Source organism: Thermobia domestica, chromosome 14, assembly GCF_964235325.1.
Source record: "Thermobia domestica chromosome 14, izTheDome1.hap1.1, whole genome shotgun sequence".
Lineage (NCBI taxonomy): Eukaryota > Metazoa > Arthropoda > Insecta > Zygentoma > Lepismatidae > Thermobia > Thermobia domestica.
In genome coordinates, this window is record NC_137467.1 from 86,912,728 (window position 1) to 86,984,816 (window position 72,089).

A 72,089-nucleotide genomic window follows, 5' to 3' on the forward strand; every position below is an offset into this window, starting at 1 on the left:
TGAGATGATACGCACAGTTTAACGTGCGATCTCAATCACTGGAATAAAACTATTCACTATTGACACATGAGTACTTATGTGCGTTCACCTCATAGGAGGAAACAGTAACTAGAAAAGAATGCAGAAAAATTCTTAGTCTAATGAAGAACATCGTGAACAAGGTAATGCAAAGAGTAAGAGAGAGCAATAAGAGATGTCACAGAAGTTAGAAGTTTGGCAAGTTTGTTAGGAATTTACTCTATTCCAATTGGCTTGTTAAAAGTACGTCTGAGGAAATAGGTGGAAGGATAGGAGATATGACAAGATTTTATTGTAACGTTCCACTTTGAGCGTTACATTTTCTCAAAGAGATTATTCGTAGAGATTTTTAATCAGCTCTTAGTTAGTGTTATTCTTTTACATTTTTCTCAATTCTCGACCCTCATGAAGGATTCAAGATGGTCGACAATTGGACTAGCATGTGTAACTGAAATATGCTACTCTCTTTGTATGTCTATGGCTTGCGTCGAGCGGATGTCTCTCAGTCTCGGTAGATGGTGTTGACTGCTTGAAATAATTTGAAATTTTGTGTTTCGTTTAAACGGAGGGATTTGTTATAAACGTGCATATATAAACATTGATTTATGTAAATTCTATTTTTATTTAGTCATATATATATATTTTATTATTAGAGTTGTCGTTTCGGTATTACGCTCTGATGCGTAGTAAGGAGCGACCAATTAGAGAACGAGCGGGGTGCAGAAGCACGCTTCCTTTGTTTTTAGCTCTTCGCGCTGAACAAACATGGTGGTGGTGAGAATGGAGGCGTAGTTCTTCGTTCTGTCTTTTAGACATGAATTACTGAGTGTCATGCAGCAAAGTGATGGTTTCCTATTACAAACCTTTTAATAGGAGATGCCATGACCGAATAGTAATAATGGATTCTGTGTACGTGTAGTGAATTACAATAACTCACCTACGAACATTCAGCTCGTGCTCGTTCCTGATACTACTGGGATTGGCTTGATACTTGTTAATCGTTTGCTGTGTTGTAAGCGGAAGTCTGATAGTCCCACCGAGAACTGTCTCTTGGATTAAGTTCGATCTTGTGTACGGTCTCTTCCTCTTGAAGTAGTGACTCTCCGTCCACCGCCTTTTCTTAATTTGGGAATCCATCCCTTGTTACTTGCCGACTGATTCCGCCTGCTTCTGTGGGACCTAAGCGTATCATTCAGTGAAATCTTCATCTGTGGTTGTTGTTGTGAACGTAAGTGTTCCAGCAACTTATACGGTGAAATCTCATTCATCTGGTGAGAGAGTTAATGAAGTATACTTGGTTGCTGTTAACCGAAAGGAAGGTCGCCATTTGGGCAACCTGCACCTGTGGCTATGATTATGGTTACTACGTGATGAGATGCCTGAGAGGTCATTGTAGTCGCCGCCCGAAGATGCTGCCCGAACTGAGCCCTTTGAACTGGCTTGGGGTGCCGATGTTGTCTGCTAGTAAGCGTCAAAAGGTTGGGTGAGCTTTGGTCTCCGTTTCAGGTAACTCTGTTTCACTATTTTTCTACCTCAATCTACAGAAGGAGTAATGTTGTCCTGGAAATTAAAGAATTATCCGCCGTTCATATAATTCGTTCAAGTTGTTTATGTCTATAATATTCAGTGTTGTATTAACACTGTCGTGTGTTTATTCTATTGTCTCAAATCGTTTTATAAAGTAAAACCAATATATATATATATATATATATATATATATATATATATATATATATATATATATATATATATATATATATATTTATATATCCATCATTGGTTACTTAGTTAACTTACATACTATATGCATATCAATTCTACAATGTCCATAATATCGTTTCAAGCAAATCTTGTCCGTAACATGTTTCAGTAGACAGAAGTGAGTCTCTATCCAGTAAGTCGAATCATACGCCGACGGGGTAGTCTGATATCAACACAATTTCTCTCTTGCTTTGAATGAAATCATTTCTCGAGTTGCGTAGATGTATAAAGTATCACTCGCTACCATCTAGCTTATGTTCGTCCCCGTAGCGGGCACTCCGTATTGTATATTTACAAGTACTATGTTTGGTGAAGTAAAAGCTTGATTAGCGATGGCTAGCTCATGTCTGTCCGGTAGTGGACACTCCGTATTGGTCATTACAATATATATATATATATATATATATATATATATATATATATATATATATATATATATATATATCATAATCTAAGTATTAAGTTGCCACACAACAAAAATCTATGTAAATCCTCGAGTTGTCTTCATGTCATATCTCTAGCTATAATGCTACTTACTAGTTCAGTAGGACGCGTCGAAGACGGTGGGCATTGCGATATTACTCACACTTTGATGTGATGGTGTCAGGGGTAGAGTCTAATTTACTGGTTGGTCTTGTACTTCCTATAATGTTTCTGCAGTATGTATTATTATTACCGCCGATGTTAAATTGTAAGTTATGTCGAGGGAAATGCCCTCTCAACAGTTGGTTGCGGAGAGTAGTGGAAACGTTATGTGTTTAGGGAGGAAGGTTAGTCGACACAGCCACATGCTTACTCCCTCTGCGGTGAGATGTTTTGTAAACAGTAATGTAATTTGTAATTTCCCTTCACTCGCTGTGATGCAGCCTACCGAAGATTATGTCCTAATATTTGGTCGAGAAATGTAAACAATTTTTCTAATGTTATTAAGGATAATGTCCAAACATTGTTGTTACTTATCTTTTAGTTGTGTTGGCGTTAGAACTTTTCTGGAATCTTTAAAGACAGAATACATATGATTTTTTTTCTGACAGCTGAGTTTAGCTGTCCATGATCACTAATGTCGATGCTATTTTCAATATTATACGTTATTTACAAGAGAGTTAAAGAAACATGATTGCAAGGTATGTGGTATTGTTCTGAAATGATTATTTTTTCCTTATCTCCTCTTTCTCCGTACCGACGATGCCATTAGTGTGCAAGAGTCTGGAATTAAATAGCGTTGTGCTCACTGGTCTATAATTGTAGCTTAAGAAAGGAATAATATCGGCGACCCAAATTTTTTTCTTCCTTTCCCCTAACGTCAGCTATGAATAAAGGTGTAAGATGGCGCTTTTCAAGTTGGCTACCCAGCCATAGAATCGAACTAGCGTAATTAGCTCTTTTCAAGTTGGCGACCCAGCCAGGATTATTTTATTGTCTAAAATGTTACACTATTTGGTTGTTGTCGTGTTATGGGGGAAGAAATAAGTGATACAGACTGTCGCGTTGGTGTTGAAGAGATATACTGGATGGAGCTCACATATGTTTATGTTCATTAGATTTATAAATAAGTAAGTAAGATGTCGGCTGAGTCGAGGAATCTTCCTCCTAATGGGGATGATATTATTTGCGTTTGTTGTAGCGAGCCTCTTGCTGCCGCGTAACAAATTGATTCTGATAAGAAACGTGCTATATCTTGTGACAGGTGTCACGAATGGTTACATTTTGTGTTAAATTAAAGGATACTCCTAGTGTTTTTGAAGCTGTTAGCTCAGATTCTTTGGTTTGGGTTTGTCCTAAATGTGACGCACATACTTCTTCTGAAGTGTTGGAGCGTGAGAATGAATCACCTCCCAAACATTTTTCTTCGCCTAAGTCCTCGCAAGGTAGCGAAAAAGGGACAGAGCAGGCGAATGAACTCGATGAAATCTTCGCTCTTGTATTGAGCAAGATAGAAGAAAGTAACGCTGATATCAATAATAAGATAAAGGAATGTAACGAAGCTAACAATGCTAGAATTCAGGAGTGCATTATTGAAAATGTACATAGCCTTTCCACTACAATTAACAAAATTGATGAAAGAATAGGTAGTGCAGAAAATCTTTGCAGTTCTCTAACTGTTAACCAAAAGGATTTGTAAGTGCAGTTAGACAATATTAAATTAGAAGTTGACAGTAATAAATCATGTATTGAAAATAATAAGTCATGTATTGAGTCTGTTAAGTCGTGTGTTGAATCCGTGGAATCTCGTGTTGATTCTATAGAAAATGAGGCTGAATCTCATCATAAAGCATTAAAGGTTGTCTTTGATAAAATAAAAGAACTTGAAAATGAAAATGATGAAGTTGAAATTGAACTAGAAGGGTGTAATTCTAGTCAATCCAAGCTTTTCTCTGAAGTGTTAACTTTAATTAATAAAATGGATAAATTGCAGAAACCGAAATTTACGTCAGTTGAGTGTGGGGGCCTGAGTAAGGAAGGTGTTCCCTGTAAACGTCCTTGCATTACTGTTGACCCTCCTGTGTCGTTTTCTGAGTCAAGAGATAGTTTGCCTGTTAATACTATTGTTAGTACGTCTGCCGAACGCAATGTGTTTGTTACTAGTTCTGTTAGTCATTCAAGTAAATCTGTGTTGGTGCAATCAGAACCTGATATTAAATATGAATGGCCAGCTAGCCCTAGTGAAACTAAAGTGGTTGCCAGTGCTTTAAATAGTTTTCCAAATTTCTATTCTTCTGTTTATTATAATAACAATGTAAGTAATAGTACTCGTACTCCTGACACTGTCACATGGTCGGTGTCGAGAGGGATCACTTCTCATGTTGGTAATAGCCCACCGGTGTTTAATACTAGCTATTTAAAGCCTAGTTATGATCCTAGTGTTTTTTGCACTACTATTGTACCGAATAGTCAAGTACCGCGTAACAGTGTTGCCACCTTCAGTGGTATAACACCGAGTTCATTGCCCTTTGCGATTAAGCAGAAAGATTTACAATCTTTTCCTTCGTATTCTGGGGATATTAAACCTGGAGCCCCAAGGAAGTTTTTAAGGGATCTTGAGAAATGTTTAAGTATGTATTCACTTACTGATAGAGACCGATTACGGGTCGTAGAACATTGTATGCTGCGAGCCGCGTTTGCTTGGTATAGCTCAGTAGCTCCTGAAATCAAAACTTATCAAGACTTTGTGCGTCTTTTTAAGAATCAGTATTGTTCGCCTCAGATAGAGCGTGCACAGAAGAAATCGTTGCAACCTTTGCGTTATGATAAGACAAAATTCGCTTCAATGTTAAACTACATTTGGTTTGTAGTTGAAAGTTACTACAATATATGTGAAACCCCGAGTACTTCGGAACTTGTGGAATTGATTTTGAATTGTTTACCGCCTAGGGATATGCGTTTACTGCCTGTTCAGCAATATAATAGTGTTGATGAATTAATGAGTAAAGTAGCGTTATTATCTGGGATTGAGGATACTTCCATGTATGAAGTTACGCCTCCGACCAAGAAAGTATTCGCTAAGCAAGCTAAGATTATTAATCGTAATTCAGAACATGTTGACGGTAGTTGTCAAACTGAATTTTTAAACTATGCTCAGACTGAAAGTAGAAATAATAATAATAACAATAACAGTAATAGTAATAATTATCAGTATAATAATCGATATCGAGGGAATGGTAGAAACCGTTATCGTAGAAGAAATCGAGAACGTAACGGAAGATATCAAAATAATGATAGGAGACGAGATGAGGCATCTTCCAATCCGAGGAAAGATCAACCTTCATCTACTTCGGAAAACTAAGGTCGCAGTCTTTTCCGAACACGGGGGGAAACGACTGCTGTAAATCTCCAGTCCCCGTAGATAATGATTCTGAAACTAATGTCAAAACTTATAATGTCTTGGTCGAGTCATTATCTGGAGATGTAAACAATAATGAGAGCAATAATGCTATGTCATTTAACGTAAACTTTGTAGTTGAAGAGGATGAAGAAAAAGAAAAGCCTGACTCTTATTTTTCTTCCTCCCCTGTTGTCAAAGGGAACATTGGAGAAGTCCAATTAACTTGTACCATTGACTGTGGGTCTGAGTTATGCCTTTTGGATTGGAATATTTGGAAACAGTTAAAACTAAAATTTTCATCTGCTAAATTGCGACCATATACTGGTTTATCATTGGGTGCCTTTCCCGGTACAGAAAAGTTTTCACTTCAAGGTGTCCAGATATTTAGTTTAAATATTCAGGGTCATTTATTTGATATTCCGTTGTTTGTTATAAAATATCTTCGAACTGACCTTATCTTGGGTTGTCCATTTTTAGACAAATTTAAAGCTGTTGTCGACAGGGAGAGAAAGGAAATCAGATTGCGTGATAATGCTGGTAGTCTTGTCGTGATTTCGACTGCTCAACCTAGTATTCTTATGGTAGCTTTGTCTTCAAACAAGGTTGAGATCGGGAGGACTGAATGGCCATCCGATAGGCAGGAATTACTTCCTTCTGAACTTTCGTGTTCTGATGTTAATATCTTAGAGGTTTCTCCTCCAGTCGAAAATTCAGCTGTCTTTACTGTGTCAGATGTGCATATAGTTTCTGAATCCAATCTTTCAGAAGCTGAAATTCAGGACTACATCTCATCTCGAGAAGATTTAGATAACAATGTCAAGCAACGTTTATATAATTTGTTACTCCGATATCGTAATATTTTCTGCGAGTATCCCCGTAGGATACGAACGCCTTTGTACAATATAGAATTAATCGATGAAGAACCTGTCGTAGGACCGTATTATTCTGTGCCAAAATCCATGGAAATGGAATTTGAGGCAGAATTACAGAAAGGGATTGAATTAGGCATAGCCCGTGAACAGACGTCATCGTACCGGAACCCCATGCATTGTGTTCGCAAGGCGTCTGGTTCTGTTAGGCCTGTAATTGATTTTCGCCTACTGTACCTCCGCATTCGGGCCCCTAAGGCTCAAGTGGAACCAATAGGTGATATATGAACCGTGTAGCGAAAGCGTAATATTTTTCAAAATTCGACTGTTCGTCAGGATATTATGGCGTAGGTCTCCATCCTTCGTCATATTCCTGTACAAGTTTTGTTTACAAAGGACGCCAGTACGTAATGATGGTTTTACCTCAAGGAATCAAGAGTGCGCCCGCCATTTTTCAGAGCGTAACGCATAGTTACTTCGATCAAAGTACTAAAGATTTCGTTACTTTGTTTCTGGATGATATTCTAATCTCTAGTATTTCTCTAGATGAACATTTCGCCCATCTGGAGCGTGTGTTCGAAATTTTTGAGCGTGGAAATTTTTCCCTAAATTTCCGGAAGTGTTGCTTCCTCCTGACGGAAGTGAACTTCCTGGGACATGTTATTAGTGGTCAGACTGTTAAAGTTGACCCACGTCATAATGAGCCAATTCCTTGCTATCCCATCCCGAAAACCAAGAAGTAAATGCGTCAATTTCTAGGATTATTGGGATGGCGACAGCGGTTTATTCTAAGTTATTCGACTCTTACTTCTCCGTTGTACGATCTCATTAAGAAGGATGTTAAGTACAAACTCACTCCCGAAGTTTTGGATCTCTTTTATAAATTGCGGGAAATCGTCAGTAAACCACCTGCGTTGGGACAACCTGATTTCAATTTGCCGTTCCATATCCATTCGGATGCTTGTTCAGAGAATTTGGCTGGTTTTCTGGCACAGTACCCTGACGGGTCCGATCATCCAAATGTCATTGCCTACGCTAGTCGTAGAGTTAAACCTCACGAACTTTCATTGTCTTCTTTTCAGTTGGAATAGCTCTCTGTTTTGTTTCTGTGTGAACGTTTTTCACAATATATTCTTGGGAGAATCACGTATATTCATACAGATAATGCTGCCTTCACTCCTTCTTTTTCTATGAAGAACTTAGATACAAGGACGACTCGTATGCTTTTCAAATTACAAAGGTTTGACCTTGTCCTCGAACACTGTCCTGGGAGTTTGAACTTCGTAGCGGATACACTGAGTAGGAATCCACCGGAAGTGCCTTCTAAGTTAGAAGAGTGTCATGTCAATTTCTTGTCCGTTCAAGATTCGTCTCTTTTCAACATGGAGAAAGTCAGGGAAAAGCAGCAGTACGATACTTTTTGTATTAGGTTAAGGTCTTTATTGGATAGTTCTCCAGAACATGTCACTTGCTATCAAGGTTTCTTATATTTCAAGCATAGGAATTCGAACCAATGGCTTTTGGTTATTCCTCAAGAATTAGTGAAAGAAATAATTGGAATAGTCCATTCGCGTGGTCATTTTGGGGCTAGGAAATGTATGTCTTTATGTCGTTCTTTATTTTACTGGAAGAAACAAAGGCTGTCAGTTCGACAGTATATTAGAGATTGTCTTGATTGTGCTGAGACAAAGTGCACCAATCAAGTAATACTTAAAGAAGAAATTCATATAGAAGCTAGTCGACCTCACGACCGTCTAGGGGTCGATCTCGTGGGGAAACTTCCAGTTAGTAATGGTTATTATTATATTTTGTCTATTATCGATATTTATTCTAGGTTTGTTTGTTTCTTTCCTTTGAAGACTGATCATGTTAAAGGTATAATTTCAGTGTTAGAAAGGAATTATTTTTATTTGTTTCCCTATCCTAATGCTATTGTCTCAGACTAAGGTTCACAGTTCGTTTCGCGCCCCTGGCAGGACTATTGTAAGGAGCATAATATGAAATCAATATTAACGTCCAGTTATTCCCCTTCTTCGAATTGCTTGGCGGAGAGAAGCCATAAAGAACTCAACCGAATTATTCGTTTAGAGTGTCATAGTAATTATTCTAAGTGGAGTACTGTACTTAAGCGATGTCAGGAACTTCTTAATTATTCGTTATGTAGTAGTATTGATTGTACGCCTGAAGAGCTACTTTTATCTTATTCTGCTATTGAAGCATTTAAAAAGAATTTCCCTTGGCCTGGTGTTCTAGAAAAGACACCTACCCAAGATCGTCATATTACATTGTATCCTAAAGTCACTAATGAAACTAAGAAATTTTTGAAACGAACATGAAAAGAAGTTAAGTTAGAAGAAGGAGACCTAGTAATGGTCAGACTTCACCATCTTTCCTCTTCAATTAAAGGAGAATTTGCTAAATATATGAAATGTTTCTCGGGCCCTTTCTTGGCTAGAAAGATTCTGAAAAACTTAGTGATTTTGCACACCCTCTCTGGAGTCAGTGTAGGAACGCAAAATTTTCACAACTTGAAGAAATTCAACTGCTCCAAAGAACGGAGAGATGAACTTCTTCGAAATTATCCACGTAAATACTTTCTTTCTTTAAATAGTGATGTATCGGGTGTTGAAAAATAACCGATCTTTTGGATCATTTATTTTTTCCTGTCCCCTGGGTGGATGTAACGTTCCTCTTTGAGCTTTACATTTTCTCAAAGAGATTATTCGTAGAGATGTTTAATCAGCTCTTGGTTAGTGTTATTCTTTTACATTTTTCTCAATTCTCGACCCTCATGAAGGATTCAAGATGGTCGACAATTGGACTAGCATGTGTAATTCAAGTATGCTACTCTCTTTGTATGTCTATGGCTTGCGTCGAGCGGATATCTCTCAGTCTCGGTAGATGGTGTTGACTGCTTGAAATAATTTGAAATTTTGTGTTTCGTTTAAACGGAGGGATTTGTTATAAACGTGCATATATAAACATTGATTTATGTAAATTCTATTTTTATTTAGTCATATATATATATTTTATTATTAGAGTTGTCGTTTCGGTATTACGCTCTGATGCGTAGTAAGGAGCGACCAATTAGAGAACGAGCGGGGTGCAGAAGCACGCTTCCTTTGTTTTTAGCTCTTCGCGCTGAACAAACATGGTGGTGGTGAGAATGGAGGCGTAGTTCTTCGTTCTGTCTTTTAGACATGAATTACTGAGTGTCATGCAGCAAAGTGATGGTTTCCTATTACAAACCTTTTAATAGGAGATGCCATGACCGAATAGTAATAATGGATTCTGTGTACGTGTAGTGAATTACAATAACTCACCTACGAACATTCAGCTCGTGCTCGTTCCTGATACTACTGGGATTGGCTTGATACTTGTTAATCGTTTGCTGTGTTGTAAGCGGAAGTCTGATAGTCCCACCGAGAACTGTCTCTTGGATTAAGTGCGATCTTGTGTACGGCCTCTTCCTCTTGAAGTAGTGACTCTCTGTCCACCGCCTTTCCTTAATTTGGGACTCCATCCCTTGTTACTTGCCGGCTGATTCCGCCTGCTTCTGTGGGACCTAAGCGTATAATTCAATGAAATCTTCATCTTAGGTTGTTGTTATGAACGTAAGTGTAGCTATGAATAAAGGTGTAAGTAAGATGGCGCTTTTCAAGTTGGCTACCCAGCCATAGAATCGAACTAGCGTAATTAACTCTTTTCATTATTACTACTTTAATTCGAGGAATTGCTACATGAGACAAACAGTTTAGGTGAGCATCAAAGAGCGAGAAGTTTCAATTTAATGGCAAGTGACCTTGTAATTATGTTAGGATGTTTGTTTTTATTTTACTGCTAAAGACAGTCCTAGTATTATGAATTATTGTGATTATAAGCAATGATATAATGAGATAAATTTTATCAATTTTCTGTAATTATACTGAAAGATGTTTAACATTTTGTGTATAAACTAAAAACGTAATCGATTTTCTATTTGATAAACTTTGTTCAGATAGATTTTCTGAGAAATTTGTTAAATAATGGCAACCAATGCAATATTCACTATTTAGTAGAAGTGTGTACTTAACTAAAGCCTCTATTAAAAGTTTATAACAATACTAATCATACATTGGACTCCCAGGTTCAGTCTCACGTACAAGGTGCGTTTATCTCGTACTTATTTTCCCAACTCAGCTTCAAAATTCACACGAACTGTTTAAAATTAGTTCCTGGGGAGACAGGAGTGTAAAGTTATCCAGAGAAAGTAGCTGATTACATCAACTGTTCAATGTGCTGGAGTCTATAAAATGTAAAGCCTTACCTTTGCCACCCTGTGTTATCTTTTCAGAACATCTATCTACCTTTTGCTTTCTACCATTTATTTTTATTCATTCTTAAACATATATAATTCAACTCCACCAAAACATTTCATATATCATGACAAAACATTTGAAATTAAGTAATAATTTTGTTACATACTAGAAACCAAAGTCGAATAAATAAGATAAGTAACCACTCACTTCCCTGAAAGTTTCATTGATGATGGAGTTCACATCACTTCATAATAAATTGATAAAAAATTTAAAAACGTAACTCATTTTCAAAAATCGAGTGTTTAGTAGCTTGCAGCCTATTTGTCAAATTTTGTGATATTTTGTGACTGAATAAAATGAATTTATACTCTGCAATATAGATTTTCTTTCAAGTAAAAGTATCCCTTACTCATGAAAAAGAACTATTGATTGTGATAGTTTACTTTATTGAATATCTAATTGGCAAACTTTATGCTCATTGTTTCTTTAAAAAAAGAATTTCAGAGACATGATTTATTAAAATGTTCATAACTAAATCAATCTACATTCTCTTTACAAAATCTAGAGACATGATAACTTTAATAAACATGAACAGTTAAATAATTGCATCTATGTTTTGTCTGCTCTTGCATATTAGTTAAAATGAAAGTGAATCAGTTAATTGTCAAAATAATTAACTGTATGAATATTTATCAATGAGGACTGATAAGGAGACCATCAAGAGAAATAATTTCTCCAGAGACTTGATTGAAAATTGAAAGTTTGTAACTTACAAATTAAAGTCGGAATATATCTCTCCTATTTTGTAGTATTAGACTGTCGTCGAAGTATTAGAATAAAATATTATGATAGATTCATAGTTTGTTTTAATTTTCTTGAGTTTATACATTACTCTAGAAAACTACCTTCACTCATTTATGACTGGAAACAACAAGTACGTGATACGTCCTTGTATTGTATTTTCGTTGAACATTATATCTTTCGTGATGTGTTTTCTATTTTCCTTGGTACATCAGTAAATAAATGTTTTCGATGTTTTGTACATTGTGGTACAAAAGTTTTGTTTTAATATTTCAAAATGAATACTTTGAATGTTTTATTAACAATAACATATTTGCATTTTTTATTACGTTCGACAGAGTCAATTACTTTCTTAATACGATAAAATGTTTCCAAAAATCTTCTTTAAACATATTTTTTTCTACCTCAATTAACAGGATTTACCTACCTTCTAGGAAATCTTGGAATCTCTGTTACTCTTTCTTTGTTCATAATGTGTTGAATTGTTGTTAAGTGAATTTTAGTAATCGTATTTACATAATAAATTTAAATATATTCAAAATTGTAATAATATCTTGATCATTTGTAGTCAGATTAACTTACATATATTACAATTTTGAAATTCATATACAATAACGTACGGTAGAGTAGAAACAGGGTGCATTTCATTGCAGAGATAAAATCCAGGGATGGTTGTATTCCAAGATATTCCTCCTCGTTCCTCCGTATATATTAGTGTATTCCTTCTATATTTGATCCATAGAGCGTGTAAAGCAAAACTCCCCAAAAGTCCGAACGTCATAATCATCAAAATCCAAAAGAATCTGGAGGAATAATAACTTAAAAGTTTATGATTTGTACGTATAACATGGATTCAACAAAGTAGACTTAAATCTAAGTATGCACATGTTATAACATTTCAATGTATAGTAAAGAATATTAAACGAACTAGTCCAAAATCGATGAATATATCATTCATAACAGGCGTCGCCAGTTGACTACTTTTAGCATGGGTTTGAGCTCCTTCGTGGCTAAGCGGTTAGCATACGCGCCTTTGGTGTAGGAGACCAGGGTTCAATTCCCGGCAGGAGCTCATGTGGTTCGGACTCCACTTTAATCAGTAGGTCCCGTCTCATATAACCTCGCTGCTGAAGGGCCGCGAAACAACAAATCAACTCAATCTTAGCATGTATTTTATATTACAGTAAGTTCAAGCTATTATTAGTAATAAGATTATGGGATGACAATCACATTAGAAACCGTATCACAGTATTTTACTATGTCTCTTCCTTTGACCCTTTCTCTCCCTAACCGTGTATTTCAAAGGTTTCTCATATTTGATGCCATACATTTGAATAATATATATAATCTAACGTACTAACAAGAAGTAAACGAGGTGCGACAAATGTATAGAGCCTCTAACATATTGTTTGTTTAGTAATATACTTTTGGAATGCCTAATTTTTGGGTCCCTTAATGGGCCCTCGAATTTAAAATTATAACATTTCTCTGACTTTTTACAAGAAAATGTTTTGGAAAGACTGAATTTATGAGTTAACACAACTCTATAATGACATAGCTGTTATACTTAGCTGCACATTTACTGTACATCCGTATGGTGCATTAGAAGGGCACTACGTAATATCAAGGTGGTTGACAATACATTCATTTAAGATGTTAGTTATAACAACCTAAATCACATTATAATGAGAAATCAAAATCATTCTTGATGCACAAAATGTAAGACAAATGCTGAATTAAAAATTACGAATTGTCAAGGTTCTTTAAATATTTAATATTTATCATTGAATTATAAAATTTAGTGCATCACAGAACACTTTCGAAGATGAGCTAGTTTAAATAATTTTAAATTGTATGTTTCACACCCAATCTCAAGGACAATACTAATAATGTAGCAGATTTTATTTTTTAAGTATGTGACTCGCACTTTTGCGTGCGGTAAACAAAAGTTTACCACACATTTCGTTAATGAATTGTGTTTCTTCAAAGTCACGCTTCTTTTCTGTTATCGAACAGATTAAATATGAGTTGCAGAAAATGAATAATCCAGCTTTGGAAATTTGATTACCTAATTGTAAATGCTCATGTAATAGGTAATTTACTAAGAAATCTGAGATTCAAACGTGTCTTCATATTGACAAATTACCACCCCTTTGGTTTAAGCTTTTCACATTTGGAGAAATTGTACATTATAGCTCTTCAGTCATGTACAGTCAAATCAAAACAAGTGATTGTGGTAAAAGCTCATTTTTTCAAAATTATAAATCTCTAAAACTTACAGAATAGACCAAATTTAATAAGATTCAAGTAAAAAAAATATCTAAATTGATTTAAAGGTAAAAGAAAGGGGAAAGAAAATGATTGAAGTGTAAACATGCGAATTAAGCGTGGAATTTCAGAAACAAGAGAACTTTTTAATAGCAGATAGGTGAAGGTGATTCCTTAATACTAGTGATAACTAGCTAACTTCTAATGAATCGAATACTTTTGAACAACAATCTATCTATTACTGATGCTCAAGGATTTTGGTATTGTTTATTAAAAATTTGAATTTCATAAATCTTACTTCGAAAGTCTTCCTGGGGACAGAAAAACGAATTTCACTCCGTCAATTGAACAGTGGGAGAGATAATCCTTGACAGTCTCGCGCATAATGAAAATTATGCCCTTATTTTGACAGATTTTCTTCTTATGTGATTCCACACTAGAACGGGAAATAAGAAATTTATATTTACTGCTTATTTAAAAAACTGATGTTCAATATAAATCACGCTGACAAAAAATGTAAATTATGCTGATAAATGGACATCTGTGCAATTTAAGGAGAGAATACGTCGTAACTAGGATATACTCTGTTAGTAAATGCAATATCTGGAACATCATGAATTTTATCACATTCGAAAGAAGGTCATATCTATTTCATCCTGAACTATACGTACCACAATTAATTGTGAGAAAGGCTAATGTTCATAACTAGATGCTAAGAGATATGAACAAATGTTTTATAATTTTGTTGAAAAATTAAAATATTTTATTAGTTCAAGATAAAAGAGTTACGAACTTCCCAATGAAATATGTACGTATGTAGCTTCAATACAGAATGGCTATAAAGTCTTCGAAGAATAAAAGAACTGACGACTTAAATTGTTCAACTTTGAATTGTGTTCAACATTAGAAATCTATAGAACCTGCTGCTATGATTATTCATTCCCAAACGCAGTCTAAAACTTGGACTTCTTAACCTAAATCTGTCGCTAGATACAAAACTAACTACGTTTGAGGTCAATAGTTCATTGCAGAAGAGTTTCCTTGCAAAGATATATCATATTTTTATATGTTTACTCACAAATTTCAACCAATAGACATACGAATTTTGTATAATCGATGAAAAGTGAGAAAATTAATCTGAAAAATAGCAAAACATCATAGTATATCACATTGCATCTTTTATAACTACTACATTTAAAAGTCTATATTGTTGTGCTTTCGCAACGCAATTGTGATGTCAATTCCGCATCCTCTTTTCCTTCTTCCGAAATAGGATCCTGGATATATGTATGTATACCTCCAAATCAAATCCTTCTTTGCAATATGATTGTCTACTATACTGTGTAAACTATTCAGATAGTCCTATTTCATAGTTTTAGTGCTTTTAATTACGTTTAGTCTTCCACAATATTAACTATGATTATCCTATAATAAACCTTTACAATTTTATTCGTAACCTATATTTCTTTATAGTAATATTTATAATCTTCAACTTTACCACAACAGGTTATTATAGTTTTTTGCGTGACTGCCATTGATATAACTATACGCTCACTTTAAGCAATTTATCTCTAAATGCTTTTCTTTTGTTCTTTGTCGTTCAACTGTTATTTATCAAGATCATCTTTATTCATTTGGCAAAACTGGCCTCAAAATCGTTGCCTTCATGGTTTGTGAAATTAAATTGAGATTTATGATCATCAGTGTCCAAGGTTGGACACAATTAACCTATGAAAATGTTCTATTTTCATTTTTAGTTCTCAGGAACACATTTAGTGATTTTGAAAAAAGACAAACTTGCTATGAATCTGAATAGTTGACTGTGAATAAGAAATAGACAGTCGCAGTAAGCAGTCAAACTTGTCCCACTAACTTAAACTATTATCTCTTAGAAAAGGACTCCAAATAAAACGAAATTCATGTAAATCCAAAAAGCGAAAAACACATGAATTTTGTTCGTCTGTAGTAACTGAGGACAATATTTTGTCATGAATATGAGGAAAGAGAGAAAGGTGGCAGGCTAGGACAGATTCATATGAAAAGCAGTGTGCACCAGAAGTCAATCGCTACATAAAGTTTTCAGGAGTAAATTTGTATCGAAAGCAAATACAGACTAACTATAGCTATAGTGAAACGTCTATTTAAGTAAGCTGCAATTTGTAATCGATCTGACTTTTCTTTTAAAACCTACACATATTAGTATACTTCTAACTTGCTAACACTCATCCGACTTACCTGTTATCTTCTATCAGTGAAAAGCACACCTTTATTTAAGAAGCGTTATGCAGTTAAATGTTTGCTTTCTAGTTACCCTGTAGAATTCTTTCATTTGAAACATATTTACCGCTCTACTGCATAAAACACAAATATATCCAGATTAAACACAGTGTAAAAGTATATCTGAGGACTCTGTTACTCATTCTACATATACTTCAAAACCTCGAAAGTTCGCGGTCCATAATCTCGCTTTGTCAAATCCTTGTGGAAGGAAACCTCTCCATAAAATTTTCTCAATGAGTTTTTTAATATTCAATTCCATATTACTACTACTACTAATAATAACACAGGCCGACGTTTTTAAACTTTTGAAAAGTTACAGAAACAAAACGCACTGATTCTGACTAATTTTAGGCCCCTGAATATGAATAAGATATCCATTCTACTACATTAGCTCGCATTTTTGTATAACGCATAGTTGCCAGATGTACCATAGTGGGGAAGATGAGCTATCATGAAGTGTACCGGCCAATGAGCTGTTTGCGTTCCCAAAGGGAATCAACTTCATTTCGACAGTTGGTGAAGGGTGACATTGAGTTTTGAAAATCCTTAAAATTAATATATTGAATCAAACATGTTAAAAGACTATATATTCTGTTTGTGTATTAGCACTAAAAACCTATATATAGTCTGTTAGTGTAGGCCTATTAGCTTTTACATACACAGACTAATTTATAAAGTCTAATGTTTAGAGCTGCAAAATAACACCATCTGCTTTACTTTTTTCTTTTATGAAATGTAGGGCCCTCTCTCTTTACCGACCAGCAATAGTCCCCCATCATTGCAAGGTCCCGACGTCCTTGATATCGAGTTTCCATCGTTGTTATATCCTGATGAAAGCGTTCTCCCATTTCGTCGCTTACATCTGCAAGATTTTCTGGAAAGAATTTCAGGTGGGAGTGTAGAAAGTGGATTTTCAAAGATATGCGACATCCCAGATCTTCATATGCGACCAGAAGTTGCTGCACCAGAGCTTCGTAATTTTGAACGTTAGTTTTGCCCAAAAAAAACTTTTACAACTCGCACAAAAACATGCCAGACATTTAACTCTTTATCGTTTGAACTCTGTTCAAACAATTCGTCATGGATAAGTTTGCGAATATCAGGTCCTGTGAAAACTCCTTCTGAAACCATCACTTAGTTTTGAAAAACACTGTCCAAGATACTTAAATCCTTCACCTTCTTTGTCCATAGCCTTTACAAAATTCTTCATGAGGCCAAACTTAATATGAAGAGGTGGAAGCAGCACCTTGGCTGGATCGATCAGAGGCTCATACTTGACACTGTTGATACCGGGCTTACATGTCTCTCTGGGGGGCCACTCTTTTTGTGAAAAATGTTACCTGTGTCTCTTTGAGTCCCAAAGATACAGAAAAACAACAACAGTACTTTGTAAATCCCCCTTGCAGACCAAGTAATATTGCAATAACTTTCAAATCTCTGCAAATTTGCCAATTATATTCTTTGTAGTTAGTAAGATTTAAATTGAGTACGAGATTCTCGTATGTCTCTTTCATCGAAGCAGAGTGTGCCACAGGCATACACGGCAGCTTATTTCCATTATGAAGTAAAACTGCTTTCAGACTGTACTTAGACGAATCTATGAAAATTCGCCAATCGGATGGATCATGTTGAATTTCTAATTAATTCATCAGACCATTGATGTCCGTGCATTCGCAAAGGGAACCTTCCGTTCTTTAGTATTCTGAAAAGGGCTCGTTCCTTTTCCTGTAGTGAGTATAAGTACTTCCAGGAGCCAGTAAATTCCACTCTTTGAGTCTAGCACCCAAAAGTTGAGCTTTCTCTTTCGAAAGTTGTAACTCTCTCACTAAATCATTCAACTCATGTTGTAGGATGAAGGGAGGCTCATCTTTTACGTGGAAGGAACTGTCTCTCCGATCTTCATCAGCAGATATTGAGTTATTGTCCTCATCGCTTTCTGTAGGCTCTGTAATATCAATAGTTTCTCAATTTATCGGAGGAGTAGGTACAGGTAAATTTTCTCCATGGGGCACTGGTCTGATCGCGGATTGCAAGTTTTGGTATTCGATGGCACGTTGTGTCTTCTTGTCACTTCCTGCTGTATTCGTCATACAGAAATAGCAATCATCATAATGATTCCGGAGTTCTCTTCATATCATCGGAACAGCAAAAGGCATCCTTCGTTTGGTTCCTTTAAGCCAAGGCAGTCAGAGTTGCATAACACATCAAACAACACATATGAGGGGCCCAGCTTTTATCTTGATCACCGATCTCGCAGCCAAAATAAAAATAATATGCTTTCCTAACGTCATCATTTATCGATCTAATCTCTGACTTAACCATAAATACGCCACAGATATAACAAAATCTGTCCGGTGAGTTTTTACATCCTCTGCGGGAAGAACTTGACATTTTGCACAGGAAAGGAAAACCTAGAGAAACAGCACAACCACTTATTCCATAAAATCACTAAAAGATACTGAAAACACAGGCAAACATTTCTAAAAATACGGTAAAATAAAACTGAAGTTATTGACGTAAAAATTCCAAGTCAATTATCCCGGCAAAATACTTATACGCTTGCGAGATTACTTACTGCAATACATAAGAGCAAGACTGAGCCACGCAATAACGGTGCAGTCGGCGCTTTTTTCGCCCGCGTCATCGTGCCGCTCATTGTAGCCACATAGACTTTATTTTTTAAACCGGTTTCAATGGTCTAAAACAAACAAACAAAGGAGGGGGAGGATCACAAGTGTCAAGCATTTCAATCATCCCCGTCCTCCCGGTATTCATTTATATATATATATATATATATATATATATATATATATATGTGTGTGTGTGTGTGTGTGTGTGTGTGTGTGTGTGTCAACAACAAGGGAGGGTCCTATCTGTCGTCAACTGAGTGAAATCTAATTTATTTCTTACTTAAATAGCATTGTCAGACCGGTTACTTCGATGACAACTGAAGCCGTCCCTACACAATGGCAAAATTGGCAACAATGGATAACGCCAAAATACGAGCTAATGTAGTAAAACGGCTATCAATTTCGAATTCAGTATCCTGAAATTAGTCAGAAACAGAGGTTTTCCTTTTTGTAACTAAACTGACGTCGGCCAGTGTAATAACAAGAACGTGAAGAGAGTTATGAAAAATGTTTGCTTTAGACACTAGACGCGTAAAAATGTTGATGTGTTTAAAAAAGGAATGGGCATATATATAAGTAAAATAAACGCACAATATGCAATCCTTGGATTTGAAGTCTTGAGTGACAGCACTGAATAAAACAATCTACAAAATTCATACACGAGTTCAGGACCTCAATTAAAGGAAAGAGTGTGTAACCGCAGTACGGATATTCCCCCTGATGTCCCACCAACGAGTACTTTGAGGACATCTGAACTTACTTCGTTATGACATCAAAGAACATATCCAAAAAGGGATTACAGAAATTTTCCCGGATCGCCCTCTGGTCTCAACAATGAGATGAACATCAACCACCGAGATTTTCGGATGTCTCGTCTCGAAATCCTCACGGACATCCAGGTGAGAGCTCAGACCGTGACAAACAAAAATATCATTCACACATGCAACGAAAACACATTAAATAAAATAATACTATGCTTATTTATTAAATGCTATATATATATATATATATATATATATATATATATATATATATATATATATATATATATATATATTGTGTGTGTGTTTGTTTGTGTAGAAGAAAAGGAATCACAACACTAAACACTGATATGCGTATAGATACTTGACTATTTCCACAAACTAAAATACACTTCACATTTCAGAGTAATAGCCATTTACTTTTGTACAACATATGTATGTGGATGAAATATTTGGGGGTTCACCACAAACACTTTTCTCACATAGCTCACTAATGGACGTGGAGGTTAACACTGTGGGATAACACTGAAGTAATCCCACGACATAAGTTCCTGGCTGCTGCGAGAGAAATCTGTATTCTGAAGAACACATACAGGTAGTCTCAATGTGAAATTAGGATATTGGAGGACTTGTTTCTACTTATACGCATTGGGTCATCGGACCCGTGACTTCAATAAGTGGGGGCTAGCAATGATACCAGTCCTTGATTGGCTATAAGACGTGTGCCCCTTTACTTACTTGTATGGCGAATTTCACGAATGTATTCGCTAAATCGACGCGTGGAGAAAACTCCTAGAGATGACGTGTTCCAGGTGTAATCTGGATTGACCGACTGGTCAATGTTGGCAGTTCATTTTAAAATGTAATTAGATTTAAGCTACCTGTATGGATATGTAAATTAAATGTTAAAAGAATCTGCGTTAATTCACAGTTCACTGGCCACGATGCAGGAAAGGACGATAACTTGTGGGAACGTATAGATAAAAAGTGGCTGAACGATATGGTTGGCGCTGCTGAGTCGTTCGAACGTGAGAACTTCTAGATAAAACTGACTGAACGACATTGCTTGTCGACGGCCTGACTAGGTAGCACTTGGTCTGCTCTCGCTTGACGCAGTATTTACATAAATAATCGAAGAAAGCAATTAATTCTGTCCCAAATATAGAACGTTGTATTTGCATATTAATGAGTAAGGAAGAAACACAGGATCAAAGTAATAGTGATACAATTATCATATATGTAGTTCAGATAATGAATGTGGCCTTTTTTACTCACCAAAATTCTCTCAAGCTGAAAACGCGTTTCAGATATATGAATGAGTGAGCGGCGAAACACTTTTTTGATCTTACTTCGTGGGAAAGAAATTGAGTTATCAGCAGTTCCCGCCGAAGGAAAAAAAAATATTCGCGTTGCAAAAATAAAATATAAATTGAAGAATGATTTCTGTCTTTCCAAAATATATAGTGTCCACAAAAATTACTTATATAACCTGGTGACGGTTATAAAATTTTACCTGACATATAAATATTTCCATGAAGTTGTATCTCTTGGAGGGGAGACAAAATTTATATAACGCATATTTAACTTTTCATACAATACTTTGTAGTAAGTATAGTGTGCAGATTCTCGAAGAAAAAAGTGTGGAAGTGGCTTAATGTTTAAGTTTATCATTACTGCTTCTGAAATGATAGAATATATACAATAATCTTTGAGTGATTTAGGCAATGTACTACGCAATGTTATCATGAGCGCTTCTCAATAGCAAAAATCACATAAACAGTGACTTACTTAACCTTATGACGCTAATCTTTCAAAATTACGTTAATGCCAACCTGGGATCCGTGCGGACCCCAACCAATAACGTTATTAGTAGGCACTTGTTTGTTAGGTTTTATTTTTATTATGTTTTTATTATATTGTTAAATACAGTTCCTTACTTTTATTTACTATAACATAGTAAAAATTAGATATATAGTTACTACATATATGTAATTAAATTACATAGTTAATTACATAAAATTATATTTATAGTTACTAAAAGAATATACTAAACACAAACCAATTTTTATTCTCCTGCTTATGGATCTTTGCTTTCCTACCACACACACACAGATATATATATATATATATATATTGTGCAACATTTGTGTACTACCATACATTCTACTGAAATTTTCCACATACAGTAGAGCGTCGATTATCCGAACGTCGGTCAACCGAACGACCGCTTAACCGAACTGTGTACTCGCTCGCACCTGTTACTCTCCCGCCCTACCGTCCATCATCCCCCTCACTCCCAAACCAAGTTTCCCACAGTAGTCGCCGCACTGAGCCACCGCTGGCGGAACATTGCTTCTAATAGGGCCTTCATAAGGCGCTGTTGACCGGCCAAGGCGCCAGTCGCTGTGTTTCAACAGTCAGCACACTTCAGTCGGTTTGGCACTGGCTGTAGAAGTAGCGGCTGTATCAAAGCTGTTTACAGCAACAGCTGCGCCAGCTTAGAGTTGAGACGTGCCGCTCCGCGCATGGCAAATAAACATGTACAGTTCGATTATCCGAACAAACCAGTTTTCCGAACACCCATGTCCCCCAATTACTTCGGATAATCGACGCTCTACTGTACTACATTTTCTTTATTTCTACGTATTTTCTGATCGCTCACGACTTTCAACCATGTCCATATGGATTTTCCTTTTGCACCTTCTCTTTGTACCAACGACTATTGTTATGAGAAGACACAACTCCCGGCAAGCCCGGTGCTTCTGAAATAAATATCCATTGTTATATATCCTCGCTTATCTAACCATGGCTTTAGAAGTCAATTCACCAGGTCTTTTACATTCCCTCGTTCATGCCCTAGATGCTGACAAACATATATTTTGTTTCTGAATCATTATGGTGTTTCAGTATTGCACACTCAGTAAATTTTTATACCGTATTTTCCGGTTGTACTTGGAATGTAAACACACAAAAAGAAATCTTCCACATGTACGTACCAGTTACTGATCCATAGCTTACAAATTTCCAGATCTGTACAAGTCATGGTGATTCAGAACGAATATTTCCCTGAGTTCACGGAATGCTGATAACTTGTCTGTTTCCAGTTTCTCTTGACTAGTTTGAATACTATGAAATCAACAAAAGCTAAGGAGGCAGTTGAAATGATTCAGCGACATAGTTGCTTGGAATGTTGGAATTGTGGCATTTTCACTTGGCCACAATTCATTCAAGCCTTTTTCTGCCGATTTTGGCAATAGTGCCAAAATAATGAAGTCTATGAACGCATATATTTCAGTTTCGTCTTTTCAGAGTTTTACTTCTTTGCTTTCTCAACATAGATTCGAGCTTCTGTTTCCTGCACAATTAGATTGGCTGATTCTGGGGTTTGAAAACTTGGAAGGCAGGTACTTCATTCTGAATACCTAATTCCGCTGGTTTGAGTTCCTTGACGATATTTTCTGCAAATGTCTGGTGTTCTGGTGGGTCCTGTGCACTTGATTTTTTCCACGTGGAGGTGTAAATTCTGTAGTCTTTGTTCCCTGCTCTATTGACATGTCTAAAATTCGGCTAGAACGCTGCGGAGGGTCATAATCGGAAAACAGGTCCATGTGACGTTCATTAGAGCTACCGGTAGTTTAGTCTCCTTTCCCTTCCTCAGACAATTCACGTTCATACTCGTAATGGCTGTCGTCCGATTCAACCTCAGTTGCTTTGCTATTAGTTACTTCTAACATCGCTTTCTTTAGGCAGTCCTAGAGAGACACTTCAACTAAATGACAGAACTTTCTCAATGTAATTTTGCCTGAAACGCATCGTTTTCTGTATATTTGAGTAGCAATATGCTCCGGCAACATTGAAATACAAATAAAATTGAACTATTTCCTCACAAATATTATACAGGAAGTACACTTTTTGTTAAAGAGAAATTATTTGTTTCAAAAACATGTGTATAGTAACATCCAGTAAGGTATTCAAATTCTAATAGAATAATAACACAAAGATAGTGCTACCATCTTCTGACAATTTTTGAAACAACACAACTCACTTGTCAGTGGAATAAATATTTACTTTTATTTATGTTGTCGTAGTTAGGAACTACCAGTTAGCAAACTTTATTTATATATCTGCGCATATGGAAGCATGGAAAACCATGGGGTCCGTACGGACCCCAGGTGTGCTAAATACGTTTTGGTTCTTAAATATGCTTATAATTTCTAAATACAAAAGCGCACAAGAAGTAAATTGTTATGAGTGAATTGAAAACATATTAAAAAGAGATGTCCTAGTCGTGGATAAGAAAATGAAACAAACAGAGAAAATATATGAACATAATGAAGCCTGGGGTCTGCACGGACCCCAGATTGGCGTCATAAGGTTAAATTTATAACTAATATAATTCTCAACGTAATACATATGCTAGTAAATACAATCTATACAGGAGTACTAACATTGAAACATAGAGCAGCAATACATTTCAAAGATAAGATGTGAAAAATATAAAAATTAACAAAGTTATTGGTTTTGTTAGGAAGTAACTGATTAGATACTAAGATGACTGATTACTTTTGACATAGTCCATAGGTCTACTGCACTGTCATTCTCTTGTTTTGCAGTACCAAGGATTAAATTTTCTCAAGAGCAGCACCTGTTCAAATTTGCACAAGTAACATGATTTTGCGATAAAAATTACTTTCACAATAAATATTTATATTAATAACAAACAAGTTTATACCTGTTGGTATTTGCTGTGTTTGCTCTTCTCGATATTTGCTCTTTTTCCAACCAAACTTTACGGCAGTTGTTATTTCTTGTTTCTGGACTCACTCTGTTCTGATAATTTAAACCAGAAAATTGGAGAAACATTGGTTGTACCAGGAAGTAAAAGAACTCCACCAACGACAATAGACTTCCTCCGAAACACAAGCATAACATTCCACCAAAAGATACTAAAATGTAAAACAATGTTTAGTAATTAGGCACAATAAGATTATAAATGAAGCATGAAAGATTATTCTTCCGTTAAATTCTTGTTCATAAACACAGTGGGATTTACATCCTAAAAGTAAGAGATGAAAATAATTTTTTAAAAATCTTACAAGATGAGAACAGAAAAGTATTAAGTTTCAATCAATCATTGTTCTGATTCCTTTATTTATGTATTTATTTATCAATTTTAAAGTTTTTTTTTCGATATGTGAACTTGTATTGGTATCAGCTTTGGCCACTAGAATTATTAGAATTTGGAGTGCCAACAGTGGCGAACTTGGGAACTATAAATCTGTTATTCGATTAAACAATTCCAGCTGTTAGTTGTAAACTTGTACCAGATCTTTCGAAATCAAATCGAAATTGTTAATGAGTGTGAAATGAAACATCGGTTATATTCCGTGTACGTTAAGTTATGGATGTAAAAAGGTTGTAGTGCACTTTCTTGAAATATCTGGGGAGTTAAAAAGAAATTATAGTTGTTGTAAACGATATTAATACTTATTTTATATACGGGCGGATTGAAATGAATTGTAAGGTTAATCGGTTTTGATCATAAGATTAATTGGGACTGTTTAACTGTATAGGCATATTCATATTATCAATTTTTTTTCGTGCTTTCATATATTTATTGAATCCTTGGAAAGCTATATTTAATCAAATTATGGGTTTAGACGTAAATGTAGAGAAACTAAATACATGAAAGATCATCCAGATCGTATTACGGCAAATTATGGATGCGCTAAAATATTTAATAATACTTTTGATTAAGTGGATCTTTCAAATATCTAGGATCAATATTAACAAACGAAAATCACATTCACGAAGAAATTAAATGTCGAATAAAAGCAGGGAATTCGTGTTAATATCCAGTTCAAAATCTCTTGTCGTCGCGAATTCTCTCGAGGAATTTGAAACTTAAAATATATCAAGCAATAATCATGCCTGTTGTGCTGTATGGTTGCGAAACATAGTCGTTCACTCTGAGGGAAGAACATAAACATAAAGTATTTGAAAACAAGATCCTGAAACGAATATTCGGGGCCAAGATGAACGGGAATGGGGAATGGCAGAAACTTTATAACGAAAAACTACATAATTTCTACGGTTTACCCAACATTCAAGTCTAGGAGACCTAGGTTTGCAGATCATGTAGCTAGGATGAAAGAAAGTAGAAACGCTTTCAAAATCTTGACTGGAAGACCAATCGGAAAACGACAATTAGAAAGACCTAGTCGCAGATGGGAGGACAATATTAAGATGGATCTAGCAGAAATAGGAATACAAAGTAGAAACTGGATCCGGCTGGCTAAGGATAGAAGTCAGTGGAGAGCTTTTGTGAACGATGCATTGAACCTCCGGATTCCATAGTCCATAGAGTTAGTTAGTTAGGATAATAGGTGTATATATATCATAACTAACAGCAAGCATATTATAGATGTATATTTTCATTTCCCAACTTATAAAAAACTTAAGGTTACTTAATAAAAGGTGAGGTAACCGAGACTTATTATGATCATTTTTTTATTTTTGGGAAAAAACATAACGAATATCAGGACATACATAACGAATACCAACATGTTTTAGGAAACATGGAGGCATTTGTTGAATTCTGCAATATCAAATTCTTAGACTAGAAATACAGCATAGAATTAATCAAATATAAAACAGAAAACAGTGTTAATAATACTAACCAAGTAGCTCCAATTTGCCATATATCAAATCTCGCATATAAACAATAGGAAATGAGCTTGAGGCTTCTATCATTACAGATTTATTATCGTGTCTGTGAACAAAAAATAATAATTCTGTACTTTAGATAAGGAATACTAAAATTTTCCTACTAATGAAATCGACACTTGAGAGAGCTACAATTTACCCAAATACAGTTTGCCCAATTTACATACGCTTAATCCTTATAAGATGAAAGTGCGGGTAGATATAAGATAAGGAAACAAATTTGCAATTTTTTTTTCTAAATGAAATATTAATTTGAGAAGAATTCGTCACATTAAGTTTTTGTACCCATCATAGGGTATGAAATAAAAATAAATCCAAACTCAACTTCTGGGAAAATTGTAATAAATATGATTATTAAGATATTCCAATAGGAGCATAATCACGAGAATATTAAAGTATTAAATCCAGTTCTTGAATTTGTTTCTTAATGTTTGACTTACGACTTTGAAAATTGTTAACGTTCTACACACACACACACACACACACACCCGTCCACCCATCCACAATCACCCACACATACACACAAACACTTTCTGAACGTTCGCATATTCACGAGTTGAAACCGAATCACTTTTGATGGCCTGTTGACTAGCCCTAAGAAAAACAGAATCGCCCCGGTCCAAAACTTGATACAAACGACTCGATCGACCCAGTTTGGATAATCCAATAAACTTTCAATTTCGGAGTCGTGTTTTTTAGTTCTGGAAATAGCATTCACGGCTTTGGGTGTTGCATTTTTTATGCGAAGTATACAGTAACGCAAATACCTTACAAGCAACATTCGAGAACTGTCCCTCCGGGATTAGTGTAAAATTGATTCAAATTCAAAGTTCTCCGCGGCCCAGTCTGTATTGTGCTAATTTTAGCTGCCTATATGTGTAATTTGCATATTTATGAGCCTTCATATATCCGGAATTCATACACTACTATTACGGTCGGACACAAAATTGCTTTTAGTTACTTTAGATGTAACTGGACATGAATGTGAGCATATGCAAAACAAATTAGGTCAAGTACTACTTCTCTGACACATACTACATAACCCCCATTTTTGATCCGCCATATTGATTCAACATTCATCTTTTCAAATAAGAATAGGTGGAAGTGATACATCAAATTCATGTACAATTTTCTCGGAAACTCATTTGTGTAGAGAATTTTACCATAGCTTATACCGTTTGGAAGACATTGAACGTCAGGGACTTCACGAATATTGAACCAAATAGAAAGTAGCGCAGGGCTCCGTGTGTATATGCAATCCTTTACGTAATTTATCGTTGACGAAATAGTCTCTGAACGTACATACATACAGACACACAGACGTCGATACGTAAATCGTAGGTTTTCATCCAAATCTGGTCGTATCTGGATTTGCTTTAGACATTTTGAACCTAATACAATACTTCCTTGTTATTCTATAACATGGAAGTAATAACAGTCACCCACACAAATGGAATAAGATTATGACATCAATATTGTAAAGAGTTTGTTTATATCTAAGGAAGTTTTTCAATTAGAAATTGTTTTGATTTGTCAACATCAAAAAAAAGTAAGTGTAACTGATATTACCTGCAATATCAATTAGCAAAGTGCCTGAAGGGATTTAACATGCAACATTTTCCAATCGGTTAAGTTACAGTAAAACTGACACCAATTAAGTTCCGAGAAAATTGTACATAAATTTGATGTATCACATGCACCTATTCTCATTTGGAAAACCGAAAGTGGAATCGAATATGGAGGATCTAAGATGACGACTGGGGTCTGTAACATGTGTAAAAGAAGCATCACTTTATGCAATTTGTTTTGCATATGCCTACATTCATGTCCAGTTACACCTAAAAAAACTAAAAGCAATTTTGTCCGAGTATTATAGTAGTGAATGATTGAACTCCGGACATATGAAGGCCCATAAATATGCATATCACCTTTATGGGCCACTAAATTTAGTACAATACACATTGGGGTGCGGAGAGCTTTGAATTTGAATCAGTTTTACACTAATCCCGACATGACACTGCCTGAATGTACTTTGTTAGAAGTGTACTTTGTTATTTGAGACGAAGTTGAAAACATTGGTATTTGATTTTATTAGAAAGAAATATTATACGTTCACAAGAAACATACAAAACGTACTGCCCTTCTTGCTGGTAGAGGAAAATTATACTTTTTGCAAATAAATTGTCGCTTAATGCTCTGGTCATTATTCTTCTGAATGGTGTAAGAAAAGTATGCACGTCTTTATATGGCGTAATGCATAAAGTATATAAAATAACACTAAGCTACAGTTGGAAGCCATCAACTGCGGTCTAGGGTCCAGCACATGCGCCTTTGGTGTAAAGAAAAGAAGGTGAACAGATAAAAAGGAAGAGAAGGAGAAGAAATGTCACGGAATAGAGAGTACTGATGAGAAGACATAAATAATGAAGATCTTATTAAAACCGGGTGGTGTAAAGACGTACAGAAAAGAAAGATTTTCTTCTAGACGTGGTAAAGAATGAGAGAAACAGAAGGAAGGATAAATGTGAAGAAGATGAAAGTATAGTGTATAAAGTGGAATATAAAGATTGTAAAATGATATGCACTGGAGTTACAAGGAAAAAAATAATGAAAGAAAGAAGCAACATAGGGGTGATGTTGGGCTTAAGATAGAAAAAAATGCTATATACAAACATCTAAAGGAAAAGGGGTATGATGTAGATTTGGAAGGTTTCTAAGGACTAGAAAGGGAGGAAAGAACAGTAATAAGGAAATGGAAGGAAGGACGATGTAAAAACAACGACTAAGTGACAAATTAATGAAATTGATAAGTAGACTGTCAATGTATGAGGTACTTGATAGATTATTGGAAGAAATTAGGGAAAAGAGCAGGACTAGTCTGATTTCCATGTAATTTATTTTCATACTAGCTGAACCTGCGCTCTCTACACAGCGCGTCTTCACATATGAGCATGAATCTCCTTGTCATTCCTCACAATATCTGTACATGTTCTTTTACAGACACAAGCGAAGGACGTCTTAATAAAAATCGGCAAGGGGAACCATAAAGGAGAGTTTTTTCGATATTTTTTAAATATCGTGCACCGTTTGCAAGATTTGAGCCAACTTCCGTTTGAAGTTTCTAATTCGTGTGTGATCAGTGGTTTATTTCTTCTTGCATGCAGTATGTAATAAACAAATACATCACTTACACTCAATTAATTATAATATTAATGAAATGTGGTATTCACTGGGCAAAAACTCCAAACAATGAAGATTCATTTTAGCCCTTCATTTTTCATTACAACTTCACCGTGAAAAAAAAACGTCGGAGAGATATATTAACCAAGTATACAAATATGTGGAATTGGAATATATAACTCACAGGATATGATGCTTTACAATTTAAAATTTCAATACTTTCACTCTACCCTACAGCTGTACGTCTGGAAAGAAAAAAAACACAGGTGACATCCCAAATAATCAACGAGTGTTAGGTTTCTCTCTTTTTTGAGTATATATTTCAAAGTTCTAAAGATGTTTCTTTCAATTAGTGTCTGATGAAGATAAAGTTAAGTTGACGAAAGAGTTACACTTTATTTTAGTTTTAATAAATAAGTGTATATAGTGTGGTCAGAAAATTGTCAGTTATTGTAAAATTCTCAGGGGTAAATTCTATTCATGTAATTTTAAGAAGAAAATTAAGCATTTTATATTGGTGAAAAACGCTTATACTATAACTCAAAAAATAAATTCAATCGGAAGACAATAAAGCCAAGATAATTCTTATAACAATGGCATCTTGTAACTAAAAATTTAGAAGTTCTTTTAAAATTTCATGATTTTCAAGAGTTGAAATTAGGTTCTTGTAGGGCAACCTATAAACTGGTATAACTTAATAAGAATATCAAACAGTTTTACCTGACAAAGCCAGTCTGAGTAATGTAATGAGAGTCAAATTCACATGTTGGTAGACAAGAGCATTTTTTCCAGAATTCTCTGCTTGAATTCATACCTAGAAACAAATAACGTTCATAAATAATAAAGTAAATTAAATTTTCCATCTATACATGTAGTTTTAATAGCACGTCGTAGTTGTGTCACAACGCGAGAGGTATAGTGTGAACGATGACAAGCGGGAGGTAGGAAGAACGTTATCTGCTGCAAGGGTGACAGAGGGAAGAGAGGAGTAACTCGTGGTAGTGATTCTAACCCATGCCGATACTAATCTTTGACATAAGTAAAAACGTGGGATAAAAGCTACTTAACAAACTTCTAGACTTATCTGGAGGTTCAAAAAGCTCAATGTTGTCCATACAATCTATTTCATTTTCTTTGTCTTGCGTCTCGACGTCATTTTCTTCTTAGGAGTCTTTATTGCTAACACTGTTCCATTACTATCACTTACTATAATAATATTTTCAGTAAGAACGTCTAACCGAGGTACTTGTACACATCTGAGTACTTTATCACGCTTACGTGCCAATCTTCTGCTATTGTCATTGAGAACTTCGTCTGTTCTTCAGACGAGAATTCATGTCTTGAGAATTCATTTACGCCTGTTCTTCTGTAGTTTTGTGCTTTCTTGGCTGAATCGTGGAAGTGTTTGTTTACGTTATGTAATGTATTATGTCAATGTATATTTTATGTAATAAAGCTGAGAGAGTTATTTCCCGATTATCTAATCATTTTGACGTCAGAAGTACCTGTTGAGACGAAATCAACACATCGACACGTGACTGGAGTCAGCAAAATAACCAGCAGATTTTGATCTTGAAATACTCTCTTCAACCCGGAAACGGGGGGTTAGTCGGAAAGCCACCAACGGAGTCAATCGAGAGTCAGACTTCGGAATTAGTCACAGAAGTTAGTCAAGAGAGTTTGTGGAGAGTCAGTCGGCGACGATCTTTGGAGTTAGACGGCGACAGACTTTAGAGTTGGCTGGGGAACATCGGAGACGGTAATTTAGTAAACGAGCCGAACAATCAGTAATTCGGCCAAAGGCTGTATTTAGCTCAGTGGCTAGAGAGTCAGGTCATGTTATAATCAGAACTGCAGAACACCGGAGGATCATCGTGAGGACCTCAGGAAGCTCAGTGCAGGAGATGGAACAACAGGTACTGTGATATCAGGTATCATCCCTTCCTTCCCTCAACCCTCATCTACTCTCTCTCTCTCTCTTCAAATGTCTTGAAATCCTCATCTTTTTTTCTCTTAAGTTGAGATAGGTGTCCTCCGGTCCCAGGACCCGATCTACCTATGAGAGACATCGCAAGAAATTATCATTGACGACTCAGCTTTCCTTGAATATTCTTTCAAATTAAGCATCCGTAAAACTATAAAGTTCTGATTTGTACTTACTTTCTCTAGAAGGAATGTTGTTTCATACAAGTCAATCGATTATTACATCTTTACGAGATGATAATGTCGGGGAAGAATCTAATTGGAGCTTGTGATATGATGTTGTCGATCACAAGAACTGAATTACCTGACAAGTTAGGAATTAGCCCGGGCTTCAACCATTTTTCATAGTTTTCACAATTCACGTCGTTGTGATAATCGCCAGAGTTTGTTCCAGATTCAAACGTGACTAACACTTATGGAATAAAACTTTTTTTTTTTTTACAATATACTTGATTATTTCGCGTTGTCTTTTGGAAATTGGTGTGAGTAAGCCTGTATTCTTCCTATCGCTCATGTTGTGTTTTGTGTTCGATGCATGCAAGTAAATTATTGGGCAGTTCTGCCCTCTGTGATGATGTATAGCTCGTAAATAAGCCAATCATTTAACAGAAACTCATCTTTTTAATAAACAGTCGCATATTGTTTTCAGCCTTAATCAATGTAAATAATTAAGAAAGGATTATTTTCCGTACAGACCAAGTGCTTCCATTAAAATTAATGTTTTCTCGAAGCACTTCTAACAGTGATTATACGGAGGGTTGTTGAGAGAACAATATGAAATGCATTAATTGTTCGACGAATAATACATTTGTCAATATCCTCCATTGAGATTTTTGTTTTTCGTTTCGCTTGCTTCTTATTCAAAGTAGAAAAGCTCGTTTAAATGATTTTTTTTTCTGAAACCCAGGCAGGTTCAGATACCCACTTTTGCACTTGTTATACGTTAATCGAATTTCCACTGTAACCTTCTCTCTTCATAAAATCATTAACATTAACCGAAATTTCTCTGTTTTGGGTGTGAATCACTTTCTTTCTTCCAAGTGTTCTGCTTATTTTACCCTTCATTATGATAAAAAGGAAACTAACCACTGCACAATACAAATTAAATATAGAAGTTTACACAAAGAATGACACACTACACTAAACTCAAGAACAACGTGTCCAGTTCATCTTCTTCATGTGTCCCTCAAGGCGCCCCCATGTGTCAAATATCATCCCCGTAGGGATAGCACCAATAGAAACACTTTATTTTACCAACAGAAATGATAAACTTCCGCGTTTGTGGGGAGAAGGAATTGACAGGTGTGTAGTCACGATTTCCTTAAGGATTGAACATGAGTTGAAGTTCCCAGAATGAATGCATTACAAAAATAGCTCCTGTTATGTGATGTATTTTTATTTACTTTAATTTAGTTTACGATCATCTTTAACTTAGTAAGGAAAGAATGAAATAAGAAAATCTTTAATGCACTGAATTTGCTTCTACATCTTATTAAATAAGTAGGCTACTTTTGAAACGATATTTGGGGTTGTCTGGGGTAAAATAGGCGACCGCCATTATTACCCCGAACAATACCAAGAATCACGAACCCAAGAAATCTCAGATCGGAAATGTTTCAAAGAAAAATTATTTATCTCAGGTCTTTAAGGCTTAGAGAGAACATAGCATAACAGAACAAATGCAATTTACCATTAATGATTATTTATTAAAATAAAATAAAAAGAAACAAAATATTAAAAGAAAACGAAAAACAATAATCGACAATGAACAAGATGACTTAAATAAAACGAAACAACATTTCAAAGAGGATGTAGCTCATTCTTTATAATTCAAAAGATCTTCTAAAGCAATACGATTAGCAATATTTGTATGCCAAGTGGCACCTGTTCTTGTATTTGTATCTTGAAATTTTGCAAGTCATGACTCTGAGAAAATTTAAACTATTACTTGAGCTATGACAAGATTAATGTTGTCTAGAGGAAAATGAAGTTACAATTATAACAACTTAGTCAATAGCAAAGTCAAAGACATATTTACCTCATATAAGGTGACGTCCCACCAGGATAAAACCTCTGCTGCTGGTAGTTGAAGAGTGTCTCCAAAAATTTGTACATTTTTAGTTATATATTTCTCGGATAGGGTGTTGACCGGAAAATAGTCACACAATGTTAATTGACGTAAATAGTAAAAACGGGGGTTGAATAGTACCATTAGGAGGAGTTTATTGTGATTTCTTTGACACGTTTATTCGTGATTGAACTTGAGTATGAGAACATAGATAAGATGGCATAGCGACGTAGAGATAGGAAGAATATCCGTTTTTCGATTCCGATCCGTATCCGATTTCATTATTTTCACCACAGTACGAATCAAGGTTGTAGACAGACATGTGACACCAGTTTTCTAGTATTTGCCCTGTGAAAAAAGCAGTCTCCACTCTAACTTGTAAGACCGAAAGAAATTGAGTATTTTTCATTTTTATTACACATCAGAATATGAATATTGTAGTTCATAAAAACAACATACCGCAGCGACAATCGAACCCGGAACCCCTGAATTAAGAAACGAATGCTCACGCTACTGCGCTAAGACTTCTCTGTTAAGCAAGAGTCACAAAACACTCGTTTAAGAAGCAAATCACACATGTTTAAGACGAGAGACACTGATTTCTGTCATGATAAAATACTAAATTCAAATTTAAATTAAAAAACAAAAATAGACATATAGTGCGTCAGACCACTTTCTTTTCTGATTCACCGAAAGTATCTCTGTATATCTTGCTATTATTGCAATTACAAATATCAATATCCAAAATTGCCTAAAGTTCTTTCTTCAGTTACAAGGAGAAAGCAGACTTCGGTAAATTAACATCGGGGCCAGTTTTTGCAAGTGAATATTTAAAGTGAACATAATGTGAACATCCAATGTGTTCATATTTCAAACTGGGAGAGCACAATGGCCTGATATAGTATAGGAAAAACGTCTTAAAGTTTTCGGCTCGCCGCATATGTCGTACGTTGCTCAACATTACCAAGTGACGGTGTGGCAGAGTCAGAAGTATTTCGGACTCACGTTCCAAGTGTTACGGGTTCGTTTCCCGCTGGTGTCAGTTTTTTTTGCTTCAATCAATAAAGTATCCACTTGTAGCTACAACTAAAATGTTAGTTCTCCATATGTTTGTAATGAATAAAAACACTAGAAATATTCAAATCAGTTGTAAAATCTTTCAATACTTCATGGTAACTGGCAGCAAAATATAATCTGTTTCGTAAATATATTAATATCACGAGTTATGTTATGGTTACTACAGATGTTGTGTAAAAAATGTTCTTATGCTTCGTGTCTACATCTGTCGAGAGTGTGTGTATTACAAGCATTGGCACAAATGACACGGGGATGAGGGGACATGTCCCTTCAATCTTGGAACTGAGGGATTGTGCCCCCAATAATCCGATTTGAAATGTGTTTCTTGGGGAGAAATGTGATGAATTATGTCCGATTGCCACAAAGGAAAATGAGATGAAATTGATATCCGCCCAGAATAAGGTCAAATCTGCCCCCTCACAATGTTGAAGACAACCCTGCTCTCCTGATCCTCCACAGTATTGTTTTTCAACATCATAAATATTTCGAACTTCCCTTAAAAAATACGTGAACGGTCTTACCCGTCCTCCTCTAATATTGGAGACAGATTTTGGCCGCCTAATAGAAGGGGAATAAGGGGTAATCTTCTTTGGTTGTAGTAACATCCAGTATTACCAAAGAGGATTTTCTTCTCACCCCCTTGTAATTTTCACACTGTCAACAGATGTAGTCACGAAGCTTCAAGAATACTTTTTACACAACTGTGATAACTTTAATATAACTCGTGATATCAACATATTTACGAGATAGATTACATGGGGACAATTGGCAAACACGAATTGCCTTATTTTACATATGCAATATCTACACACAATTTCAATCGCTTCGATTAACTCCTTCCCGTACTTCTACGATAATATTTACTTTTTGCGGAAGAGGCATTGTCCAAAACATTGTTTCTCCGCACAAGCTAAAAACACATGTTTGAATATTTTTGTGTATTACCCCTACGAAAGTTTCGTTGCAATCCTCCATCCCTTTAGCCACTTCCGACGTACATTTATTAGCAAACATATAACCTAATTTTATATATACAATATCTGTACACAATTACATTCACTTCAGTCCACTACTTCTTGCCTTTATGGCGTCAACTTTCACAATTTTGGGTAGGAGTTTTTGCAGTCTAAAACGGTTTTTCCGCAGAAAGTGAAAATAAAAACAAATACTCGTTTCCTTTACACAAAGTTTCGTCGCAACCCTTCATGTCCTTTAGGCACTTCTGATATACTGCTACTAGCAATTTTCATATTCATGATCAAAGGTTTTCCGGAATCCGTGAACACCCAAGCTTTCTTCAGAAAATATGAAACACATATTCCCTCATTTCGGGTCTAAATATCTCTCCAATTCCGTTCGCTTCGGTCCACGTTTTGATTTTTGGGGCTCAAAATTCAAAATTTTGGATGGAGACGTTTGTCCACTAAAACCATTTTTCCACAGAAAATTAAAAAAAAACACTATTCGTTTATTTTGGTGTATTGTCCTTACACAAACTTTCGTACCAACTCATCACGTCTTTTAGGCACTTCAGACATACTGTTTTTTCTAGCACTTCTGATATTTCGTGACCTTTGCGTTTAATGTCCCACGGTTATGCCATTAGGTTAAGGGACACCATGATTAAAGCAAGTGAATTATGATGGGCAAATTAGTGGAAGGAGAAAATTGGAAGAAATTGAAGTGTACCTAGAAAGCCCCACGAGTACGATGTCCATTTCAAGCTTACTTGCCTTGGGAACGAACCAAGTATCCCACCCTCAAATCAGAGTTGGATTGGATCGATTGGGTCGAGTTTACTGAGAGGATCAGCGGGTCTAGGGTCAAGAGCATGTAAACCACTGCGACACACCACCCACCAAGACTCACTGCGAACCACCGACCCACTCTTATCAATTCGACCCACTGTATTGAACCTAAAACCTGTGGTTGCGTGACATCCTTCTTGATTAAGAACAAATGAGTTAAAGACACATCAAAACCAATGGGTGATGTGTGTTTCATCAAAATATTGAGGCTGAGCTAAGCCTGGCAACAAAGATTCTAGTGACACTTGTTTAAGAAATTTATAATTTTGCGGCAACACTAATCCATTTCGCGGCAGGATGTTTTTACTGCCGAAAGATATTTCGTTGGTATCCTTAATGGCATTAAACGAAGAGAAGAAAAAGAAGAAGAAAAGACAGGAAGTACCAAGATGGAAAGAACTCGAAACACTATATCTTTTTAATTTATTTTATATCCTTTTACTCGAGATTTCTTCATAGTTTGTTACTAAGATATTTACTAATATATCCTCATTTAATATCCTAACTGACCAATATCGGTACGTTGTCAGTAAAATAACTTAGATTGATCAAGCCTCTTCTGGGTAACCACAATATTTCATATCACGCCTCCACATTACAAAATCCTGGCTAAACGAACCAAATCTTTTACCAGTAAAATAGTTTAGAATGGCCCAGCCCTTGGTGTGATAACCTCACTATTTCGTCATGGATCTCAGCTATTACGAAATCCTGGCTACGTGCCTTTCTGAAGGTTTGCATTTTTGCGGATTCCAAGACTTTCACATACCCTCTGATCTTATTGGCCAATACAGATAGGACGTCAAGAGTCATGACCTATATATAGCAGAAATTAAGACTAACTGCTGTCGGCCCTCCTGGCCGAGCGTTCTAGGGCAACATTTTAGTAATAAAAATAGAGTTTGGAGTGGTTTCAAACCTTGCCCAAGGATTTTTTTAAATCTTCATAACACTTTTTTCATTAAAATAGGCTTGCCGTTTACTATACGAAACCATGGCAAAAGCAATAATAATAATAATAATAATAATAATAAGAGTAGTAGTAGTAGTATTAGGAACGGGTTAGAAGCCCAGCAGGGCTTGGTAAGGCTCTGTTTTCTTGCTCAATTCTTTTTGTACATTTTACATAACCAATTTCAAACAGCTCGCTAGGGTAGTGTGCTAATACTGAAACTCTTGGGATCGGCGTAAATGCTGCCTTCTTCTTTGGAAATTAGAAATTGCGATGAGGAAGAATAGTAGCAATGTAAATCGGGAGAGGTTATAAAGGATGAGGTAGCCTTAACTTGAAGTACGTTTCGTGATATTTTCTCATTGACGAAGGTCTATATAACTTCCTTTTGAATTAAAGAAGGAAATCTCGAGTAAGTAATTGTGACACTCATAAGGAACATCTTCTCATACGAGCATTAGTAGTTTGTAGTCTTATATGCAACCATTCTAACTAGCTAAAGGTTTAGATAAAATGTGAAGTGACGCGGTAGCTATGTGGTTGGCGCATTGAACATCTGTTCGGCGAGCCCGGGTTCGAATGCCGGCCAGGTTAAAACTTTTTCAAATGATTCAATTTCAACTTCAATATATACTCAGTGTAACAAGATTCTCTCTCCTGCAGAAAGAAAATGATGTTGGAATGAGAAGAAATGGAGAAGGTCTCTCAATGGAAGCAATCATTTACAAACTTACTTTCAACAGTTGCTCTAGATTTGATATTTTCAGCTACTTTCAAGCATTTTCTGATAAATGCTTGGGCAGTACTTTTATTTCTCTAAACATACAGTATATAAAGAAATAATATATTACATACACAGCAATATTGAGGTTAATATATGGTGTTCTTCGGAAAACACGATCCGAACCTGAGAGATTCATCTTAGAATGGAGAACTATTTCTTAGTCACCTACTTTACAATTTTACCTGGATAAACATCTGGATCAGGTCTACCAACTGCTGTCAGTGCCGAGAAAAGTTACGTGTAAGTTGGGATGCATCTGTCTAGACGTTCTCACAACTGCAAATTACATGTACTCAAGTAATGGAATTAAATCGCTTAGGGGGAGATACTTTTGTGGTTAGGTGTACCATTCATTAATTTGCCATACTGTACAATTACAAATATCAAAATTACAGCATCTGATTTGAAAAGATGGAACAATAGGATAATTTAGTACATGATTATAAATATTATATTTACTGTTATGAACCTCACAGTTATTTGATGGATAAGATGATTAAAGGAGAAATAAAAAATTTGATAACAAGACGTGCAAAGATTATAGTAAATGACTCGTTCTATGGTTCATTGTTTACGATAGAGATTCTAAGATCTTTTCCAACAATAGCATACGTGTCTAATATTTTCTTTGAATAAATCAAGGCTTAATTAACTCTATAGCTGTTGGGGAAATAGTACCATCAAAGTACAGAACTTCAATAATTTCATTTTTAATGGGTATTTAGGTGTTCTTATTTCTATCTTGAAGTTAGAAAAATCCACGGAGAATTAATTCACAAATTTTATTTTGAGGATAGGAACGTCTTTTTTTCTGCATTAACTATCTCTTACTATCATTCCATCTGATAACTGGATGTTTAGTGTTAAATATTTAAGAACTTAGGTATTAATGCTGTAAGATGTGTTAAAACTGTGTTGTCTTTGGAAATATAAAGAACTTAAGAGTACAAAATTAATTTATCTGTCTTGGAATCAAATAATTTCTGTCTACTGTTTGATTGATATTAATTCATAGGAACATTATAGGAAAAAGTGGTAAAATAGTTGGCTTGGTGGTATTTACTTTTATCAACAAATATAAATATGTTGATATACATATTTTATTTCTACAAAATAATACTATCAGACTGTACTTAACTAACCTTTAACCTTTAGGTAGTATCATGAAAAACAACCGAACTTCAATTGTTAATATTAGTAGGGCAGTTGAATCACGTGAATTTCTCTATGTTGTACTTTAATTCTTTTTACTTATTTCTGTGATTATTTATAAAATGTTTCGTAGCAGAAGAATTAGATAATGGCTTTAATTACTGTTAGCACAAATTGGCAAAATTATATCTTCAAACTTACGTCTTTTTACAGTGATTGCTGTGATGATCTGTGTATTGCTACGATATTTTTACTTAAATACAAGTGTAGAAAGCTTGATATTTAAATGAAATCAAGTAACGGTGTCTAACAAATACAAATTCAAATGAAAACTTTGGTTAAAATTTACAATAGTACGTTTTTCTGGCTTTGAGTTGCCTTCTGGAGGACATAAACAACCAAAATCACAGTTCACTTATTTCACTAAATCATAAATCTTAAACTTACCAATTCCTTTCAACAACACACTTCAAGCTTTGCAATTCTTCTTTCCTTATTCGACTACAAACTTTACAATTAAGAAATTGATTATAAAACTTTGTTCTTTGAAGTTTCTCGTCCTCAAATCTCTATATACTTTTCCTAGCATGAGTTACTTTTCTTAACAAATTTTACACATGCGCTTGTTAAAATCGTTTGTCTAATCTTTACATCCAATAGTAGATAATATATTCTGACCAAGTTAGTTGTGAATACTACGCACTATATATTTTTGAGAGACTTTCTCCAGTGTAGATACAAGTTAAATTCATCGACACGATATTTTTGTTTCCCTGTTTATATCAGGCCAGAGAAACGTGATAGATCGAAGGTTAGCAGGACATGTAAAGTACGTACATCTATGACTAAATTTTTTGATATACAGGCGATCTATAGATTTATTATCACTTGAGAAGCTTCGTTGATGTATCGACCTATTATGTTACTCTGCTGCGTTGTTCTTTCTGATTGAATTATGATTGTTAAAATTAAACATTTGATTCAAAACTTTTAGTATTTTGTGGAAAGTAATGAAGAAAACTTATCACGAAAAATTGAGATCTTAAAGACTTACGGTATTAGAGGATTAAGCGTACCGGAAATACTACAACAGTTGAGAAATATGGTCTAAACAAATTGATAGAAATTGATAGAATATTAAGGTAAATACTATAGATTCTATACATATATATAGACATACCTGCCGAAAGAATATAATTTATTATTGTCGATCTAATTCATGAAGTAATATTTTGTGTTTGATTTCTTGTATATTCTATATATAGTAAGTTTCTACTTTCAGAAACACGTATGTATTTAGTCAACTTTAATTATATATTACAGATAAATAATGTAAATATCTTGAAGAAATTTTTCTTCAACAAATGTTAAGCAATAATTAATTAATTTTGTTGTTGGTGAATTAAAACGGGAATTAATTATGGCAAGTAATTCACGTTTGCTTGACAATTTCTGATTTCTTACCCGTGCCTTTAACCAAAGACTTCTTTTGAGAACGCAAATTACTTTATGTGTCATAAATTTTAATATGGAAAGATCTGACTTTCTTTGAATATGGAAGATTTTGTTTTAATCGTCATTATACTAACATTTCTGGTATAGTATAATAAATAAATAACTTATTAACCAAGGTTATTCGAATGTGAACTATTTATAAATATTTACAGGTGTTTTAAGAATTTATAAGTATTTTTATTAAGGATGATTTAGCATATATTGTACATTCTTGAAATTTCCTCCAAACAAAATTCTAATTATATTAAAATGTGTCTAGTAGAAATATCTGAATTGGCAGAACGTAGTATTAATTGAGGGATATAATGTTGTTAAACCACTTTACTAGCAAAGTATTCAGGCTACGGGGAGAGAAGAAACAAGGAGGCCATAGTAATATTGAAGGAAAATAACGATCTTGAAAGAGTAACTGGCGTACTGATTAGTTTATTATGGGTTTCATTCATTGGAGAAGGAACGAAAACAAAACCACCAATCAAACTTACCGTTAGATATAATCTCCTAAAACCAAAGTAACAAATCAATTTGAGTCCATAAAGTTACGTTCGTTCGGTATATCTATTGATTAATCACACTAAGCATCTTCTTTTGCTAACATTTCCATAAGGATTTCTACTATTTGTTGCTCTTATAATATACCGTGAAAGTGATAACAGAGCGATCAACTTTTGAAAAGTTAGACAACGTTGGATTTAACTGGTTCTTGACCAGTGGACTACTGTATTAATCATGATATCAATATCAATTTAAACACTAATTGTCTTGTATTTATTGGTTACGATACATGTTTTCTATAGTTTTTGAAATTTATAATTTTAAGAAACCTACATATCTTGCATATTGCTATTTCTAGTTCAATACTTACTCAAACTTCTTGCAAAGCAACCTAAACCTTTCAAATTGCATTCCTTGTACTCTCCTGTAAAAAAAGAAACCACACATTTTATATATATAGTACGTTAGATTCAAACATAAAATCAATCTCCTGCTTCTACAAAGCAAAACATAAAAGTTAATCACGTGCTTCTACAAAGCAAAAAAATCATAGTATCTATTATCGACAATATATTCTATTGAAACCATAACTGTGCATGGGAGCACCACGAAAAATCGAGATTCTCTTGGAATATTGGATTGGATAGTCAAAATCCAAGAACACATATACAAATTATACATAGTGATTAATTACGTTGTAGTTGATAATGATGGATATATCAGTCCCTAATGATAATAATAAGGTGTTACCTTATACCAGGTACAACTTTTTTATGTCTGTTAGTGTTCTGCTATCTTTATAGGAATCATATTCATATGAGGTGCTATTAGATCTCGTTCAAAATGACAAATAATTTTAACATAAATGAAAAGGGGTATCACCTTGATTCCGGCTGTAAAACCGAAAGCTTAAGATAAGGACGTAGACTGAATACCTAGTCTAAATATGATATCGGGCCGAAAAACCGAAAGGTTTAGTAAGGAGATTACTGCATACATTATAGAAGGCGGAGGATAAGACAAGGACCTTATTTACAGGATGTGGCCAGCGGGTTAAAATCTTGGATTAGATCTAGCCAATATATAGCGTCATTTGGTAAACTTCGGCAGAAGAGAAATTCGAGATGTTCGTACTTATGGATATCCAGTTTAATTTTTTTTAGCTTAACGATCTACGATTATGCTCTTTAGGCAAAGGGAGTTAAACCTTTACATACCAATGTAAGTGCAAGATGTATGAGATTTACCATTGGACACGCAAGTCTTTGACCTTCTCAAGCAGGAAAATTATGTGGTTCTCAAGGTGCAAATATCAGTATGACAACAATATATGAGTCAGAAGCAAATATGAGTGAGTAAGGTAAGCACGAAAATTAAGATGACAGCATGCACAGTAAGTTGGGACACCTTCCAGAGTAACGAAGAATATAGGACAACGTTTAGAAGAACTGTGATTAGTTTGCACACACCTATAGGGTAAAAGTTTATATAACGTCCGCAATAAAAATCTTTCCGTGTGCATGAAGGAAAGCGTAAGGGTATCTAAAATTAATGTGATATAAAAGAAAAGGACGAGAACCAATTAAGCAAGATCCAGTAGAGAACAAGTGAAATGTAGTACGAATGTGAAGTTGTGAATTGAAGGGCAATGTGAGAATGTGGTATTATATATATTATGCCCATGTGTTTATTCCCCTCTGGAAAAGTATACAATCGAGTATTAGTGCCGTTATACATATAAGTATACAACTATTACATGAAAACAAAAAATAATTATTAAATGTGCAATGAACATTATCGTTAAAATAAGACCATTAAACTGCAAATGCATCAGTTAAGATGAAAATCATACTTCTTTGTTCAGACTCAAAAGCAAGAAGTGTCATATAACTAAATATTAAGGGATTGATTCTCTTTCTAATAAGGAGAAGATAGACTCTGGTAAGTGGACTTCGGTGCCATTTTTTACGAGGTGGTAGCGTACATTTAAACAGTTGATATTACAAACTAAAAGAGCGCAATGGCCAAAAATAACGGAAACAAACAGTCATAAAGTTTTCTACTTGCGCTATATATCATACGATTCGCGAATTTACCAAGTGACGTCGTGGCAGAGTGAGCAAAATCTGTGACTAATGTGTACAGGATCCCGGGTTCGATTCTTGTTCGAGTCAAACTTCTTTTTTTGATTCAACCAATAAAGTAGCTATTGGTAACTATAAGAAAAAACATTAATTTACCATATGTTTATAATGAATAAAATAATAGAAATTTTCAAATCACTTGTAAAATCTTTCAATGTTCCATGTTAACTAGCAAACAAAATTTAATCTATTCCCTAAATATACTGATATAACTTGGTATATTATGGTTACGATCAGTGGTGTATTTACGATTTTATTTGCCAACTTTAGTCCTAGAAATGTGAAAATTCTGCAAGATGTTTCATTTACTTTAATATAGTAGATACCATTTCGGGGCGGCTTAATCCCGGAAGCGCCCCCTTTAAATACGCAACTGGTTACGACAGACGTTGCGTAATAAATGTTCTTGACCCTTCGTGTCTACATCTGTTGACAGTTTGTGAATTACAAAGAAGTTGATGGGGAAATCCCCTTTGTAATACTCATTCCCTTTGTAATTCAAACACTGTCTACATATGTAGATACGAAGCGTCAAGAACATTTTTTACACAATGACTGCAGTAACAATAATATTTACGGAATAGACTAAATTTTGTTCGTACCGTAGTTAACATGGAGCATTGAAAAATTTTACGAGTGATTTAAAAATTTCTGTTGTCTTATTCATTATAAACATATCGTGAATTAATATTTTACTTAAAGTTACAAATTGCTACTTTATTGATTGAATCAAAAAATGAAATTTGACTAGAACAGGAATCGGACCCGGGACCCTTTACTCATAAGTAAAAAAATCATTTTACCACGCCGACACTTGCTAAATTTGTGCAGCGTACAACATATGCAGCGAGTAGAAAACTTTAAGACGGTTTTCTCCGTAATTTTTCGCCATTGCGCTCTCCCAGTTTGTAATATTAGTTTCTTAAATGTGCACTACCCACTCGCAAAAAATGGCCCCGAAGTCCATTTACCAAAGTCTGCCTTCTCCTTGTAAGTAAATCCTAGATTAATAATATCAACAATAGCAATATGAATAATAATGATTACCACAGAAACAGTTGATATATATAGATTAACATGTATATAATGGGCGTCTATATTTTGACTGTTAAACAGGGAAGAAAAAGTTTCAGCCATATTGTGGAAGAACTCGATTTTCGAGAATAATAATTTGTATATTTTAGATTTATTGTTATGTTTATGTCTCGAAATCGTTAAGTAAGGTTATGGGAATTTAATGTTGAATATGTAAAGTTAATGCAAGCTGCACAATCTCGCTAATAGTTGTGTCAGCAATTCATTGTAAACAGTTGTGTATAAGAATGTCATCGTAACGTGTCTGGCAATGTAGGAAGGAAATGTTGACAATGTGTCTTTCCTCACATTAGCCAGATTCTAGAAATTGTACAAAACGTGAATTTGTGGGATTTTATGAGTTTCATGAGATTACGGATGTACGGAGGATTGCTTAGAATCGGGAAGTAAGAACGTGTCGAGGATTGCAGTTTTGAGTTTTGACACATGGAAGGAATTTGTCTCTCCATGTGAAAACGGTGTCGCACGTGCCACAGCGGACGGAAAAGCAGACGATGGTAGTTGGACCCCGCCAAACAAAACCACAGGACGAGAAGGTTTTGGGAGGAGTTCCTGAGAGTTCTAGAGAGAGTTCGAGAGGATCAGTTCCCGAGTTCTTGATGATTAGTTCTGAGAGTTCAAAGATTGTTCATCGACTTTGAAGATACTTGGGTTCGAGTCTGGAGAACCAAGTCACATTTAATTATCCACCAGATGATAGGAGAAAACAGTACGTTGTACTTCAACATATTCTAACGACGCAGAACGTCGAGGGAGATTTACATTGAGAGGCCCATTCCTCAATGCCCACTTTCATCGTTCAACAACAAGGAGTGTCAGCTTAAGGAGCAGAGTTTAACACCAGAACGACGTGGGACAGCAACAGATTTATCCAGGTATGTGTGACTCCGAGTCAGAATTCAAAGCTCAATACTTGATCGTACTATACCTTACTGGCAAATGACTCCGAATATCCGTTATAGCAAACATTCAGAAATCTCACAGTTCATTCATCAGATTTCAGAAATACAGTGTTTTATGTTAAATGAAGTGTACCGTTTATTTATTTAAATTATCTCCATGGTGCAGATGCGTTGGGTTATTTTCCCAGTTAAAAGTTTAAGTATTTGTAAATTTAAAAAAATAGTAAATTAATTCCCTCCCTTCCCTCCCATTATGGAGATGCTGAAAGAATTTAGGTTGTCACATGGACAAAAGTAATTAGGTTGTCATGGTAGAGATGCTGGTTTGCGTTTGCAATTGTATCGTTCCCAGTAGATACGATTAGAGTCCCTTCATACCTCCCATGGTGGTGAGATGCTGGTCTTAAGATCTTTTAGATCAAAGGTACGATTCCAGTAATTATTTAGAACATGGCGGAGATGATCTGGGTCTTTCTCAGAATATAAGGTTAAGCATTGGTAAATTTAAACAAAAGTAAATTTAAAACCCTCCCGTCCCACCCATGGAGAATTATGTGCGTTTAGTAAATTTAAACTATAGTAAATTTAAAATCCCTCCCGATCCGCCCATTTATGGTGAATAATGTTAAAATTAGTAACGTATATAATTGTTAATGAAACCCACCCATCCCACCCTCGCTTCGATTCAGCATAACTGTAAAACTAGTGCGACGACTGAGTTCAATTCTCAATTGAATAAAAGAAATGTGTATCAGTTATATTAAAACAACGGATTACGTTTACTAAACATAGTAATTAAATGATAGTTTGTGTTGCAATATTAAGGTTAATAAAAGTAACAAATACAGTAATAATATTGCGAGTTTACAACAATAATATTAAGAGAAAAGAAAGTGAAATAATTTCGTTGTATTTATGTTCTGGACACACAGAACAGATGCATGTATCAGGCAGGTTGTGTTGAACGGAGGACGAGAGTCGCTCAGGCGATTAGGCACGAGTGTAGCCGAGTTGACACGAAGGTACAAGGTTACGTTGAGAGCCGCACGGAAAATTTGCTCCGTGTTGAAGCAGGCAGAATAACAGAGACGAAACAGTTGTTGTACAATACATTAAATATAACTCACATTAATTCTAGGATTAGACTATTGATTATTCAATTAGTAGTAAATAGTGAATAGTTATTACAATGTTGTCCCTAAAGAACAATCATAGGGTGTACTATCCTGTTCTTAAAGACAATGGAAAACCTGCGACGATGTTTAGTAAATCTAGGTACTATTCATTAGATTTAGGAGTTTTAAGATACTTTGCGGAATATTTTCCTACATATAACGTAACGAAAGAACAGACGTTTAGAGAGAACGTTCTGGGTCGCAGATACAAAAACTATTATATGATTGAATTCTCTGAGAAGAATTTCAGCGTTGATGATTTAGTAGAATTGGGTTTCAGGAGACATTTCTTGTCCGTAATTACTGGTATTTCAGAGACAAACACATTAATACGCAACGCTATATTTTTCGCAATCAAAGATGAGCAACTAAAATACAAAGTATGTGCGTTATTTACTAGCGGTGCTAGTCAAGAGCTAGTGAATACATGGCTTGATCGTTTTAGAAATAGATTTGACTGCACTCAGGCAGTAAAAATTTCAGAGTTTGTTAGTACTATAGCGTTATACGAGAAAAAAGCAAAGATCATCGTGGCAAGCGATAAATCGTTGCTCGATTTAGTAGCTTTTGCGTTGTTCTTTAAACAACGAACACCTTGGTTATTAGCCTAGAGATGGTCAAGAAAGTGGAAGAGTTTTTGTATAGATATTAGTATTATTATTGGTTAGTATAGGTATTATTATTGGTTAGATATATGTATAGGATAAGGATATATTATTAGTAAATTAATGATTTAGTATTTAATAACGATAGTAATTTGATTAGAGGATATTTTGTGTTAGTAATATAGGACATAAAAATATGGGTAGTTATAGTATTATTATTATTATTGGAAGAAAATCTGACTATCAATTGGTTTTATAGTAGTATGTCTTTATGGCATATAGTTTTAATATAATTTAAATAGTGACGTAGAATAAAAATAGGAAAAGACTATGGAGAAGAAAAGCAAAACAAATAGGAAATGAAACATGAATGATTTTATGTGATTAGTTTTGCATTAGGATTTTAGATGTAAGAGAAGGCAAGAATGAAAAAAAAAACAAAAATGAATGATGCAATTGAAATAGAGTTAGTTTAGACGTAAGTTAAAAATTAAGAAACCCTGTTAATTAGGCCAAACCTTTCATTAGGGGAAACTCTAATCAGGAAGGAAATCCCATTCTCTTCGAGTTAAAGTGGGTGCTTACCACACTTCGATGAGAATAATTTATTTATAATGCAACATAAGTCTTCCGTGATTGTTGAAAAGAGACACAGGAGTTGACTCGTACATCACGTGAAAGCAGTGCAAATTTTTTTTGGTGGAGATATCCTTCATTTTTAGCTAATCCCTTAGCGTAAGATTAAAATTAAGATAGAATTAATTAGTTAATAAATCGTTCGATATTCTAGGAATTCTAGGATAGTCAGAAGAGAGAGAGAGAGATGTTAGTAGAGCATCTAATAGTAGAAATAGAATATAATTATATTCTTCTAGTATAAAAGTAAAAATAGTCTAGATTAATCGATTCAGTTGTATTAGTCAGGAAGAAAGAGGAAAGAGAGTTGGATTTAGGAATGTGAGTATTGAGAGGAAGGAAATTTTAGTGGAAGATAAATTTAGAATGTAAGTAATTATAGACGTAAGACGTAAAAGAATAACCATCAGTAGATCTATAACATAGACTATAATTAATAATAAAAATGTGGAGATAGAGAAGAAGATAGGAATAATAATTAATAGTAAATAATGTTAATTAAATAAATAAGAGTAATAAGATAGAAGTAAATATTGAATTTATAGATTTAAGCATGCATCGACGAGTAGATATATAGATAATTATGTATGCATATATGAGCGCTAGGAGTACTCCATGAGAATATAAGAAATAGTTATAAATATAGAATATATGAATAAAGCGCAAGAAAAGAGAAAATGGAGAAATATTATCGGGGACATGCAGAGGATTTTTCCTGCAGACGAGAAGCCCTGAACAGATATAGAACTTTTGGAGTTGGAAATAAGAAGTAGTTTTAGACTTTCTTCGATAGTAGTCCATCTCACACGCTATAGGCCCTGTCGGCAAGTGTTAAAATAATGAAATAATGTAATAATTTAATAATTTAATATAGAGATAAGTATAGAATAATAAGTTAAGAAGATTAATAATAATAATAATAATAATAAGATGAAGTTAACCTAGTGTAATTGTTGCGGAATGGCCATCCTAAACAATGAAAGTAGGTAAATAAGTAAATAAATAAATAATAATTAAATAAATAGTCTATGGTTATGATTTAAAAAAAATAATAGTCACGTCTTTGATAATGGAAAAAAAAGAGAGAATCACGTCACGTTAATTTAATTAAATTTAGGTATGGAGAAGAATTAAATTTTCAAATTTTTGAAAACACGTCAGATTTTGTAAAACCATGTATAGATAGTTATAAATATGCTAACTGTAGCCAATTGTTGATTGAGATGATACGGCAAGTCAGGCTGCCGTATTTAACGACCAAAGCCTTCAGGATTTTTAGGAAATGGAAAATCCATCATTTTCTGAATCGCAATCAATTTTTGTATGCAGTTAACAAGTGTTAGGTTAATAATAATTATAGGTTAAGGATATATATATATTCGCGTGTAAAATTTTTTTTTTGGTACTTACCCATATAGTTAATCCAGTAAATAGTCCATTGTAATGTCCACATAAAGTTTGTATATCCATTAGAGTAAAGATCACATATTAATCAATAATTTTTCACTTGTAAATATTTAATCACTTTATAATATTTTAATTTTAATATATCACATTTTGAATATTTTAATTATGAACGGATATGCCAGATTGGTAGAGTAATGGTCGAGTACTAGTATGAATTTTGAATGTCGGTAACACTACTGTAGTGCAAGAGATCCCGCACGCAATCCCACGAATAGAGGTCACGAATTGGAACATTTTAGTGAATTCCAATAAACATTCGACGTAGATAAAAACATTCACGTACATCGTGTGACATAGTGGTGTTGTAAAACAAAGTGTTTTAAAACTAATAGTGTAATAATTGCGACGCAATATTGGAACTTGATGTTATCCAGTCAACGGTGACGCGTGAATAGAAGGCAGGAAGTTGAATTAACCTTGACAAAGCTTGATTGAAAAACTGTTGAGCTTGCAGTTACTAGGTAGCATGAAGTGTCAGGATTTCCAATGCCCTGCTGCAGGATTTTCTTTCTGTTCAGATTAAAAATCAGTGAATAAAATTTTTCATGAAAATAAAACATTAATATTTTCAAGTTTTATAGTGCAAATGTGAATATGTTAATTACATATGTTCTAAATAACTATGTTACAAGTTTTGATTTTACAGTTCCATCCACAGAGAGGTGGAAAAAGAGACGAAGTTAAAACATTACTGATACGGCCAATAACTTCATTGGTTGGCAAGTATGGACATTCAGAGTAATGGAAGTTTTTGGTTATTTGATACTGTAAAAGCGTTGTCGCTAAGAGGAGATAACTCAAGAGTACTTGCAAATGTATGTATGCACAATCACTCTTGACAAAATGTGATGTGCAAGTAGTTTAGCAAAAACTCGCTAGATGTCGCGAGGATATACTTTGCGACATTATATTTTGAAATGTCGTATTTTATAATGTTAGAAAGTAATACAAAGATTAAAAAGTCGAATATATATAATTTTTAAATAAATGTTAGGTGAAGGAAGATTAATTAATATTTATATAATTATGTTGAATAATAATACATATCTTATTTCGTTTCAAGTTGATATTTATCGTTAATATGGTGTCAGTATATATTATGTACAGGGTGTTTATAGAAAATCGCCCTCTTACGATGTCGAATTTGGTTTGCGGAGCAACCAAGTTTTTAAGGGGGGACATGTGGAAGAACTCGATTTTCGAGAATAATAATTTGTATATTTTAGATTTATTGTTATGTTTATGTCTCGAAATCGTTAAGTAAGGTTATGGGAATTTAATGTTGAATATGTAAAGTTAATGCAAGCTGCACAATCTCGCTAATAGTTGTGTCAGCAATTCATTGTAAACAGTTGTGTATAAGAATGTCATCGTAACGTGTCTGGCAATGTAGGAAGGAAATGTTGACAATGTGTCTTTCCTCACATTAGCCAGATTCTAGAAATTGTACAAAACGTGAATTTGTGGGATTTTATGAGTTTCATGAGATTACGGATGTACGGAGGATTGCTTAGAATCGGGAAGTCAGAACGTGTCGAGGATTGCAGTTTTGAGTTTTGACACATGGAAGGAATTTGTCTCTCCATGTGAAAACGGTGTCGCACGTGCCACAGCGGACGGAAAAGCAGACGATGGTAGTTGGACCCCGCCAAACAAAACCACAGGACGAGAAGGTTTTGGGAGGAGTTCCTGAGAGTTCTAGAGAGAGTTCGAGAGGATAAGTTCCCGAGTTCTTGATGATTAGTTCTGAGAGTTCAAAGATTGTTCATCGACTTTGAAGATACTTGGGTTCGAGTCTGGAGAACCAAGTCACATTTAATTATCCACCAGATGATAGGAGAAAACAGTACGTTGTACTTCAACATATTCTAACGACGCAGAACGTCGAGGGAGATTTACATTGAGAGGCCCATTCCTCAATGCCCACTTTCATCGTTCAACAACAAGGAGTGTCAGCTTAAGGAGCAGAGTTTAACACCAGAACGACGTGGGACAGCAACAGATTTATCCAGGTATGTGTGACTCCGAGTCAGAATTCAAAGCTCAATACTTGATCGTACTATACCTTACTGGCAAATGACTCCGAATATCCGTTATAGCAAACATTCAGAAATCTCACAGTTCATTCATCAGATTTCAGAAATACAGTGTTTTATGTTAAATGAAGTGGACGTATATTTATTTGTTTAATCCCCATATGAAAACCTCTTGCAAGTTAAGTTATAATTTACCCACTCATTCTAGATGGTGAGTGGAAGGCGCCTAGTAGCACTCATCTTTGCATCCCCAAATAGGCACTGAGTGGCTAGGTTGTCAATATTAATGGACAAGAGGATCAGTGTGGGGAAAAATATCACATTTCAAGTTTTACGACCCTTTTGTTGGCAATGAAGGTTGCTGAATATAAAATAGCAACTAGTTAGAAAAAAGAATAATTTAACAAAAGTGATATATTTTAAGTGTTATTCAATTGCAAAAAATAATAAAAATAAAGGATAAAGACGCGCGACTAGGAACTAGTATAATATATTACCATTTGTAAAAGCATAAAATAACAGACGACGATATTTTGTAGGCGCATACTAACATGAACAGAATTGGTTATCCTGCAGTTTTTGAAACAGTTGTTTTACTTTGAAGTTCAGGTTAATTCGCAGTTCTATTTCCTTATACTACAACAGGCTTTCATATTGTATTACTTATTTGCGATATGTGTTATGTTTTATTTACCCAATCCAAAGAATACATAATTTATTACGTATATGAATATTTTGATACTTTGTGTATTATACATTATTTATTAAGGTAAACTTTATCTTGCTATTCAAACTAGACAATGCTGTCAAAATTTATATCAACAAGGAAAGCTGTCCAACGTGGATAAAGATGAATGAACGATGAATGATATGCTTAATGAAAGTAACAACTAGGCTATATGCAACATCACGTAAGAAGCGAAAAAAATGTTTTACTTTCCCATTATTTCCGGCTACCTTCACATCACTGAACCCTCAGCGTCAGTGGTATAAGTAGAATAAATATTATAATACATATGAGATCTTCAGTTTCGAGAATTTTTTGTGTCTTGGTAAACTGACTATGCAATCATCACACAAGACCTTCAGTTTAGAGATGGTCGGAACAGGTTCCTGGTGGAATTGGTTTTCGGCTCTGAACGGATCCGGTTCTAGAAGATTCAGGTCTGGAACCGGTTTATGAGATCCGGTTCCGGAACCGGTTCTGAATTTAGTATGTACGACACGTCATATTTTAATTCGTGCAAGACTCCCCCCCAAAAACTGGAGGACGGAGGGTATCAGAAATTTGAAATGAAATGTGGGTTAACAGTTTTACTCAAAACTTTCAAAAATGAGCAGCACTCAACAATAGGAAGAACTTTTATTTGAAACGTTTACTTCTCAGACCAACCGGGGCAAATTTTTAAAAACCCTTTTAATTTTAGTGTGTACCACTGAATCTGAGTTAATTTATTTATAATGTCAACACGGTTTAAAGACCCTGGGGCTATTATTCAACCGTGATTTTTACATTTTCATGCAGCTCTAATAAAGGGAAGGCTGCATGCAAATTTCGATATAAAGGATGAATTATCCCTACGGATTTTGTCGAAGTCCCACAGACACGTCATTTTGAAACGGTGTTACCGAGAAAAAGTGCAAGTTGGTGGTAGGTATATTGATGAGTACTACTGACGTTTCCCAGTTTTCAGTTGACAATCCTTTCCATTTCAAATTTCTGAGTGCGTCACCCCTCTTTTCGGGAGAAGGGAGTCCTACTAAAATTTAATTTCCCACGGCTATATGTTATGTTCAATTATTCGTCAGGCTACATAAATGATTGCTTTCATTGAGAGACCTTCTCCATTTCTCCTCATTCCAACATCTTTCTCTTTCCAGAGGAGAGAAAATCTTGCTTGTCACACTGAGCTTGTATTGAAATTGAAATTGAAACATTCGAAAAACTTAGAAACTGACCGGGATTAAAACGCGGGTCCGCCGAATATAAGTTCAATGCGCTAACCACTTACCTACTGCGTAACTTCATCTTCCGTCTAAACTATTAGCTAGTTAAGAGCATTGAATGTAAGACTATACAGAAAATTCTCGTACTAATACTCATATAAGGAGACGTTCCTATGAGTGTCACAATGACTTACTCCAGGTTTCCTTCTTTAACTCAAAAACAAGTGATATAGACTTTCGTCAATGAGGAATATATCACGAAACGTTCTTCAAGATGAGGCTACCTCATCGTTTTTAACTGGTCCCGATTTACATTACTGCAATTCTTCCGCACCATAACTTCTAATTTGTAAAGAAGAAAAGCCGGCAGACATTATTTTCGCATTCTTTGAATTGCATCAACAAGTCTAGAAATAGTGTGTGCAATGTTTATCTAACATAGCTACTAGTTCATTTTATTATCTTTGTATCAAGTGTGAAAGTAGAGAACTGCCGTTTCAGTGACCCAGGTTTGAATTCCATCGTGACAATTATTTTTCTTTATTGGAATGTATTGTTTAGTTATTATTATTATTATTATTATTATTATTATTAGTAGTAGTAGTAGTAGTAGTAGTAGTATATTATTATTATTATTATTATTATTATTATTATTATTATTATTATTATTATTATTATTATTATGCGTATAGTTGTATGAATTTCGATGGCAACTGTCGGCGAATATTAGAAAGTGAATATGGAAGAACTATGAAATAAAGTAAAGAGATACGCGTAATTTTATTACAAAATTATATGGCGAACTGCATTTTATCTTATCCCAAACGGTTATCGTCGAATATAAACGGTTAAAGGAGCACTCTGTTGGTCAAATTAAAAGGACTCAACGATTTATCCGTCTATAAGGAGACGTTGCTTATATGAGTGTCACAGTAACTTCCTCGAGATTTCATTCTTTAAACCAAAAAAACCTATATAGACGTTTTTCAATGAGGAAGATATAACGAAACGTTCTTCAAGTTCAGGCTGCGTCATAGTTTTCAGTGATGGTCCCGATTTACATTACAATTCTTTAGGTATGGGCTAAAACTCGACTCGACTCGAAACTCGAAGGAATTCATGTTGAATTTTGAGTCGAGTCAAAGGTAATTTTCTAGAATCGAGTTCCCAGTCGAATCGCTGTTCTGAGGTTGAGTTTCAGTCGAGTCGAGTTTGATAAATGGCTCGTTTTCACTCGTTTTGAAATAATTACCTGATTAGACGGGAAAGCGAAAGCTATGTGAAACGTAAGCATTAATGTGGAATATTTTAGTGTTGCTCATGAGATGGGACATTGCTTGCATCTCGTCTCGTCTCGATTAACAAGACGAGAATGCATTTTTATAACGAGACAGTCTCAAATGTCGTAAGCACTAACATAAGTATATACTGCATTTCTTACTACCAACGCTAAGACCTGCACGGTCGAAGATTTGAGCCGAAGCAACCCAACCTGGGTAGTGATGTTAACCAACTCAGCTCGGTTCAACTGAGCGAACAGCTTGAGCCGACTCGGTTGAGATGAGGCACCTACTCGGCTCAGGTGAGCCATCGGCTCGAGCCAGTTGACTGGGGTAAGCCATCAGCTCGATTTGATTCGGCTCGAGCCGGCTTGGGTGGGTGAGCCAGTGGTACGGTGCGATATTGAATGAGCTGTGAGCCGATCCGTTCGAGACATTGAGAGCCCTAAACCCGGGTCAAGCAGTTTTGAACAAGTTTGGCCGGCGCCCTATAATTTGTAACGATTTTTGGTTTGAGCCCGGATGCTTGCTTCTCCGGAACTCAAACCCAGAACCTCGTGAACGATGTCCTTACCTTGTAGACTTCACGACTATCGATTTCAGCAGTCAACTAGTGTTTAGTATTCAAATATACCTATCTTACATGTTTATACATGGTGTTGTTATAATAATAATAATAATAATAATAATAATAATATTGCAAAGTCGAGACTTGGCTACATACTTTATATTTTATGAATTTTCTGATCGGATTTCACGTCTTTTGTTGAATAATCAAGACACTCCGTTGAAGGGATCTTGGCGGCGGGAACTTTCATCCTGTTGCTTTTTATTTTTTTTTACTTGCATGCTACAATAAGCCTAGATACTACATTTCATCTTTCTATATCTACGGAAAGTACCTTAAAAGTTTTGATGATCATAAGAAAGTAAGTGAATAAGTTATGAGATCAATGAATTTTTCGTATTAACAACATTTAAAGTATCAGGTTGTCGGAAAAGGTATGACATATTTCGGTAAAATATGACAATTGATGATTTGTGGATATACTGGAGTTATTCAGATCATGCAATAGTTATGCCATGAATAGCTAAAATCTTGAGCGTTTTGTGTATTAATATTGCTCTTCGTTTGGTTTGGTTTTACAGCTTTGACAACACACAGAACATGAAAGACCAAAAATTGCATGTTCTCCATATTTTTATGTTTTACTTCAAGCAAGGGAAGATCGGGCGAATAGTGTTTATGCTTTTTACTGTCCTCATGTTTCTGTGTTTTTGTCCCTGTTCTTAAAGAGTTACCATCTTAGATTTCTGTAAAAAGTTACGCACAGTCTTATTACAGTGGGAGATTTAAAAAATCCGAATTATCTCTCTCTTCCTGAAAGTGTCAACATACAGTGTGTTAAAAAAGTCAAAGAGGGCATTTTTCATTTACAGCGATTATTTAAAATTATCATAAATTGGTTAATATGTGCACTAGAGACGTGAGACAAAGACCATTAGAAAGCTTAAAGATTGCTCTACAAGTTGTATTATATTGAAAAACCTGTAAAGTAAAAAGAAACGTTTGAAAAATTAAAACTAAAATGTGAATTTTGAATGTCGCATAGAAACCCGATGTCGTAAACGTCGCCAACACCTAGTGGCCTACTTGCCAGTAAGTGGCGATCGTCGTTATTGCGACGCGTCGAAGGACTGCCGTTAGTGTGTCGCTGTCGGCAGGGTTTCGTCCAGTCGAAAGAGATATCTAGAGTCGGGGTATTGAAGTTACCACCGCGTAGCAGCGAGGACTTCATTTTGGTCCGTGCTTCTTCAATTTGTCGCGTTGAATCGCGAAGAGACCATACTAACTATCACCACTCATGTGCATGCGGTTATTATTATATATTATTTTTACCTGACGAATTGTTCCTAAAGTGAGCTCCGAGGGTCAAGAGTAACCTCTGTCTCTACATTATGAAGTGAAACATCTTGAGATGATTGCGTATAATTGTATGAATTTAGATTACAACTGTAGCTGATCATTTGAAACTGAATTGGGAAAACCATGAAATAATGTAAATAGACGCGCATCATTTTGTTATAAAATTACGTGGCGAACGTACTTTATCTGACAAAACATTGCAAGATATTAACGATGTAAATATCTGGGTTCAGATCGATAACCATTTGCCTGTAACTATGTACCTGCAGCATCAAAGGAATTTATATTCAATTTAATTTGTTTCTTGATGTATTCATTTGAATTTACACAATTATCCACCTTTCGAGATATTTATAGAGGTATTACGTTTCCGAACAGTGCTGAACACATGTCATTATTTTTGTTAGTCAGTATGGATGTTTCTAAATTTACATTGGCTACATTGATACAAGTTATTTTCATTCCTTTCTTTCAGGATTGCTGTCACAGACATGTGGAAGTGCATAATTGTTATAGAAAATAGAATTCATTGACTGTGCTGAAACTGTGTGGAGTGATTGTGAACAGCGTCACTGTGTTTCATAAAACATTTGATAGAAATATTGTGAAGGGGACGGAAATATATATCCCTCCCTTTCATAATAAGTTCTGTAACAGCATAACTTAATACGTTGAGAACTTTTAATACATTTTTCTTCTTTTCTTTTTTCCCCTCGAATTTTCCATTCCGTTACTTGGGCGACCAGGGCATAGCCCCGTGTGTAATTACTGAATTCACTGCACATCCAGTTTTTTCCTTTAGTCGGAAAAGTGATGTCTTAGAGTAGTGGCTTGAGCGCTAGTTTCCTAATCTTGGGATCGCGGGTTCGATTCTGGATGAAATAGTGAAGGTTTTTTTTATAATTAGCAATATTGATACTTCTGATGTAAACTAACATGGAAAATATTCAATTTCTCTGGGTCTCAGAGTTAAGACGACTTCCTTCACAGGTGAAATGCCAACAACACAAAAACATGCCATCCATATCAACTTTTATTTGTACTGTCTGGAAGCTTAACATGTTTGGACAAGAATTGATGAATACATAACTGCTAAACACGTCCTTACTGCTGTACTATGGGCCAAAACTGAGTTCCTAGGAATTGTTTCTACCTGTGTACAAATTGCAAATAGTGATCTAACTTACAACTCTAGTCACGAGAATGATCTCACTTAAGATGTCACCTCACCTTTCTACCTAGAAGAAGGGCCAAACAAAATGCATTAATGTTATCAGCTAACAAATATTTATATTCCATTTCTTGTTGTCTTAAAATGATAATTCTATCTGTAAATCTATAAACGTAATAATATAATTGCGTTCATGTGTAAACATAAGAAACATCTGACATACTGTATATCTATTCTGTTCCTGTGAATACCTTCGACTAAGTTATTTTTCATTCCTTCTGTAATAATAATAATAATAATAATAATAATAATAATAATAATAATAATAATAATAATAATAATAATAATAATAAAGGAATAACATAATTACAATACCAATTACTAAACACTAGCTTCCCATAAGAAACGACGGGATTTCAAACCAGGTAGCTGCAATGGGAGTTTCCTGCTTTCACAATTTTTTTAAACAATCGCCCCAACCGAAGTATTGTTCGCCACTGACACCTCATGTCCTTTCGACGTATTCCAAACATTACAGGGACACGAACACAGAAATACTTATGACAGTTAAATTCCGACTTTGCTCTTCATAGCAATACGAACCCCTACTGGATTGTGCGTCATGATCAGAAGCCGAGCGACCGAGATCAGTCGGCTACTGCCAGCGGTTCAATTTGTACAAATTCCTCATATAGATATAAGAAAATAAACTAGTAGTTATGTAACATAGAAACAGAACTGTCTATTTCTACACGTGTTCATACAATTCAAAGAATGTGAAAATAATTTCTGTCGTCTTTTCTTCTTTGGAAATTAGAAGTTATGGTAAAGAAGAAATGAAATGTAAATCGGGACCATTATAGAAACCGATGACGTACCCTCAACTTGAAGAACGTATCGTGATATTTTCCTCATTGAGGAACGTCTGTATAACTTGTTTTTGAGTTAAACATGGAAATCTCGATTAAGTCGTTAAGACACACAAGCATTAGTATTTTATTTATATTTGGCATGAAACGATTTTAACTAGGTATTAGTTTCGGTGGAAAGATAAGTGGCGCGGTATGTGAATGGTTAGCGCATTGAACTTATATTCGGTAATCCCGGGTTCGAATCTCAGCCAGGCTGAAACTTTTTGAAGTGTTTCTGTTTCAATTTCAATTTCAATGTATACTCAGTGTGACATGCAAGATCTTCTCTTCCCGAGAAAGAAAAAGATGTTGGAATAAGGAGAATTGGAGAAAGTCTGTCAATGCAGACAATGGTTTACAAACTTATTTCCAGCAGTTGTTCTAGATTTAATATTTTCGTCTACTTTTAACCATTTTCTGACTCATATGATCAGTGTTTTTATTTCTTTGAATATACAGTATATAATGAAATTATACATTACATACACAATAATGTTGAGATTAACATATGATGTTAATTGGACAACACGCTTTGAACCAGAGAGGTTCATTTCAGAATGGAGAAATGTTTCGTGCTTCATCTACTCACAATTTTAATTGCATAAAGACTTGACTCAGTGCTACAAACTGCTGTCAGTGCCGAGAAAAATAGGGTTGCATCGTTCTAACAACTGCAAAGTGTCTAAGTGTTCTCACAACTGCAAATGTCCTGGACCCTAGGGTATGGAATTCGAGCACTTAGAGGGGATAATATTTTTGTGGTTGGGTGTACACATGTATAAAATTCAAGGAAAAAAGTAATAAAAGAGCTCAAAATCAAGGAAAAGAAGAGTTTATTTTTGAAAATTTTATTACGCTTCGTGCGAACCATGCTGGCGCTTGACGCCTGGTCCGTCGACCTCATTCTTATGTACGGGGTTTCGTCGTATACCCTTGCTCCACGCATCGATTTTGCACTGCACAACACAGCTATTGATACAAAAGCTGCATTTAATGCGGTTTGGTATCATGACAGATGCCCTCGATTTGAAGATATTGGATATTGCACAATATATTTTATTTGAAAAAAAAAAGGAATATGTTTGACACATCAATGTAGGCTAGAATCTTCCCACTAATGAGAATATGAACTCATTATTTTTTTCGTTCATCTTTCGTTTACGGAATAGGGTATGCTACGTTTGACAATTGTATCTAGTTGAAAAAAGTATCCGATAGAGAATTAATAATGAATGGAGAAGAGGAAAATGCTTGCAAATGCTGGTCGAGGAAAAGCAAATGTAGGTTTTTGTGCATGAACGGAGATATGAACATCGTGGCAGCCAAGTTGGACTTTGCCACATTGGAATTCACACAATATTCTTTAAATAGAAACTATGTGTGGCACATCAATATTGGCTAAGTTTTTTAAGGGAGGGGCACGGTGGTTGAGTGGTAGAACGCTTAGCTCTGGTGTGTAGGACTACTGGTTCGATTCCCGGCCAAGTAAGTTTGTGGTGGACAATATTTTATCCGTGAATTTTCCCGGAGTTCCCTCGTTTCCATTTGATTTCACCCGTTCTTCCATCATCATTCACTTGCTTTAATCATCGTTATCCTAAAGAGCATAACGTGGGACGTTAAACTGAAAGTCTTTTAGTTACCAGAGAATATCACGTCATTTACGACAATATTGCTGTCATTGATATTTCATATCATTACTTCGCAAAATTCAATGCGGTGGTCAAAGTCGTCTTCCGTTATTTCATTCACTAAACGCATTCTCCTAGGGTTTAAACTTATGCCGCCTTATGCAGAGTCGTTTTGACGTATGACTAGCGTCATACTAAGGGTTTGACTACGGCAGGAAACATATGTTAGTCAAACTCTTTAGTATGATACTAATCATACTTCAGAATGACTTTACATAAGGCCCATAGCGTACAAAAAATCGTTGCGCTGAACTCTAGGAAACACCTAGCTTGTTAACAACTCTGGTTGTCAATGAATGAAGAATTTCCACAAAATATTGTAAATTCAAAGAAACTGCCAAATTGCTACATTATTTCTGCCTTCCTGATCGCATACGGTACCTATCTGCAAAACATCGAATGTTCTCTTAGGCAGTTGACTTCGAAATTCGGTTACGTTCGGAAAATGTAGTATTAAAAACTGTTGTACTTCTTTATATGATCTCTCTCTATCCTATAACCGGTGTCACGTCAGAAGGGCCCGAACAAAAGGGCGAGCAAAGAAAGGCCTTAGTCAAAAGGGCTCCAGTCATAAGAGCCTGAGTCAAAAGTACCCTGGTCAGAAGGACCCCGGTAAAATGGGCCCCGTGACAAAAAGGCCCCACGTCAAGAAATCTGAGATATAGCCTGCAAAACTTCAGAGGTATAAAAATACTTATTAGATGAAAAATATTACGTGGACATACCTAATTTATTTGTGTTGAAAGAACATACATGTGAAAAAAATTATACTGTTAGTAAAAAAATATTAAGACAGGCGAGCAATAACGATATGCGTGGACGGAGGGAAAATAAATATTGCAGATGGGTATTGATGCGAAAACTACATTGAATGGTGTATGGATTTCATGGCAAATACTTTGGATTCTATGATATCAGGCAATATGTTTTGAATGGAAAGAGGTGGGTTTGAAATATCAATTAAGGCTAAAATGTTCCCACAGATTAGAAAAAGGAACTCATTTTTTTAAAACATCTAACTTCATTCCTTTGCGAGATAGGCTGCTACGTTTGACATTTGTATCTAGTAGACCAAAGTATCTGGACAGGCAAAGGGACACGTAGACGTAGAAACGTAAATGGTTGCAGATGTGTTAATGCAAAAACTGCACTGAGTGAGGGTGTGGACATAATGGCAGCCATCTTGGATTCCGCCATATTGGATATCACATAATATTTTTTAATGGAAAAAAGTACGTTTTGCACATTAATTTAGGATTGAATTTTCCCACAAACGAGAATGATTCATTCTTTACCAATCCTCATTCTTTTACGAAGAAAGTGTGCTATGTTTGGCATTAGTGTGTAGTATACAAAAGTATCAAGACAAAAAAATAATAATGTGGCAGAGGAAAAGCAAATGTTGCAAGTGTGTGTTGTTGCAAAAACTACATTGAATAGGGATGTGGACACTGTTGATCACATAAATATTCAGATATTATTAAACAAACTACTATAAAATGTCCTCTAAAATTATTTATCCCTCAACGTTAATACAGTTAGTATTTAATAGCAAACACACACCGATTTATAACATTCTTTAAGCATTTCGGCATCGTTGTTACAATTTTCCTGGTATAGTGTGGGGAAATATTCTTCCACGCTGTACGTAATACTTTTCTCAAACATTCTTTCAACTCGTATATATTGACTCGTAACTCGTGTATATTGACCTTACGTTGCAATTCGTTCCAAAGGTTCTCAATGGGATTAAAGCCGGTACTGTGGGGTGAGGTTTCGCGCACTTTTGGGCAGTTTAAACAATCATTTCTTTACAACATATACTTAGTTTGGGATCAATATCTTGATAAAATTAGAAGTCCTTCTAAAAACGGTTAGATATATTTCTTTTATCAGAATCCCATCAATACACATTAACTCTCCAAAGTCTGGTGAACATATATAACCCAAACCATTACACTTCCTCCTCTGAATTTTACAGTAGGCTGGAAGTTCTTGACATTTATTTCTGTATTTACTTGTCAAAAAACTATTATTCTACCATCATGTTCATGCAGGTTTAACTTAAATTCGTCGGTAAAAAACACATTCAACCAGTTTTGGGTTTATTTTCAAAAACTCTAGAAAATTTAAGTATATTATATTTCTTAATTTGGGTAATACATGGTTTCTTTCTAGCAATTCTACAATTATATCTTTCACGTATTAACTCTACATGGTACAATACATTGACCAGAAAAAATATCGTTATCACCCACTATTATTTGAACCAAGTTGTTGAGCTCTACTAAATATTCGAAACTGCACATTAAAAGCATACTATTGCTTTATAGTCGTAAAGTAACAATTAATTACAAATATACTTACTATTAAAATATGTTATACTTACTATTAACATATGTGGTAGCTTCACAATATTTTACAAACGCAAGCAAATGAACAGAAACGTTAAGAACACAATGAAGTACTATTTATTAGATGCCTCTCTAAATACTTTCTTTTACTAGAAATAAATGTCAAACGTTACACACACTATCGCGTAAATGAATAGAGATCGGTCAAAAATCGCTTCAGTTTGAGATGCGCAATAGACGAGTCGAGACAGAATTTTCCCGAGAAAATTCGAGTCGAGACACAGCTCTTCCAATAGAAAAATATACATTTTTCGAGTGGACATATCACTCTTACAGTACATTTTCGAGACGAGACAGCCTCAAATTTTGTTTCGTGCGCATCCCTAATTCAAATTATCGTTTGTAGCAAGATTCTAGCCTAAATTTATGTGACACAAGTACCACTGTCTATTTCGAAATATTTTATGGTATATAATATGTGGAATTCAAGATGGGTGCCATGATCATTTAACGCAGTTTTAACACCAATACCAACCCGTAACATTTACTTTTCCTTTGTCCATTTCTCTCTTTGTTACCGCCCTCTCATGATATGTTTTCTATTAGATACATATCCCAAACAACCTGTCTCATAAGCAAATGGTAATGTGTCAAAAATGAGTTCACATTATCATTTGTGGGAATATAAAGTCTAAATTGAAGTTTAATATCATAGCCTTTTTCATTAAAAGCTGTGCAATCTGCAATATAGTGTGATTCAAAATGGCTTCCACGGTGACCACACTCCAAACCAATGCAGTTTTTGCAATAGCAATTACATTTTTTTTCTCCGTCCACGCCTGTCGATATTATTGTCCCAATACTTTTGACTAACCCTGTATTGAGATTCTTATGTATGTTCTTACACCAAAATTAAAGAAACGTTTTCAAGATAATATTATTCATATAATACGAGATTTTCTACTTTGATTCAGGGGCAGAAATGGAATTTTGGAACTAAGGGAACAGTCGTTATTATATAAAGTCTGATTGGGCTATGTCTCGGGAATATAAACTCAGAGATACGATATAATATGATTTTCACTTTATCGTCCCTTTCAGCAACGAGGCTATATGAGATGTGGACCTACTGATTAACGTGGAATCCGAACCACATGAGATCCTGCCGTGAATGGAAACCGGGTCTCCCACGTCTTCAAACTCAGACGCGGTTGAAAGCAAACTTTCATCGAAAACCGATTTAAGCGATAGGGATTGTTGCATAACAAACAGCAACCAAACAAAATTGAGATCACCATTCAAGTTTCCTTTTTGTCTATAGTAACCATGATATTCTTATTTCTGTTGGACAATCACTTCTACTTACTAAGGGAGAACTATCCCCTCGTGCATCTTTGTTTTCCAATCCTGTTTTGATTTCAGGCTTTTTGGCTGTGACACCATTTCTAACTGGGCCCTTTCCACTCAAGCTGTTTTGTCGCGGGGACCTTTTGAGCCAGACCCTTTTGACGCGGGGCCCTTTTGACTCGGGCCCTTTTTCCCGTAGCCGTTTTGACCGGGACCCTTTTGACGCGAGACCGTTTTGACTCGGGCCTTTCTGTCTTCGCCCTTTTGTCCGGGCCCTTCTGACATGGAATCCTAATTGAGAAACATCGAGATAAAGTTGAACTCCTCGCTTGGCTCGCACAATTCCCATGGGCTCACACAATTCCCAAACTGAACATAATGGAACATGTATAGTATAATTTGGAGCCACGAATCCGACAAAGGTTTCATCATCGATTCTATCCCAATGTAACGAAATGGTACACTGTGTACGGAATGGTAATATTTCAGTTGTCACCACTAGCATACTCCATGACTTTATAATTAAGTTGTACTTGAGTTGTTTTAAGGTGAAAGGTAGTCCAAGAACATATTAATCTCGTAAGTTTACTTTTCGCTTTTTAAAATATTTTCATTGTTGTCTATATTAATCTCTCTAAGCGTAGTATCGACAAATATTATAAATATCTACGTTTAATTGTGCTCTGAAATCTAACAGTTATTGGTTGTTCATATGTAGTGAAATAATTTACTATAGTTATAAATAACAAACTATTTATTATTAGAGATTTTATTACCTGAACTATAAAATCCTGGTAAAAAGCATTCACATTGTTTCAGGGCTTGACCATATTTACACTGTTTTTTGCAAGTTTCATACGAATATACGTTGCTTACTTCCAGTTGAACTTCATCCTTGAATACACATTTTCGTTGACTGACACTCAAATCTCTTAGTGAATCTGAACTTATTATCTTGGTTGATTCTACGAAGTACCAAAACATCTTTCGTAGGGAGGTAGCCGAATATATGAAATTGTAGGTAATATAAGAATCAGTCCATTTTGGATATTCGAATGTAGAAGTGATAAAAATCTGGAATAAAAAATAATTGTAACACATTGAAAAAGACAAAATAACATTTACTAATCGGGAGAATACTGAGCAATTGGAGTGGGACGTCTAATTTTGATTTTCGATTTAAGAGGATAGAACTACAAACGTTCAGACTACACGTTAAACAGTACCACTTGTCTTATATTGTCTTATTTATGAAAAATAACAAAAATATAACTCAATTATTCAATTCGGTAAGATTGACTTTTGAATGACAGTTCGAATCAATTATCCCAATTGCAAACTTATTCATATGTTTCTCATAAAAAAAAAACATTTTTCGAAATACGAGGAATGACAAAAATAGGATCTGATAACACAGCGACACACAAATAAATAAATAAATAAATAAATAAATAAAGTTCAGGGAACTTTACCCAGGGTATGGATTTGATGTATTTTGTTACACAGAATCCAAATTTCGAAACCCCAGGAAGATCGATCGTGTGAATGTTTTGTTATGGGCGGATACACGTAATACAACTGTGCAAGAAACAGTTCTGTGTAGAGGACTTTAGAGTATGGATTCCATGTATTTTGTTAAGAAGAATACAAATTTCGAAACCCCAGGAAGATCGATCGTGTGAATATTTTGTTATGGGCGGATACACGTAATACAACTGTGCAAGAAACAGTTCTGTGTAGAGGACTTTAGAGTATGGATTCGATGTATTTTGTTAAGAAGAATACAAATTTCGAAACCCCAGGAAGATCGATCGTGTGAATGTTTTGTTATGGGCGGATACACGTAATACAACTGTGCAAGAAACAGTTCTGTGTAGAGGACTTTAGAGTATGGATTCGATGTATTTTGTTAAGAAGAATACAAATTTCGAAACCCCAGAAAGATCGATCGTGTGAATGTTTTGTTATGGGCGGATACACGTAATACAGCTGTGCAAGAAACAGTTCTGTGTAGAGGACTTTAGAGTATGGATTCGATGTATTTTGTTAAGAAGAATACAAATTTCGAAACCCCAGGAAGATCAATCATGTCAATTTTTTTGTTATTTTTTGTTATGGGCAAATAACCAATGGTGTTATTTGAATGGTAGTTGGAATTTTATAGAATAATTAATTTGGTCTTTAACTGACGAACGTTCTCCTAAATATAGCTTCCGCTCGATCTAACGAATTAAGCAAATATTATGATGAGTCTTGCGACACAACAGCTTTGTAAGAAGCTAAAGCAAAACGATTCTAGTAATAAATTTGATATATGAATTTGTTAAGCACGATTATGAGTGATAAATGACCCTAAATGTCATTCACCTCAACGGGAGGTCCCTTCTATGCTCTTTCGATGAATTTCAAACTATTGTTCTCGTTCAAAATAGGCTGCACTTGATTTTGGTATCCGAAACGTGGGCAAAGCCAAGCTTGAATAGCAGGTTGTATGAGTTACCGGGTTACCAGTTCATAAGAACGCAAAAAGGCGCAGGTGGAGTTGGTATCTATGTGAGGGATGACTTGGATACGAAAATTCTGGCTATTTCATCACATGAATACAGCTTCCGTACAGAGTACATTATCATTGAATGTAGTTTCTGGAATAAAAAAAGTTCTAATCTGTTCGGTGTACAGACCGCGAAAAGCAAATTTTAAAAATTTCGAGGATGAAATAGTGCAATACTTGCCCTTTTATGAAAATTGTATAGTTCTCGGTGATTTTAATTTTTACATGCTAAAGTCGAACAGTGAAACTGAAACATTTCATGATGTTTCATCCGGCCTTAACCTGACAATGTGCACTCTAAATCCCACTTTCCATACTGCTATTTCACATTCACTACTCGATCTCATCTTAATTAATAATCCGTAAAAAGATTATTCACTATGCACAATTACCAATTCCGGGTATATCTTACCACGATCTAGTGTTCGCCTGCTACTCTATACACACTCCGAAGAAACAGTCAAAATTTATTTCGTATAGGAACTTAAATAAAATAAATGAAGCTGCCCTTTTCTTTGAGGCAGCAAATATTCCTTGGCAGGTAATCTACAATTCTTCGCCTATAGACGAACAACTTAATTTCTTTAATACCACGATATTACCACTACTTGATAAGCATGTTCCACTCATTAAACGCAAGTATCGCGACCTTCTTCCCCGTGGATAACTAAAGAAATTCTAAATTTAATGGCTAAACGCGATTCCTCTTATAGACAAAACACGAAATTTCGTAAAGATAATCCAGTACAGGCAGACGAGTGTTTTAAAAAATATAAAATCTTACGTAATAGATATACACACTTAATTAGGAAAGCCAAAATGGAATTTGCCTCGAACCTAGCGAATAGCACTGGTAACTCGAAAATTTTGTGGAAAAAGTTAAATATATTAGGGATCAAGAGCAGTAGGAAACAAAATATGGCTAACAATAAAGTTACTGCAGATGATCTTAATAACAATTTTTGAGACATTAAGTTTTTAAGTAATGCAGATTCTAAAATTACATATGATGAGAGTCCAGAATGTACAGAAAACGTTATTTCCTTGGAATGAGTTAGTCCTCTAACAGTCATGAAGGCCATCAATAGAATAAAATCAAATGCTACTGGAGCTGACCAAATTAGTATTGAATTTATTTTTAATAAAATTTACCTTTTATACTAAATCCCATCACTAATATTTTCAACCGTTCTCTTATGAGCGGCACTTTTCCATCTGATTGGAAAACAGCTAAAGTCTAGTGTTCCCCAAAACAAGTAATACCACAAGTATTAATGATTTTCAGCCAATTCGTATTTTATCTGCTCTTTCAAAGGCATTAGAATACATTGTTAGTGATCAAATTCGAATCCATGTGATGAAATACAATGTTTTTGATCCGTTTCAATCAGGCTTCATAAAGTGCCACAGTACTGCTACAATTGTTACTTATGTCACTAACGACATTAGACTAACAATGGATAGAAAGCAAGTAACTATTCTTGCTCTACTAGATTTCCCTAAAGCTTTTCAACCAATTACACATAAGATTCTCTTCCATAAATTGGCGACGAAATTTAACTTCTCCAATGGTGCTGTAAAATGGGTTAAAAATTATTTACAGGGACGGAAGCAATTTGTAACCGTAGCACAAATAGTTCTTCTGCACTACAGAATCTACTCACGGCGTCCCTCAAGGAAGCGTCCTTGGCACTCTCCTATTCTGTCTGTACATTAAGGACCTTCCTTCTGTCTTACAATACTGCAAGTATCACCTATACACAGATGATTTTCAAATCTATATCTCAGGTCTACCAGAAAACTTGAACAAATCAATTCAACAAATGAATGGCGACTTACACCGCATTTACTTGTGGTCAAAAGAAAATGGGTTAACCATAAATCCACTTAAATCAAAGTGCATTTGCGTCTACTCTAAACGACTCATACAAATGCACCGTTCGAATATACCAACAGTACAGATAAATAGAACAAATATTACATTTTCTGAAACTGTTACAAATCTCAGGGTAATAATAGATCAAATTCTTGAGTGGAAACCTCACATTAACGCTGTATGTAAGTAAACGTTCTGGTCTTTGCATTCACTCATTAGACTAAAGAAAATTATACCCACTGATACAAAGCTACTACTTGTAAAACCTCTAATATTTCCTCACTTTGAATATTGTGATGTAGCTCTATAAGACTTAAATGAAGAATTAACGTATCATTTGCAACGTATCCAAAATGCCTGTGTGCGGTTTGTTCATAATCTCAAACGATCAAATCATTTAACTGGATACTACAGAAAGCTAGGCCTTTCGAAACTTGCCGATAGACGTTATTTGCATCGACTCACACTTCCCTTTAAGGCTTTGCGGTTTGCACAACCTTCTTACTTATTTCAACGCTTGCAACCACTAAATGCTCACCACGATCACAAATAAACTTCTTTCTCTTCCCCTACATTCGTCAAAATTCTACTCGAATGCGTTCTTTGCATCCACTATCCTGGCGTTGAATGACATTCCATCCAACACAAAACAATGTCAAAGAATCATTTTATTTAAGAACTCGATTGAGCAGATTCTCCATAAGTCTATCAAGGCTTACTAACATCTAAAATGGTGATTCTTATTGTTCCTACCTTTTATTTGTTCTTTTTGTTCACTAAACGAATGTGACTATATTATGTAGTTATTCGTTATAATCCATGCGTGCAGGTGATGTGATGTGTGTGTGTATGTGTGTGATTGGGAGGGTTTTTTATATTTTATACATATTTTATTATTATTATTATTATTATTATTATTATTATTATTATTATTATTATTATTATTATTATTATTATTATTATTATTATTGTATTATAAATCATGATCATTGCATGGTCAAGTGGGAAACAAGGCATGATTAGCCTTAACTTCGCCTTGTAAAAGAGGACTAAATAAATAAATAAACAATAAAAGATTCAAACTAGTTATAGCATTTCTCGTAACAAATGAAATTTTTATAAATAATAATAATAATAATAATAATAATAATAATAATAATAATAATAATAATAATTATTATTATTATTATTATTATTATTATTATTATTATTATTAGTGGTGGTGGTGGTAGTAGTAGTAGTAGTAGTAGTATTTTGTACGTGTTATCTTTTAGTTGGTACTCATTTCCGTTTATCTTATGAATGAAATGCTCCCACTATTAAAATACGAATTTTTTAAATCATTAACAAGATTGCTTAGTCGGACTAAAATAGCATTTGTTATATTATATTAATTATTAACAAGTTATAGTGTAGAAGAAGAGTCATAATATGATACATAACCTATGGGTAAATTCAACTTTTGTTATGCTGTAAAAAAACTAATAAACTACCTGAATAAAAGGTATGTTGAAATAACGTATAAGAACCACGACATTTCGAAGACAATCGTCGTAATAATAAGCAATAAAATCTATGTTTTTCCGGTCTTAATATTAAAAGTACATATATACATGTTATGTTGCATAATTACCAAACTAAAGATTAGTTAGAGATTTTTTAAACCTGTTTATATTGTAGAGTTTATGAAATAACCCTTCTCGGGATCTAGCATGGCTAGTACAATTAATACTATAACTGAATACATTTAATTACCGTTAACACTGGAGACTAGATAAGTGAGCTTATAGTTTTGTTTCCGTTCGACTCTCTCGAGAGGAAAGCTACAACAGCTTTTTCTATATAGTCAGTTGTTACTTTCAGTGGAGTGATTATATCAAAATGTAGTTTCGGTGCCACATAGGATGGAACATAAAATGTCTTCTACTTTCTGTTTAATCTCTACTTTTCCTTTGCATATTTGTATTTGTATTGGCAATAAAGATATGGCACTGAGTAATATCCTGCTTGTTTTTATCTGTAGGTTGAACAAGGAAATTTGTGTTTGTGTGAGAGTAAGGAGGGACAAATGGAAAGAAAATGGGGAAGAGGTAAATAGGAAAGGGTAAGGCTTCCTTGGAACACAATGACGTATGTAAACGACGTACTTGAGTATATAATTTTGTATTTTTTTCTGCTGATATCTTAAATGTTTCTGTACATCATTCCTTATATAGTTACTTTGTAAAACAGAGGTTTCAGTTCAGTACTAATTTTCTATTAACAGAAAATATGTATCATTTCCTTCAAATATGTATCAATATGTATCATGTATCATGTATGTGTCATGTAGAAAATATTTATCAATATGTAGTAAGCAAATCTTATATAAAAAGTGCTAATACAAACTATTTTGCTTAACCCGCGTCAGGTAACATGGGGTCAAATTTGACCCTAGTGGTCTTTAGAGTGCTATAACTTCTAATACATTCGAAATAGCTTCAAGCCTGCTTTGTATTTTCACTTTGGTTTCAGACAGCAATTATACTTAGTAGACACTTGACCTCGGGTTTACCTAATGAAAGATACTTGTTAGTACAAATGTTTGGGGTCAAAATTGACCCCATGGTATCTGTTGTGTTCGAAATTTTGTAATATGTTATATTCATTTTTCATGACTTACGCCCTATGTATTAATTTTTCTATCAAAATAAATAGCAGATAATAATAATAATAATTTATAATTATTACAATCGCGAAGTGAACAGTTCTTTGAATATGGGATCATATTGAGACTAATTTATTTTTCTGGAATATGGGCTATTTTCTTCCTGGACTTGGCTACATTGCAACACCTGGAGCTGGCAACACTAGCATTAGTACACACATTGTTATCAAACAGTAGTAAACATAACGACATAATGGCGAGACAAAAGCTATGAAGAAACATTGGCCTATTTGGAGGAGCTCAACAGTGACGAAGACACTATTTAGGACAGTATGAGCTGGGATGAGAGTGACGAAGAATTCAATGAAGTGGTTGATTCCCAGAGTGAGTGGATCTCAGTGCGAGGAGTAAAACTGTAGTGATTTGATACTTGGAAACGATGGATACGTCTGAGAAACAAAAGGAAAACGATCAAGAAGGATAACCGCAAGGAATTTGGTAAGCAGAAAACCAGGTCCTAAAGGAGCTTGAAGTCAAGGCGACACTCCTGTGAAAGCATTTTCGCTGTTCAGGTCTTGCTCAATGGCATATGTGATTTTGAAATGTACAAACCAGAAAATTGAAGCTGTGAAAAAGCAAGTACAATGGTAGATGCGGATTCACCTACGAGACTGATGAGAAAGAACCAAAAGCACTTTTGAGGGTATTACTTTTTCTCGGTGTAACTAAAAGTTCAAAGGAAACTGTGTCAACCATTTGAGCAAAGGATGGCACTGGAAAACCGCTCTGCATTGCAGCTATGAGTCCGGAGTGGATCTTATGTCTCCTTTACTACTTGAGGATCGATGACTGGACTACTCGAGACCAGCGTAGGGCTGTTAATAAATTGGCACCAATCGGGAAGTTTTTGCGATGTTTGTGGATTCCTGCAAAACGAACTACACGCCTGGGAGTGGGTGTACCATGGATGAATCTCTGTTAGGGTTTCGAGGAAGATGCAGCTTCAGACAATATATACCGAAAAAGCCCAGTAAATATGGAATAGAAGTGTACGTGTTAGGTGATAGCGCGACTTTCT